The sequence below is a fragment of the Mauremys reevesii genome, linkage group 14 (genome assembly GCF_016161935.1).
Source record: "Mauremys reevesii isolate NIE-2019 linkage group 14, ASM1616193v1, whole genome shotgun sequence".
Taxonomy (NCBI): Eukaryota; Metazoa; Chordata; order Testudines; family Geoemydidae; genus Mauremys; species Mauremys reevesii.
This window is the reverse complement of record NC_052636.1, coordinates 27,505,022-27,576,325: the sequence shown is the minus strand read 5'-3', so window position 1 is coordinate 27,576,325 and position 71,304 is coordinate 27,505,022. Positions and strand designations below refer to the sequence as shown.

The following is a 71,304-nucleotide window of genomic DNA, read 5'->3' as shown; positions in this document are numbered from 1 at the left end:
TCCCTGCCCTTGAGGACTCCCCTGTCACTCTCCTGTCTGGCAGAGTCCTCGTAACCCCAACAAGGCTGGGCCCAGGATTCCTGGGGGACTCGACCCCCCCCAACCCTGCTGTGGTCACCCAGGACAGGGGCTAGGGTGTCCCTTTCTTTGCACTGCGCACCTCCCTGACCCACTGATCACATCATACAATTTAAAGCAAATACAAGTTATTTAATTAACAATAACATTTAAAAAATAAGAAAAAATGGGAAAGGTTAAAGGAAAACACATCACCCCGCTCTGTGGCAGGGACCATCACAAAAAGTGTCTCTGGACATCAGGGCACTTCAGTCTGTTCCTTGTAGGTCCCAGGCCGCCTCCTCAGGCCCTGGCTGTGCTGCAGGGACGCTGCAGGTTGGACACTTGCTCTGGCGGTGGCCACACACTCTCAGGCTCTGGGTGGCAGGACCCTTCTCCCCAGCATCACCCCCGTCCTGTCAGGGTTACGATCCCCCTCCAAGTCTGGCCTGCAGGGCTTCTTGGCTGAGGCGTCTCCCTGTGTTGGGCCCACTGCCCAGGGTCCCCCTTGCTCTCCCCAGCTGCTCACCGCACCCAGCTCTGGACTGCTCCAGCTCCGCTCTGCCTCAGCACGGCTGCTGCTGCTGCTCTGCCTTCAGCTCCCTGGGCTGCTTGTCTGGCCTCTCTGGCTCCAGTTGTTACAGCTCTGCTCCCAGGGCAGGGCTGCTCTCTCTGGGCTGTGCTCTGGCTTTGGGGCTGCAGCTCTGCTACCATCAGCTCAGCTTGGGTCCCCTGCTTTCTCCTTAGCTCAGCCCCACTCCATGTGACTCAGACAATTCCAGCTCACAGGGAGGACGGGACCCCCCTGGCCTCCTGACTCCTTGAATAGCCTGCCCGCCCTGTCAATCAGGCTGCCCTGGAGCACTGGCCTCTCCACATTGTTCCTGGGGACTGTCAGTCTCAGGCTCCTGATTTCCCATCGACCCCTCCCTTTTTAGTGCTGGGAGCTAGCAACCAAACACCCCCACTGAATGTTAGTAAGGGGGCAACAGTCTAAATCCCTGGGCACAGCTCGCCAGGGCACAGCTTGGGAGCTGCACTGGGAATAGATACTGCAGGAAATCCCTTCTCCCCCCCCACCCCCGCTAGCTTGTGTTTTGTTACAGCCCTGGAAATAATCCCGCTGCCTGCACGTGTTCCGCAGAGAACAGAGGAGCAAATTCTCTCCCTGTTCCCCCTTCCACAGCCATTAAAGGAAGGAATAAACCCCCAGCAGCGCCCTGCCCCACAGAGTCCCCCCCGTAAGGAGAGAGATGTGCAGTGACTAGGGCTCCAGCTCAGCGTCACCAGGTTTATATAACTTTTGGTGATGCCCAGAACGGTCCCAGTCCTGCCCGTCCTTCCTCGCCCATCCCTGCAAAGCTGTGGGAGGGAGTTTGGGTACATGAGGTGCAAGCTCTGGGCTGGGCAGGGGGTTGGGGTGCAGGGAAGGTGGGGGGTGGACCCTGGGAGGGAGTTTGGATGTGGGCTCTGGGCTGGGGCAGGGAGTTGGGGGGCAGTGGTGGGCTCTGGGAGGGAGTTTGGGTGTGGGATCTGGGCTGTGGCAGAGGGTTGGGGTGTGGCACCTATCTTGGGCAGCTCCCGAAAGTGACCCACACCCCCATCTGGCAGCAACTCCTACATGGAGGAGTCCTGGGGGCCGTGGGTCTCCTGGCACCACTGTCCGCTGGCACCACCCCTGCAGCTCCGATTGCTGCAGTTCCAATGGCAGAGTTGGCACTTGGGGTGGGGGCAGCGAGCGAGAGAGACACCCCACGGGGGCTGCAGGGATGTGCCAGATGCTTCTGGGAGTGGTGCGCCGTGTGGAGCGAGGATGGGCAGGAATCCACTTTAGTCCCGCTGTGCTGCCGGTAGTGGTGGCAGGAGCCCCCGGGCCCTTTCAAATCGCCCGGGGCCAGCTGCTCAGGCTTTCTGACTTCCTGATGGGGAAGCAAGGGGAAGGCACATGTGCCCCTCATGAGCAGTTCTGGGGAGTCTTTTTGGGGCTCCTGAAGTAGGCAGCAGAGAGGTGCAGCCTCACCACCAAGTCTGTTTCACTGGAGGAGAGTGGGGGCTGCAGGGTGATCTCCCACCTCCGTGCATCCAGCAGCCTGTGCTCCCCTCTGCCATGCTGGAGCCTCCACATTTATTTATTGACAAATAAAATTTGCAGAATTTTAAAATATTGTGCACAGAATTTTTTTGGTGCAGAATCTCCTCAGGAGTGAGACTGACTCAGGGAACCTCCTTGGATTGTCACTGCTTGGTGAACCACTCAGCCACCACACCAATGCACAGAGAGTGCCAAGCCCCACTGCTATGTGGGGCTGGGGGCTGGGGTCGGGTCATACACATTCAGACTGTGCGCTCCCCCCGCTACAAACCGCTGCTGATTTCCCAGTTGGGACATTAGCCGTTACTGACAAGGTTTGTCTGTGTTGTTTTTTTTTTTATCTCATTGTTAGGTGTAAGAAGTACAAATTGTTTAATAGGTTCAATTAGTTGGTTAATAAGATGTTTATGAGGTAAATCACTGGCTTTAAAATAAGATCCAATCTGGAGCATATGAACTATTGACCCCTGGACTCCATCTCTGAGAGGGGACTTGTTTACCATCAGGACACAGGCTCAAACCAGTCCAAACCGGTTTTTCCCGCCAAAACCAGCCCTCAGCGTTCCATCTCCTCAGCACTTTTCCCGCCACAGAAGTGATATAAGGACGTGCTCAGCGCCTGCACGGGGCCGTCCCCCCCAGCGACGGCCCCTCCACGGTCGGGTCTTCCCAGCGCTCCCGAGCCGGAGAGTGACGAGCCCCCTGGGTCCCGCCGTGAGACTGAGGAACAGGAGGCCTGTCACCCCCATTCCTGCCGTCCTGCATCCCTGGTGTCCAGCCTCCCACGGAGCCCCCCGGGGAGTGAGAGACCCCGGGGGGGGGGCACTGGGGCTGGGCAGGAAAGTGACTCTGCCCCGGGGAACCTGGGAGAAGCCTCAGAGCTGCCTCAGCCCCAGTGGGATTTGGGGGGCAGAGACTGGGGCCTGGTGGGGATCCTGTGGTGTGGGGAGATGGGGGTGTCAGGCAGGAGGGAGAAGCTGGAGTTGTAGGGGAAGGTCGGTAGGATGCGGGGTTGAACTGTCTCTGGGCAGCCAGGAAATTCCCGGGAGTGGCGGGCGGGGAAGGGGAGGGGGTTAATTGGATCCTTCCCCTGTTTGTGCCACTTGCCTCTCGCCCCCGATACAAATTCTCTCTAGTTCTGCCCCTTTTTTCTCTCAGTTTCTCACACGGGGCTGTAAAATCTGGGGTGATTTCCCCCCCATCCCCGCCAATGATCCACTCTCCCGTCCCCCCCCGATTTCCCCCGTTCTCCCCATGAGTCTCAAACGTCAATTTAAAATCTCCTCTAGTGAGGGGCATTTTCCCACCTATTTTATCTGCAGCGATTTGTCCTTGTTTAGGTGGGAAATTGTTGCCCTGAGTCATTCCCCAGCACATGGCTGCCCCTGGAGTTGGGGGTGGGATGGCTCAGTGGTTGGAGCACTGGCCTGCTAAACCCAGGGCTGGGAGCTGACTCCTTGCGGGGGCCATTTGGGGATTTAGTTGGGGATTGGCCCTGCTTTGAGCAGGGGGTTGGACTTGACACCTCCTGAGGTCCCTTCCAACCCTGGTATTCTAGGAGATGCCGGTTCTCTGCCAGGGCAGGGAAGGGAGGCGCATGTGTCCCCCATGGGGACTGCCCAGACCCCCATTTCCCAATCCCAGTTGTTGCCCCCTAACTACCAACACAGTTACCCCCAACCATCAGTTGCCAGTCAACCGCCCACCCCCCACTGCTGCCCCTTTCCCTCATCCAGGGACCTTCCAGCTCCCCCTCCCTTTTAATCAGCTCCTCAAAGGGCTCCCTGCTGCCCATGGCAATGGTGGGGGTGGGGGAACCATTACTTTGTGTTTATGTATTGGACAGTCGTATAAAATCCAGTCCAACAGTCCTGCTTTTCCACTAGTTCATTAACAACAATATAAAATCCTCTCAGAACTTGGTGTTTTCCTCTCATGTTATCAAATACGCAGTTTGACACATTTTCTTTGCAAATCTCAAAGCTTCATATAAAATACCCTAAACGTTTGCCCCACTGCTCTCTAGTTGTCTATTTCTATTTGAATATGCCCTGAGATTTCCCCTTGTCTCTCTAATTATAAAATACCAAGAAAATCTCAGATTTACACCTTTTCTCAGATTCTTGAACCTGGATATAAAATGTTTGCAAATGTTGCCCATTTCCTCTTTATTCATTTATCAAATATTGATGTGAAACACTCAGATTTTGTCTCCTATCAACAACTGATATAAAATCCCTCTGATTTTCCACTTTCCTCTCTATAATTTCCAAAATGGATCCAAAATCTCTCAGATTTCCACCCTTTCTCTTTCATTTCTGAACGTTGCTCTCAAAGCTCAGGTTTTGCCTCTTTCTATGTCATTATCAAACGTCAATTAAAAATCCTCTCGGGTTTGGGGCTGTTCCCGTGTTTCTAAATCCCAGCAACTTCTTCCTTCGAGGGAACCTGTTGCCCTGAGTTCTTCTCCATCCTGGAGGTCGCAGGGGGTGAAATTGCCCAGAGATCATCTTTCCCGACTCCTTTGTGAATCATTTGGTCCCTCCTTTACCTCTGTTAAAATGTTTGCCGAAGAAAGAGACCAGCCACATATTTAATACCCATCAAAGCCAGAGGCCTCCCCCTGTTTGGGGATCAGTGGTTCCCAGCTGGTAACGGGAGAGTTGGCTGGACCCTTTTCTTTTCTCCAGCTGGCACGGGATGAGGAGGTCACTCTGAGTGCAGTGTGAGTTGAGAAGTATCCCAAGCCCCATGGCAAATGGCCTCTGTGAGGGGTTGATTCCCACACTGCTAAGATGTAGCCACCTCTGGGGTGGATCCATGGTGGCCATTATTTGCTAGTGACAGGCATGGACATTTCTTACCTATTTTGTCCCTCCATGCCTTCCATACTCCTGTTCAAGAGACATCCCCCAGGGCTCCCTCTGCCTGTGGGACTGGCCAGCAGGGGGCGGTGGTCACTTTCTATCCACTTCTCAGGCACTGTGAGGTAACAGTGTTGCTGGGTGGGGGTGGGGCTGTGGGGGGAGATAGCAGCTGAAGGGGGATTGTGGTGGGGGGAGGCCTCTGGGTGGCTGGGCAGGGGGTACCCTAGTGAGGTTGGTGGGTTCTGGAGATTTGGGGTTTCAGGGGGTGGTTCTGATGTGCCCAGCCCTGAGGCTGTGGGTCCTGGAGGTGGCTATCGCTGGGGGCCTGTTGGCTGCAGAACAGCCGGGGTGGGCGTCTCTTGGGGAGGTGGGACAGGGGGTTAGAGGGAGCCTGGTGCTGTGCCAGGGGCTCTGTCTGGGCTTCTCCCGCAGACTCCTGGGATCGCTGCCCTGCCCAGTGCACAGAGTGTGTGTGGGAGAATCCCCGGTGCTAGGCCAGGGGCTGCCCCTGTAAAGCATCAGGGGATCCCGCAGGGGGGAGGAGGGGTGCCAGGCAAAGGGCAAAGCAGATCCTGCTGGAGGGCGGGGGAGGGGTCCTAGGCAGGCAGTGAGGGACTGAGTTCCCAGTGGGGGTCCCTTTTGGGGGGTCTCTGGCTGTTGGGGTCTCTTGGTGGGGGGAACCCTTTGGGATTCCCAACCTGTCAATGAAGATCTGGTGGGGGTTCTCTGGCCGGTGGGGCTCTGAGGGGTATCTGAGGTCCCTGGCCAGGGACTCTGGGGGCTGGGTCCCAGGGAGTATCTGGGGCTGGCTGGGGCTCTGGGGGCTGCTCCTGACCCCTCTTCTTCTTCGTGATTAGCTTATGCCAGAATCCTGGCTCCAAGCACTGCCCGACATTCCCCGGCCAGGCCCAGTCATTGTGATAACTTTCTAGCCACTAATCAAACACTGTGAGGTGAAATCACAGATTTTTGCTTTTCTCCCCTCTTGAAAACTGCAGGAACTTCCGGTTCTGTTGGGAAAATGCCCCCCCCCATCCCCACCATCCTTGTCCTATATCTGGGGGTGAGGGAGTTGGGAGGGGGGTCAGCACTGCCACACGATCGTCTCTTCCACAGCGTTCTGGACTCATTCTTTCTGAACTCTGGTTTCATTGAGACCAATGTTAATCCGGAGTCACTGTATGGAAAAACAAGGAGTGACTCTGGATGGACAGTGGGGCAAATGAGATCAGCAGTTCTCCCTGTGAGGAGGGGCTCTCATTAGCTGCTCTCCCCAGAGAGCTAAAGGAGGGAAGCTGCTCAAACGCTCTCTCCCTCTCTGCTCAGGATACTGGGGTTCAGCTTCCTGGGTCAGACGCTGCAGCCTCTGTTGTGATCCAGGCTTAGCAGCTGCTGCTCCCCCAGCGGGGTTCTGTGCGGGGATGTGACCTGAATTCAAGCTGCTTCTCTGCCTGGCCCAGGGGATGACTTTCTCCAGCTGGTCCTAGCCCCCTAGGGCAGCCCTGGGCCCTGTTAATACTAAATTCTGAGCCAGAGTCTCCAGGTAACTGAAAGACCTCAGGGAAAGTGCTGGGGTCTGGCAAGAAAGTGACTCTGCACAAACAGCCCCTCCCCATTTCTCCTCCCAGTAGCAATTGCCAGGAGAAAATCCAGCCATGGGAGAGCAAAGCCCCCAGGAATGGGACTTTCCCAGCCAGAGGGGCAGGGAGAGAGGACAGGGGAAGGAGAGACTGAAAGGGGCAGTGGTAGAAATGACACATGTATTGCTGCATCCCTGGGCAGAACCACTTTCCAGTGAACAAAACAAGGATCAGACAGAGGAAAAGCCAGTTCCTGACTCCATATTCCCCCTGCTGGGGTGTAGCTGCCATGGGGTCAGCGTCCGAGGGAATCCCCCACAGTGACTCCTTTGGTTCTGCTCTTTTCTAGCTTTGTGTTCATAGACTTTGTTAGGGGATGAGGGGAGGGACAAGGGAAGTTAAAAATGTGTCTGGGCTTAGCCTGGCATTAGGGGCCAGGTCTACATTGTAATAAACAGATTGAGCATTTCCCAGCATGGCAGAATCTAGGGTGTCTGTCTGCAGGGAAAGGGCCTGGGGGAATTCTGATGTGAAATGAACTAAAACCTGTTCTGAGATGCCCACAACTGCCTGCCTCCCCCAGACAGGCTGCAGAATGGCGTCCATGTTTTGCTCCAGGTCATCCCAGCCTGCCGTGGGACAGGGAAGAGAAATGGCTGCAGTGGAGCCAACTCAGGTAGAGATTATCAGGGGGTTGCTGGTGGGTTCCTGCTGGAGGAGAGGGAGAGCAAATACACCGGAGATGGGAAGGTTTGCACAGTCTGGTTTGGAGGTTGGAGCGGGGCAGGAGATGCACAGGGTGGGGAAAGCAGGAGGCCAGGGTGTAGCAAACCTGCTGGGAGTTATTTAATAAGTGGCCTAGATTCTAGGAACAGATCCAGGAGGTTGGGAGGTGGAAATGCCCTAATTTGTGAAGAAAGAAAATAGCCCACCTACATGGAGCTAGTCAAACTGACCAGACTCCCAGTGTTGGAGCCTGAGCTCACTAGCCAGCGGCTGCTGTGAGATATGAAGGGGGCACCCCTGAGTCAGGCTCATTGGAGCTGCCTCTCCCTTCATATCCCGCTCCTCACAATGAGGAAGTTATTCGGCTTCCTACCAGGGAGCTGTCCCTGAACCTTGCTAGGGGCTCCAACTCCTGTATAAGTCGGTGGCCAGTAGGTGTGTGATGGATCTGCTGGGAGACACAAGGGGCTCTCTCTTCGTCTCCTCACCCTGGTATTTGCTGGATACGCTGAGCGGGGTGGGGGTTGGACTCTGTTGACTGCGATCCACCCAGAGCTTCCATTTGATTGGCTCCTCTCTGCCACAAATAATGGGGCTGTGAATGGGGAAAGAGGTCCTGAGTGTTGGACTCTTGCTCTTTCAGGGGCCGGTGACCTTCGAGGAGGTGGCTGTGCATTTCACCAGGGAAGAGTGGGCTCTGCTGGACCCCGCTCAGAGAGCCCTCTACTGGGATGTCATGCAGCAGAACTATGAGACTGTGACCTCGCTGGGTAAGGATTCCTGTTCCCTCTGTTCTTGGAAGGGGAAATGAAGAGTGAAGGTTCATGCCACCCCCACAATGCCACCTCTACTCTGTCCTGTTTCAGCATCACCCCAATATGCCAGTGACACACACACACTACCAGAGACCCTCCCAAGCTGCAGAACACTTTTTGGGAACAGAGCACAGGAGCAGTATCACACAGTGCCAAATATCTCCTCTGTACTCAAGTAAAACTGGGGGTTAGGTCCAGCATAATGAATAGAAGCTTCCTACCCCCGGCCTTCTCTCAAACCCTGAGCCTTCTCTACCCAAACCAGAATGGGCTTGGTATGTAACAAGCAGGTGGCTGGAGTCAGAGCTGCTGGTCCAGGGTGACTTATCACACAGACACTCGGTGCGGCCTTGAATGCTGGCTGGGGATATCCAGACAGGGGAGCTCCAGCAGCAGAACACTGAATCTCACCCAGGATTACAGATGACACAACTCCTCACTGGTCTGGATTGCAATGGAATGTAAATGTCTTCACACCTTCCCTCTGCAGGAGAATGGCTGTTTGATCAGCTGTTTGCCTTGCTATCTCTGAGGAACTGCTCTGTAGGTGTTCCCCAGAATTGTAACTTTTTCAGTAATATCATACTGTAAAATCTCATAACTTTACATACAGTGTTACTACACATTTTAACAGGAGGATAATATTCAGTAGGTTATGTGTTTTGAAATGATACCTCACAAGCCATACTGTGTACAAAATTGATCATAATTTTCTAGAAGCGTGAACACAGGGGTATAGACTGACACAGTGTCTGTGTGTGTGTTCCCAGCAGATATGTGGGTATTTCAATCCCTCATAAGCACAGTGTTCGGCATCTTCAAGGACCTGGGGAACTGGTCCTGGGAATTCACTGGTTTACCAAGTGTGACACTGTATGGAATTGTGACACACTTTGGTATTAATAATAATATAATCTGATAAAATTGCAATGAATTGTGCTAGATATGCCATGTAAGGTGTCAGTGAAAATGTTATGATTTGCCAAGTATGATAATTTTGTTTCTACGTTTGTATCACCTTTGTATTGTGAGTTATAGATATGTAGGGTAAATCTGTATTTCCAGATTTGTGCAGTGTTTCTGGGTGACACCCCCAGACATATTGGCATCAACACTGCCTAGCCTGTTTGATGGCCCATTGAGGGTCATCAGCTATACAATGAGCCCATGGAAAGGACCAAGGGGATACACCTATTGAGTCAGCAAGACATGCCGGGTATGCCTGTGTAATGAGAACTCCAAGGCTTTTCCATGCCACGTGCTGTGAAGCTTGTGTTTGGGACACAGGAAGTACAGGCCACATGGCAAAAGGAATATAAAGGGCAGCTGCATCATCTCCATTTTGTCTTCAATCCCCCTTCCTACCTCTGGAGCAACTCCTCTACAAACTGAACCCTGGAACAAAGGACTGAATGACCCATCCAAGCTATGGATGTGTTCCAGACAGACTTTCAAGCCAGCAACTCACCAATACTGCTAAGAACCTGAGATATCCATTTTGGAATGTATCTGACTGCGTTCCCATTTAACTTCTTTCTGTCTTTTGTTTAAACCTTTAGTTTAGATGCAAAAGGATTGGCTGGAAGGATGGAATTTTGGGTAATATCCAAACCTATACTGACCTGGTGATGTGGGTGACCCTTTGGGGTCAGAGGAACACTCTAGCCTGGTCTACACTAGGCGTTTAAATCGGTTTTACGAGTGTAAAACCGATTTAACGCCACAACCGTCCACACTAGGAGGCACCTTATATCGATTTTAATGGCTCTTTAAATCGGTTTCTGTACTCCTGCCCGACGAGAGGAGTAGCGCTAATATCGGTATTAACATATCGGAATAGGGTTAGTGTGGCCGCAATCGACGGTATTGGCCTCCGGGAGCTATCCCACAGTGCACCACTGACCGCTCTGGACAGCATTCTCAACTCGGATGCACTGGCCAGGTAGACAGGAAAAGCCCCGCGAACTTTTGAAATTCATTTCCTGCTTCGACAGCGTGGAGAGCTCATCATCACAGGTGACCACGCACAGCTCATCAGCACAGGTGACCACGCACAGCTCATCAGCACAGTTAACAATGCAGTCTCCTGAGAATCGAAAAAGAGCCCCAGCATGGACCGCTCGGGAGGTAATGGATCTGATCGCTATATGGGGAGAGGATTCAGTGCTAACAGAACTGCGTTCCAAAAGACGAAATGAAAAAGTATTTGAAAGAATTTCTAAGGCTATGACTGCTAAAGGCCACAGCAGGGACTCCGTGCAGTGCAGAGTGAAAGTTAAGGAGCTCAGACAAGCCTACCAGAAAACCAAAGAAGCAAATGGAAGGTCCGGGGCAGGTCGAAAAACATGCCGCTTCTATGCTGAGCTGCATGCAATTTTAGGGGGCTGCGCCACAAGTACCCCACCCCTGACTGTGGATTCCGAGGTGGGGGTTGTAATCTCTGCCATGTCTGAGGATTATGCAGACGGGGAAGATGAAGAGGAAGAAGAAGAGGAAGACCTCGCAGAGAGCACACAGCACTCCGTGACCCCCAGCAGCCAGGAGCTTTTTATCACCCTGACGGAATTACCCTGCTCCCAGCCCTCACAAGCAACTATTGCAGAGAATGACGCCCTGGAAGGGAGCTCTGGTGAGTGTACCTTTGCAAATAGCAAACAGTGTTTTTTAAGCAAGCCTTTTTTAATGATTGATTTGCCCTGAGGACTTGGGATGCATTCGCAGACAGTATAGTTACTTAGAAAAGTTTGTTAACATGTCCGGGGATTGAGAGGAAATCCTCCAGGGACATCTCGATGAAGCGCTCCTGTAGGTACTCCAGAAGCCTTTGCAGAAGGTTTCTGGGCAAGGCATCCTTGTTCTGCCCACCGTGGTAGGACACTTTACCATGCCATGCATGTAGCAAGTAATCAGGTATCATTGCGTGGCAAAGCATCGCAGCGTATGGTCCCGGGGACTGCTGGCATTCAAGAAGCATCCGCTCTTTATCTTGTTCTGTTATCCTCAGCAAAGTGATATCGTTCAGGATAACCTGGTTAAAAATCAGGAATTTAAGTAAGGGGTGGCCATTTTTCTACTGGGTTCGTGGAATGAAGCAGATTAAAAAAAAATCTTTCCTGCATGTAGCTAAGCGGGGAGGAGGGGTGAAATGCCGATGATCTTTTCTGTTTGGTCACCGGCGAGGCGATCTTCCCCAAGCTACCGGACAAGCAGTGGGTGGGGAGGGGAAGGTTGTTGATTAGCAGGAGCTAGCGTGGTATTAGCCATGCGTTGGGGGAGGGTAAATCACTGAGACAGTGGCTTACCATGGCCGCATGCAAGCTGAATCCTGATGCCTGGACCTGTGTCTGTGAGATCTGTAACCCCAGAGATGCAAGCAGTCACTATTAAGATGAAAAATGCGACCTTGTAGGAAATCACATGTGCTATGTAAGGTGAATAGTGCTTTTCACTGTGAAAGAGTATAACCATTGTTCTGTAAAATGTATCTTTCTAAATATTTATCTCCCTCATGCAGCTGCAAATTTTTCAAGCGTCCCTCCTCCATCCCAAAGGCTAGCACAGATAAGGCGGAGGAAAAAGAAGACGCGAGATGAGATGTTCTCAGATATTATGGAAGTTACACGCAATGAAAGAGCTCATCTGAATGAGTGGAAGGACGTGGTTTCAAATTACAGGAAAGAGGCCAGTGAACGTGAGGACAGGAGGGACAACCGAGATGAGAGGTGGCGGCAGGAAGACCGGCAGGAAAATCAGCGGTGGCGGCAGGAAGATCAGCGGTGGCGGGATGCAACTCTGGGGCTGCTGCGTGATCAAACTGACATGCTCCGGCGTCTTGTGGAGCTTCAGGAACGGCAGCAGGATCACAGAGTGCCGCTGCAGCCCCTGTATAACCATGTTCCTTAGCCCTCACCATGTTCCTTAGCCTCCTCACCCAGACGTGTAAGAACGCGTGGGGGGAGGCTCCGTGCACCCGCCCACTCCACCCCCGTGGACAGCCCAACCAGAAGGATGCCGTTACTCTGAATTTTTTTTTAATGGCCTTCTCCATCCCTCCTTTCCTCCTCCCAAAGCACACCCTTACTTCTCTCCCTCTTTTTATAATGAAAAAATAAAGAATTAATGCTTTTAAATGAGAGTGACTTTATTTGCATAAGTAAGCTGTACTCGAAGGGGAGGGGAGTTGCTTACAGGGACTGAGTCAATCAAGGGGTTGGGTGTTCATCAACAAACACAGCAGTCACACTGTACCCTGGCCATTGATGAAGCTCGTTTTCAAAGCTTCTCTGATGCGCACCGCTTCCTGGTGTGCTCTTCTAATCTCCCTGGTGTCTGGCTGCGCGTAATCAGCGGCCAGGTGATTTGCCTCAGCCTCCCACCCCGCCATAAAGGTCTCCCTTACTCTCACAGAGATTGTGGAGAATACAGCAAGCAGCAATAACATAGGGGACATTGGTTTGGCTGAGGTCTGAGCGAGTCAGTAATGTGCGCCAGCGAGCCTTTAAACGGCCAAATGCACATTCCACCACCATTCTGCACTTGCTCAGCCTGTAATTGAACAGATCCTGACCACTGTCCAGGCTGCCTGTGTATGGCTTCATGAGCCATGGCATCAAGGGGTAGGCTGGGTCCCCCAGGATAACGACAGGCATTTCAACATCCCCAACTGTTATTTTCTGGTCTGGGAAGTAAGTCCCTTGCTGCAGCCGTTTAAACAGAGTAGTGCTTCTGAATACGCGAGCATCATGAACCCTCCCTGGCCATCCCACGTGGATGTTTGTGAAACGTCCCTTGTGATCCACCAGTGCTTGCAGCACCATTGAAAAGTACCCCTTCCGGTTTACGTACTGGGTGCCCTGGTGCTGCGGTGCCAAGATAGGGATATGGGTTCCATCTATCGCCCCCCCACAGTTAGGGAATCCCATTGCAGCAAAGCCATCCACTATGGCCTGCACGTTTCCCAGAGTCACAACCTGTCGTAGCAGCAGCTTAGTGATTGCTTTGGCTACTTGCATCACAGCAGCCCCCACAGTAGATTTTCCAACTCCAAATTGATTCCCGACTGACCGGTAGCTGTCTGGTGTTGCAAGCTTCCACAGGGCTATCGCCACTCGCTTCTCTACTGTGAGGGCTGCTCTCATCTTGGTATTATGGCGTTTCAGGGCAGGGGCAAGCAAGTCACAAAGTTCCATGAAAGTGCCCTTACGCATGCGAAAGTTTCGCAGCCACTGGGAATCGTCCCACACCTGCAACACAATGCGGTCCCACCAGTCAGTGCTTGTTTCCCGGGCCCAAAATCGGCGTTCAATGGATAGAATCTGCCCCATTACCATCAGGATCTCCAAAGCGCCGGGGCCCGCGGTTTGAGATAATTCTGTGTCCACGTCCTCATCACTGTCATCGCCGCGCTGCCGTATCCGCCTCTTACTCGCCTCGGTTCGAAGGTCCTGGTTCAGCATATACTGCACGAGAGTGCGCGAGGTGTTTAAAACATCCACGATTGCGGTATGGAGCTGAGCAGGGTCCATGCTTGCTGTGCTATGGCGTCTGCACGGTTCACCAAGCAAAAAGGGCGCGAAACGGTTGTCTGCCGCTGTCAGGGAGGGAGGGAGGGGTGAGGCTGTACCCAGAACCACCCGCGAAAATGATTTTTGCCCCATCAGGCACTGGGATCTCAACCCGGAAATGCCAAGGGGCGGGGGAGGCTGCGGGAACTATGGGATAGCTACGGAGTAGCTACCCACAGTGCAATGCTCCAGAAATCGACGCTAGCCTCGGACCGTGGACGCACACCACCGATTTAATGTGTTTAGTGTGGCCACGCACACTCGATTTTATAAAATCTGTTTTACAAAACCGGTTTATGCAAATTCGGAATAGTCCCGTAGTGTAGACGTACCCTTTGTTTATGTGAGCAGAGTTTTTAAATAACCTCTCACTGTACTGGACCTAGTTGCTGATTGGGAGTCAGAGAACTGGGATGCAATAAAGGGGGCCGTGTGATTTCTTTTTTCAGCTTCTCGATAACCCGTGTGGGGGATCAGAAGCACAGTTGGTGACTGGTCAGTGAGTTTAACTTCAGTGTTAACCAGCAGTTTTGGGAGCATCCGCTCTCCCTTTATCAGCCTGTCCTAACTTTGGCATTTTGAGTGAGAACTGCCCCTGGCCCACCAGGTCACACTAAGCACTGAAGTTAAATTAATAGAATGTTTGTTTTTTTATGATCAAGTCCTATGAAATCAACTGAACTCCTTTGTTTTCTTTCATCTGAGCAGGGTTTCTAGTTTTCCAACTTGATGTGATCTCCCAGCTGGAACAAGGGGAAGAGCCATGGGTCAGAGACCTCCAGGGTTCAGAGGAAAGAGAGATCCTGAAATCTCCCTGCACAGGTGAGGAAACATTAAACCACCTCAGAATCTGTAAGTGCCTGAAGGAAACATCTGGGATGCCCTACAAAGCTCTTGGGGAGGTCTCTCAGTTCATTATTGTCCCTTGCAGGGGTCATATCCTCAGGGTAAATATAGTTCATGGCTTCCTATAGATCCTAGCAGACACCAGGCAGTAGCTTCCTCCCTTCCCCCTGCGTATTTGGATGGGATGTGAAGGCTGAATTCATCCCCCTCCTCTCTCCTATTTGGGGGAAGAGTTTGGGGGAGTTCAGCTCCTGATTTTTATTTGACCTGTCTTCAGCACTTGTTTTTGTTTGGTCTTCCCCTTTCCATCCCTGTTTGAGGTTTCTGTCTCTATCACAGCAGGTGATGCAATGGCATGTGAGAAAGAGGAGCGGAATTCTCAGCCTGGAAATGTTGAGCCAGTGGGTAAAAACAGAGCATTATCGCAAAGATCGAAAAGGAATGTGTCCAGGAGTCATGAGCAGGGAAAGTCCTGGGAGATTCAGCACAGACCAAAAACAGATCAAGGAAACCAGCCAGGAAAGAAAGTGGATAAATTTATTTCCTGTTGGGTAACTCAGAAGGTCCTCATGGAAACCACAACACAGCAGGATATCCTCAGGCGAAAGAGAAAAAATACATGCAGGGAGTGTGGAAAAACCTTCTCTCACAGCTCAGCCCTTTCTGTACATCAGAGAATCCACACTTGGGAAAAGGCCCTATAAATGCACTGAGTGCGGGAAAACCTTTAATCGCAGTTCGCACCTTATTAGTCATCAAACAATCCACAGAGGAGAGAGGCCCTATGAATGCCGTGAGTGTGGGAAATGCTTCACTAGCAGCTCAAACCTTTCTCAACATCAGAGAATCCACACAGGGGAGAGGCCCTTTGAATGCCGTGAGTGTGAGAAATGCTTCACTAGCAGCTCAAACCTCTCTAAACATCAGAGAATCCATACAGGGGAAAGGCCCTTTGAATGCAGTGAGTGTGGGAAAAGCTTCACTCAAAGATCAGACCTTTCTAGACATCAGAGAATCCACACAGGGGACAGGCCTTATGAATGCGCTGAGTGCGGGAAAACCTTCAATCGCAGTTCGCACCTTATTAGGCATCAAACAATCCACGGAGGAGAGAGCCCCTAGGAATGCCGTGAGTGTGGAAAATGCTTCACTAGCAGCTCAAACCTTAGATTTAATTTACCCTGGTTCCTCAACTGTTGCTACAGCTCTACTACCCATCAGTCCAAAGACTGAGAGAAATGGAGAGTTCCAACCATTATCCTTTTAGTATCTTATTGTTCCTCTCTGTTTTTTGTGCTGGCCTTTCTATTCTATCACTTTCTGCCTTTGTTTAGTTGGTAACAGTTGGTTTCCATCACTCACGTTTGTTTGTTTAAATCTCTATCCGTTGTGAAATAAATTTTTTGCTTGTTCGATAACTGTACTCAGGTGCTGTGTGAGATACAGTAGCAATGGTCCACAGTAAAACTAGTAACCTGGGATACTTGGGCAAGAGAGGATCTGGGATTTCACCAGGGATCTGGTGATCCGGGCTGGACCCCAGAGGGGGACACATTGAAGGAACTCAAGGGTTAAGGTCGCTGCTGTAGCTCAGAGGAGGGTCCTGAGTTCCAGCAGGCTGGTGAGTTTGGTCACTAACATCCAGCTGCCAAATGCCAAACTCCCTCTTCCTTGTGGCAGGTGGCAACAAGGAGACTCACAGCCCTCAGCACCCTGAGAGGGTCACAATGTGTCTCTATGTTGATCCACCTGTCAAATCCACACAGGGAAAGCTCCCAATAGCACAAAACTCTGCCCTGTGAAATCATGGAACATGTGCTCTTTGCTCTGTGAAAGCATGTAAAGAATCCAAGCGCTGGAGGACAGGGTTTGGGTCCAGAGTGACCTAGACAAATTGGAGGATTGGGCCAAAAGAAATCTGAGGAGGTTCAACAAGGAGAAGTGCAGAGTCCTGCACTTAGGACGGAAGAATCCCAGGCACTGCCACAGACTGGGGACTGACGGAGTGAGGGGGGTTTGATAGCAGCCTTCAACTACCTGAAAGAGCAGCAGTGTGGGCTTTCTCCTGGCCACTTTTGCTGGGCTGGGCAGGCGTCGTGGAGGCCTTTCTAGAAGAGAACTGGGAACGGAGTTAGAAAAACCAATGTGAAAACCAGAACCTCAGGTTTAGACTCATTTATTTATAATATTAAATCTTCAATTCTAGTGTCACAGTCAATACAATTGCTTCAGCCTGATAGTTGCCCAAAGGGAAACTTAACTTCTCTCCAAGGGGAGTGGAGAGAAAACACTTTTCAGAGTCCAAGAGAGACAAGGTGGGTGAGGGTAAGAGCCTGCAGAGGACCAACCTCTGTTGGTGAAAGAGACAAGCTGTGGAGCTAACCCAGCACCCTTCTTCAGTTCTGTGTAGCCTGGAAGGTCGTCTCTTCCATAACCAGCAGTTAGAACATAAGAACAGCCACACTGAGTCAGACCAGTTCATCTAGCCCACTCTCCCGAAAGTGGCTAATGCCCGGCGCCCCAGAGGACCCCTGGGACCAACATGGATACAACACCACCACAAACAAGGTGAAAAGTCAATGCACATGGGAGTAGCATCTTGTGTTTCCATGGGCGGTAGGTTTGTAGAAATTTTGGTGGTGCCCAGAACCTGCCCAAACTCCGCCCCCCACCTGCCCAAGGTTCTGGGAGGGAGTTTGGGGTGTGGCTGGGGATGAGAGGTTTGGGGTGTGGGAGGGGGCTCTGGGCTAGCAGAGGGTTGGGGTATGGGGTGATGGCTGTGTGGTGGGGCTGGGGATGAGGGGTTCATGATGCAGGAGGGGGCTCAGGGTTGGGGCAGACAGTTAGAGTGCAGGGGGTTGAGGGCTCTGGCTGGGAATGATGGGTTTGGGGTGTGGGAGAGGCTCAGTGCTAGAGCAGAGGGTAGGGGTGTGGGGGGTGAGGGCTCTTCTGAGGCTGGGGGGTTTGGGGTGTTGGAGAGGCTCAGGGCTGGGGCAGAGGGTTAGGGTGCAGGGGGATGAGGGCTGTGTCTGGGATGGGGATAAGGTGTTTGGGGTGTGGGAGGGCTCAGGACTAGGGCAGAGGGTTGGGGTGTAGGGGTGTGTGAGGGCTCTATCTGGGGCTGGAGATGAGGGGTTTGTGGTGTTGGAGGGGGCTCAGGGCTGGGGCAGAAGGTTGGGGTGTGCGGGGGGATGAGGACTCTGGCTGGGACTGGGGATGGGAGGTTTGGGGTGTGGGAGGAGCTCAGGGTTGGGGCAGAGGGTTGGGGTGTGGGGGAATGAAGGCTCTGGCTGGGACTGGGGATGGGAGGTTTGGGGTGTGGGAGGGGCTCAGGGCTCGGGCAGAGGGTTGAGGATGTGGTAGGGGGGTGAAAGCTCTGACGGGGGGTGTGGGCTCTGGGGTGAGGCAGGGCTGTGGATGAGTTTGGGGTGAAGGCAGGCTGATCCGGGACAAGGGCCAGAAAGGAGGACTCCGCCCAGCCCTTTCCCTGCTGGCAGCAGCAAGCTCTGGGGGAGGAACCCCTCATTCACCAGCCCCCCCCCCCCAGCAGCACCCTCATCCCGCACCACTGTCACTGCAGGTGCTCCTAGGGCCCTTCTCAGGTCCAGGAATCTCCCTCACCTCCCCCATTATGGGTGCCGGGGGGTGCTGCATGCACCTCCTCCCCTGCTGTTGCCCCTGACTATAGCCTCACTGGGGGTGGGGGATGGGGCTGTCTCCTTGCCCAGCATGGGGCAGGAGTGGTGACTGCAGGGGGGGGGCGCTGTGATGGTGGAGGGTCCTGCTGGAAAAGGGGAGGGTCTGAGGTGGAAGGGCAGGCTCAGAGTCAGTCTGCCCTGGCAGCGAGTTGGGAAGGGGGGGCACTAGGACCCTGTGGCAGCAGTTGCTGCAGGGAGGCAGCATGGAGCTGCATGGAAGAGGCAGGGATGCTCTGCTCCCTCCGGGGCCCAGGGACATGCATGGGGCCAGCAAGGGGGTCCGGGGGACACTCGGGGGAAGCACGGGGAGTGGCAAGTGGGGCCAGAGGGGAGACCCGGCCCCAAACATTGGTGGAGCTGGGCCCCAGGGCTCTGAATATTGCTGGTGCCCGGGCACCACGTGGGTATATAACTTGCCGCCCATGTGTGTTTCATTCCTTATGTCCTAGTCCCATCATGTGGCCATTTCCTTTTCTTCCTTTCTGTTAAAAGGTGTTTTGCACAGAAACATTATTTCCCCAGGAGCGACTCAGGAGTGGGGGCTACATTCCTGTGCCAAACAGTCACTGGCAGACAAAGGCCTTTAGGATGAGGCGTCCGTCACTGTCAAAAGATCATCTCCCTCCTGCAGGTCACTGGCAGCCTGAATTTGTTCCTTATCCTCCCAGAGTCTGGGGGCTGGAATCAGCACTACCCAGCCCCTCCGTATGTAGCAGGAACAAACACAAACCTGGTCTTTAAAACAAGCTGTCCCCTTCCTTCTCAGGGAAGAGTTTTCTGTGATTGAAGTTGAGCTTCAGTTCCCCTCTCCTAGGGGCAGAGCAGGTGTGGGGCCAGCTCCCAATGAGATCTGTTTTCACCTTTGCCCCCTTTCAGTCACTCTGGGATCCTAACTCTGCTCCCAGCTGTCAGGCAGCTTCCAGCCCAACCACCCTACTCACTATCTCCATGGTCATATGTCACCCCATTGCCAGCACTCACAGCTTGCAGGAAAGCTACTCCTGCCAGATGCATTGGTGGTATAGTGGTGTGCGTAGGTGTCTTCCAAGTAATTCGTCTGGGTTTGATTCCCAGCCAATGCAATAATGGCTTTTCTCTTCTGTTGTTTCCTCATCTGGAAGTGGTTTAATTTCACTCACATTGTGTTACAATCACATTATCTATAGAATGAGACAATAAATGTGTCGAAGTCCAGCAGGTCATACAGGATGGAGGCACACAAGGGGCTGGAATGTGTCATCTGAGAAAGACAGAACCCTTGGAAACCTGCATCTCCCATCCCCTGGCCTTGCGTGTTATAATTCCAGCTCCGTGAGCTGTTTGTATGATGTTCCTGCATGGTGGGGAAATGAAGTTTTGAGTCAGTTTTTGCTCCTGCAGATTCCTTTGCTGTTATAATGACATGAACAACAGGGAGGCAAAATAAACATAAACCCCAAATTGCAATACAGGTGGGGAAAGAGACGATCACGGTTAAGCCAAACACATCAAAATAAAAATTAATACTAAAAAAGGGGAGAGGGAAGAGATCAGGTATGTGGAGATCCCCTTGATATTTCAATGCACATTGTTAGAATCAAAGTTCAGACTTGACACTGGAAAACCCGCAACTACCTGTCTCTCTGAACACCTATGATGAGCAAGATGGAGTTGGGACACCTGTTCTGCTTCAATCATTTATTGTCTCTCTGTTCTCTCCTTCTTCTTCCCCCAATTACTCATCTCCAATGTCTCTGCCTTTCTCCTCTTGCTCCCTCTCCCCTGCCCTTTCCAGGAACTCACACTCTACAGCATTTAGGACAAGCCAGAGCTCCCATGTTCTGCACATGAGCCTGTGTCAGAGGACGTGTGACCCCGGTCAGAACCAGTCACCAGATCAATATGACCCTTTATGAGCGACTTCTCTGCCTGCTCTGCAATTTACATCTCCCCTCTTCCCCCCCCCACCGCAAACAGGGTCGGGTACAGCTCTGACTGAGAGGCCTAACAGGAGAAATTTCAGCCCAAAGACAAATTTGTGTGAAATGCTGAGAAGTGAAGAGCCCCCTTCCCCTCCCCCCAAATCCCCAGAACTCTAGTGTCACCCCCATGGCACCAGCACCGGGAACCCAGTGAGATGGGGTTACAGAATACAAGGGGGGAGGCAGCAGGGAGAGAGGTGACAGGGAATCTCTCTTTTTCTTTCTCTCTTCACTTTCTGTTCTTCTCTTTCCTTCCAGGAACTGCAGTCACAGCAGGGAGGGGTTTGTCTCCGTGTCTGTCACGGAGGTGGTTGAAGTGATGGATTCTGTGACTTCCTGCAACCTCCGTGACTTCTGCAGTGGCCACAGTGGCTGACTCCAGGGCCACTCAATCAACTGGCTCCAGGGACCGCCCAAGCAGCGGCCAATGCGGCTGGCCCGGGGACCACTTGTCCAGTGGTCCCGAGGGCAGCAGGAGCAGCCACAGCCTGGTGACCTCTGGCAGCACTTCTGTGGTGGCCAGAGCAGCAGCTGGCCCCCTGGGGCTCCCCCCTGCCCTAGCAGCAGCTGGAGTGGCAGCGACTCTTAGGGCTTCTCCCCTGGTAGCTGGTGCTCATTATCCATCAAATAAATCAAAACACTTTCCCCTGCAAGTGGATTTAGCCCGGGACCCTCAGAATCAGCAGCTGTTACGCCCCCACTGAGCTCTCTGGTCAGGTGTCCTAGTGCCGGGAGCCTCCGATGTAGATCTTAAAATAGCGTTTTTGCACCAGGGGGGCTGAAAATTTGGACCAGACATTGTAGCTCCACTGTTATTTTACTGAATTGCTTCAAAACAGCAAGTGTAGAAAGTCTCCTAAGTGCCAGGCTCTCTGCCATGGAAACAGCTGCCCCTGCTCTGCAGGAGTCTGTGCGTTCCACCCAGCAACGTACACACCTGCTCCGCACTGAAGGGGGGTCAGACAGTGATGGTAACGCAAATCTTCAGACTATTAACCAAGGTCTCTTTCTTTAACCCAGGACATGCCAGTCACCTGTTAGCCATGGTGTTATCTTCATCTTCAAATACCTCTCAGGACATTGAACAGAGGGAGTGAAACCCCCTCCCCCGAATGGCTCCCTGTTGAGGCGTTGTACCGGACCTGCCCCTGGAGACTGTCTGGTTTTATACTCTTAGAGCTTTTTCTCTTCAAACCCCTTATCCCAGTCTCTGGGCCAACCTCGGCATTTCAGAGTTTAGAATTTACTCTCATCACCCTCCTATGGCACTTTCCATGTGACTGAGACAAAGCAAGTGGGGGAAGCTCCGTGGCTAATGAAAACCAATGCTCTGGGTGAGGCCTGAACTCACTCCCACAGCTGTATTTCCCCCTGCATGAGCCACTATAGGTGCTTCTTAGACAAACTTGGGCTGTCGGTGGTTATGTGTGTCTGTGCTTCACCACTTTGGCTGCTCTGTGAAAAGCTGATGGTTCAAACAGAAGCTGGTGGGTTTTTGTTTTGTTTTAAGCAATTAGAGTCTAGTACATTTTAACAGGCAGAAAATGTCCTATTCAGGTCTAGCCCCATTTGACTCCTTCTGTCCATCTTCTTCCTTCACCCTGAGTGTCTTTCCTTCCCCATTGGGGACATGCAGAGATGAACCCCAGTCAGTCTGTGTCACAGAGAGTCTGTATCTCCTAAGGAATGTGGGTGAAGGATTCCAGCTGAATTAACGCCACTCACCTGGGTTAGAAACATTTGTTTCTTTCGAGCACATAGTGGGAAATGGGACATTAATTCAGACCCAGGAGGCAAGGCAGAGGCTTCATGCTCTTGATCTCCATGAAGGGAGAGAGGATCCCCAGGAAGGAACAGAGCTTCCTTTAGACTCAAGCTGGGTCTCCTGGAAGTTGGAAAAGACCCTTGGTCACTGAGGATCTCATGGGATCGTGCTGCTCCAGAGGCTCGAGAGTCCTGGGTGCAGGGAGGGTGTCACTGCACAGTCTGAAATGGAAGGGAGGACCCTGGAAGGGAAGGGGAAGAACAGAAAATGGAGAGGAATGAAACAGAATAAACGCCTCTTCTCTCTCCCCTCCCTGACCCAGCAAGAACTGTTATCAGTGGGGAAACTCCCCACCATGAACGGCAGAGACCATAGAGACATTCGCCTCATGCTGAGAAGTAAGGTGACCAATCACCAAGTGTGAAAAATCAAAAACTTTCACCAGATGCATTGGTGGTATAGTGGTGAGCATAGCTACCTTCCAAGCAGTTGACCTGGGTTTGATTCCCAGCCAATGCAATGATATGATGATTCCCCCACTGGGAATTGGTTTAATTTCAGTCATGTTGTAACAGTTTATCAATGGAATGAGAGAATCAGTGTCCCAAATCCCACCAGGTCATTAAACACCCAGTGGAGGAAGAAAGGGGTGGGACTATATAATAAGCAGTTGGAGTCATCCTGGTATTACAATGCTTCATTTCTTTTCTTTTTTTTTAATTCCTTTACTTCCCTCTCCCTTTTAGCCTCAGAGCCTTTCAGGTCAGAAGGGACCAGTGTGATCATCTAGTCTGACCTGCTGCACCTTGCAGGCCAAAAGACCCCACCCACCCACTCCTGTAATAGACCCCGGAGGGGAGGCAGCTCCGTGCTCTGCCCCTACCCCAGGCAGCACATGGAGGCCCTCTGCTCCCCTCCCCCAACGGGTGTGAAGAGATGTGCCAGCAGCACTAAGGTGGCTCCCTGCCCACTCTACCTCCGTCCCTCCGTGCCGCTCCCAGAAGTGGCTGGCATGTCCCAGCATCCCCTGGGGTGGGGGGAGTGTCTCCACGTGCTGCCCCTGCCCGGGCACCGACTCTGCAGCTCCCATTGGCCAGGAACTGTAGCCAATGGGAGCTCTGGAGGCAGCGCCTGCAGACAGCAGCACATGGAGATCCCCTGGCCCCACTCATCTAGGAGCTGCTGCCAGAGGGTTGTGTGTACCGGTCACTTTGGGAGCTGCACCACCCATCCTGCACCCCACCCCCACCGCCAGCGCAGAGCCCACACCCAAATTTCCTCCCAGAGCTTTGCTTGTCTTTCTTTCACCAGAACCATCCTTCTTCTCCTGGGCTGCAAGTAGCCATCCCTGGGAAGCCAAGAGGCAGGCACAGGATTCTGCCAGGTAAGTGTCCCACAGCGCCGTGATGGACAGTGCGATGAAGGTAAGTCTTCCTGAGGCATAATGAACTGCAATGCAGCGAACCACTGGCCAGGCGGTCCGGGCCAAGGGCATTCACTGGAGGTACAAGCTTGTGAGTGACTCCTGAGCACAGGGCCCCTTCCCCTTTTAAGGACCTGCTCCTCATGGTCTGCGACTAGAGATGATTTGGCTGCATCTGGTGGGTCACACTCCACCTCAGCCAGTGTCCATGCTCTGGGTGTGTGATCGCTGCCTAATGAGAGTCCCAGACACCTTGTCTATCTAGGAGCTCTTCTGATCTTCCAGCTGTTCAACGAGCCCCTTCATCCCACAAGCATTGCAGGAGGGAGCGGGAGGGAGAGGGGGAAAGCCACTTCACAGGCATTCAGAGAGGGAGAGGAGACAAAAATGGGAATCGGGGAAGTATAACAGACCTATTGAGCATAGAAATCACTGCTGCTCCTACAACAGCAGGGACAGGCCACTAGGAGCTGGGAAAAATTAAGCCATCATGTTTCTGCCTGGTTTTGAACCAGGGACCTTTTGCGTGTTAGGCAAACGTGATAACCACTACACTACAGAAACTCTGTTGCAGGGCTCTGCCCCTCCCTTCATAAGAACAGAAGAATGGCCAGACTGGGTCAGACCAAAGGTCCATCCAACCCTATATCCTGTCTGCCAACAGTGGCCAATGCCAGGTGCCCCAGAGGGAGTGAACCTAACTGGAAATGATCAAGTGATCTCTCTCCTGCCATCCATCTCCACCCTCTGACAAACAGAGGCTAGAGATACCATTCCTTACCCAGGCTGCCTAATAGCCATTAATGGACTTCACCTCCATGAATTTATCTGCAAAAATAATGAGGAGTACTTGTGGCACCTTAGAGACTAACAAACTTATTTGAGCATAAGCTTTCGTGGGCTAAAATCCACTTAATCAGATGCATACAGTGGAAAATACAGCAGGAAGATATATATATACACAGAGAACATGAAAAAATGGGTGTTGCCATCCACACTATAATGAGAGTGAGCAGTTAAGGTGAGCTATTATCAGCAGGAGAAAAAAACCTGTAGTGACAATCAGGATGGCCCATTTCCAACAGTTGACAAGAAGGTGTGAGTAACAGTAGGGGGACAAATAAACATGGGGAAATAGTTTTACTTTGTGTAATGACCCACCCACTCCCAGTCTTTATTCAAGCCTAATTTAACGGTGTCCAGTTTGCAAATTAATTCCAATTCAGCATCTCTCGTGAGAGTCTGTTGTTGAAGGTTTTTTGTTGTAATATTGCGACTTTTAGGTCTGTAATCGAGTGACCAGGGAGATTGAAGTGTTCTCTGGCTGTGTTTGAATGTTATAATTCTTGATGTCTGATTTGCGTCCATTTATTCTTTTATGTAGAGACTCTCTGGTTTGGCCAATGTACATGGCAGAGAGGCATTGCTGGCACATGATGGCACTTATCACATTGGTAGATGTGCAGGTGAATGAGCCCCTGATGGTATGGCTGATGTGATTAGGTCCTATGATGGTGTCCCCTGAACAGATATGGGGAGAGAGTGGCAATGGGCTTAGTTGCAAGGACAGGTTCCTGGGTTAGTGTTTTTGTTGTGTGGTTGCTGGTAAATATTTGCTTCAGGTTGGGGGGCTGTCAGTAAGCAAGGACTGACCTGTCTCCCAAGATCTGTGAGAGTGAGGGATTGTCCTTCAGGATAGGTTGTAGATCCTTGATGATGCACTGGAGAGGTTTTAGTTGGGGGCTGAAGGTGATGGCTAGTGGGGTTCTGTTACTTTCTTTGTTGGGCCTGTCCTGTAGTAGGTGACTTCTGGGTACTCTTCTGGTTCTGTCAATCTGCTTCTTCACTTCAGCAGGTGGGTACTGTAGTTGTAAGAACGCTTGATAGAGATCTTGTAGGTGTTTGTCTCTGTCTGAGGGGTTGGAGCAAATGCGGTTGTATCTTAGAGCTTGGCTGTAGACAATGGATTGTGTGATCTGGTCTGGGTGAAAGCTGGAGACATGTAGGTAAGTATAGCGTTCAGTATGTTTCCGGTATAGGGTGGTGTTTATGTGACCATCACTTATTAGCACAGTAGTGTCCAGGAAGTGGATCTCTTGTGTGGACTGGTCCAGGCAGAGGTTGTAGGTGGGATGGAAATTGTTGAAATCATGGTGGAATTCCTCAAGGGTTTTCTTTTCCATGGGACCAGATGATGAAGATGTCATCAGTGTAGCACAAGTAGAGTAGGGGCATTAGGGGACGAGAGCTGAGGAAGCGTTGTTCTAAGTCAGCCATAAAAATGTTGGCATACTGTGGGGCCATGCGAGTACCCATAGCAGTGCCGCTGACTTGAAGGTAAACATTGTCCCCAAATGTGAAATAGTTATGGGTGAGGACAAAGTCACAAAGTTCAGCTGTGACATTATCGAGGATACTGTTCCTGATGGCTTGTAGTCCATCTTTGTGTGGAATGATGATGGAGCGTCTACATAGCCAGACAATCCTGCTGTCAGGGTGCCAATGCCTGAGATGATGGGGCATCCAGGATTTCCAGGTTTATGGATCTTGGGTAGCAGATACAATAACCCTGGTTGGGGTTCTAGGCTGTCTTATTGCCAAGGGATGGAGAAACTCAGCCAGCAGCAGGGAGTGCATAACACCGCCCTAGTGTGGGGGTGACAGCGCCTCCAAGATCCTGACACCCCTATTGGTTCCACTGCTGGTTGTTTTCCTTTTCCTGGGGGACTTTGGGCAAGTTGCTCCCCCCTCTAGGGCTCCGTCCCCAGCAGGCAAATGGGGATTTAATACCTTCCCGCTATTGGAAAGTGCTGGGAGAATCCCCCAGCCAAAGCTGCTCTGACAGCGCTAAGCAGCACCTGACCATTCAAGGTCAGAGCGCACTGCCCAGGAGGAGTGTTTGGCTCTGGGGTTTCACTTCAGCCCAGTCTAGAGAGAGGGGCCCAGCCATGGGGTTTGGATCAAGAAGACCAAGTCTCCAATTCATTAAGGGCGTTTTGAATTCCAGTCCTGAGCTCCAAAGTGCTTGGTGTCATTTGCACATTTTAGAAGCATGATCTCCACTCCATTTTCCAAATCATTCATGAAACTATTGAATAGTACCGGACCCCGGACTGATCCCTGCCGGACCCACGAGGTGCCCCCTCTCTGTTGGGCAGCCAAACCTGGAGAAGGGCCCTTGGAGTCTGGGCTTTCAACCAGCTCTGCACCCACATAACACTGATTGCATCTAGACCGCATTTCCCTTGTTTGCTTGTGAGAATGTCCTGCGGGACTGTGTCAAAAGCCTTAGTAACCCCAAGATAGATCCCATCTACTGTTTACCCACCTCCACTATGCCCGGAAACCTGCCAAAGAAGGAAAGAGGCTGGGTTTGGGATGATTTGTTCTTGACAAATCCATGCTCACTCGTCCTAAGAACCAAATTCTCCTGTAGGTGCTGCTGACAAACTGTTTAAGAATGTATTGCAGTATCTCTCCAGCTATGGAAGTGAGGCTAGCTAGTCTGTAAGTCCCAGGGGTCTCTTTGTTTCCCTTTCAAAGATAGGTCCTGTCTTGTTCATGGATGGGAAGATGTTCTTTTTCAGGGATCTCAGATGAGAACTGGGGCACAACGCCTGGTTTGTTAAGGCCACAAAAATGGAGGCAGGAACCTCTTTTCTCCTGCTGGCAAAGAACCCCAGGTACCTAAAAGACAGGGACTCACACCCCTGAACGGGATTTAGAAAAGGCAGTGGTCAAAAAGTTTGGCTCCGACCATTTCTTGTTTCCGCAGACTAGACATTTTAGCAAACTTTAGAATTCCTTGGTGCTAAACACCGTGAAACTCCCCTTTCTCCTTCACAGAGGGCTTTATCGCCCCTTATCTCACTCAGGCTCACGACTGCCCAGAGTTTGAGAACTGTCCCTGTTCCCATTGGGCAGATGGGGAGGAGCCTGAGGTATAGAGAAGGGAAGTGACCTGTCACCAGATGGATCAGACTGAACAGGTTTCACATCTCGAGGAGGCTCTTACCTTCTAAACAGGGATGGCTGTTTTCTAGTAAAATCACTAAAAGGGAAGGAGAAAACTCGAAAGAGGTTCCTCCTGGCGCTCACATCCGTGAACCCGAATACTCTCCCAGTCCTCAGAGAGAGACCTGGAGAAGGAGACTTGCTGAAGCAAAGCCACAGGGGTCTCTGAGGTTTCCCTGGCCCCTCGCCCCTGTCCTGCCTGGCTGATGTCAGCATCTCTCTGTGAGGTCACCACCTCCCCACCACCTTGGATCAATAGGCTGAGGTCCTGCCAAAGGCCTTTGTGATGTCACTGCCACACCCCTCCCTTGCTGGCCTAATGTCCTGCCCCTGGCCAGGCACTTTGGAGGTTTCAGCTACTCCCTGTGGATCACCCCACTCAAGGAGCGTTCGTTCTAGGCAGCAAGCCGGCTAGACAGGGAAACATCAGACGCTGCTCCCAATGCTACACTCAGTTTTTCAGAAATTAGTCGACTTTATGGCCAGAAGAGACCATTAGAGCATCTAATCTGACCCCCTGCATATCACAGGCCTCCTGTATGACACAAGAGCTACTTTTGGGGAAAAACACATTCCAGAAAGGCATCTAGTCTTCATTAAATGACATCAAGAGATGGAGAATCCACCACTTTCCTTGGTAGCTTGTTCCTGTGGTGAATCATCCTCGCTGTTGAATATTTGTGCCTTAGTTGTAATATGAATTTGTCTCTTTTCACCTTCCAGCCATTGGGTGTTGTTAGGCCTTTCTCTGCTCGATTCAAGAGCCCTTTAATACCCAATCTTTTCTCTCCATTAAGGCACTTCAACACTTTAATGAAGTCACCTTTCAATCTTCTTTTGATAAGCTAAACAGGTTGAGCTCTTTCAATAGCTCACTAGAAGGCATTTTTCCCCAGCCCTCAGAACATTTGGTGGCTCTTTGCTGCCCCAGCTCCAATTTCACAACATCTTTTTCAAAGGAGGACACCAAAACTAGAGGCTATTCCAGTATCAGTCTCACTGATTTCGTGTCACCTCCTGTGACGTTATTGACATAATCTGTAACCGTATAGATCACCGTTGCGACCGCTGTTCTATTTGTAGCCAATATTGTAGAAAGATTGTAGCGTAAGGGGTCTATGGAGAGGTTCTGATTGGCTCATTATAATTATGCTATTTCTAGATGTGTATCATTTTTATAGTTGACGTTATGAATTCCTGCTCATTTCCCCACTGGCTGGAGCATGGGTAGAGTGTGTCTGTGGTTAATGATGTTGCTATAGATTGTTCGTTTCCTGCCTTGGCAATTCAGACAGTCCCTTTTCCCAACATATCTCCAGCACATCATTAGTTCCAATAACAGGGGCAGCTTTTCTCTGGGGCACTGAGATTTTTTGGGGAGTTGGTGGCTCCTTTCTTTCCTCACCCTGGAGTAAACTCATAAGAACATAGGAACATAAGAAAGGCTGTACCGGGTCAGACCAAAGGTCCATCTAGCCCAGTATCTGTCTACCGACAGTGGCCAATGCCAGGTGCCCCAGAGGGAGTGAATCTAACAGGCAATGATCAAGTGATCTCTCTCCTGCCATCCATCACCATCCTCTGACGAACAGAGGCTAGGGACACTATTCTTACCTCAAAGAGAGACCTGGAGAAGGAGACTTGCTGCAGCAAAGCCACAGGGGTCTCTGAGGTTTCCCTGGCCCCTCGCCCCTGTCCTGCCTGGCTGATGTCAGCATCTCTCTGTGAGGTCACCACCTCCCCACCAATAGTTTGAGGTCCTGCAAAAAACCTTTGTGATGTCACTGCCACACCCCTCCCTTGCTGGCCTAATGTCCTGCCCCTAGCCAGGCACTTTGGAGGTTTGAGCTACTCCCTGTGGATCACCCCACTCAAGGAGCATTCGTTCTAGGCAGCAAGCCGGCTAGACAGGGAAACATCAGACACTGCTCCCAATGCTACACTCAGTTTTTCAGAAATTAGTCGACTTTACGGCCAGAAGAGACCATTAGAGCATCTAATCTGACCCCCTGCGTATCACAGGCCTCCTGTATGACACCATAGCAGGTGAGGGAGGGGGGCTGAGGAGGCGAGTGGGTGGGCAGTGGTGAGGGGGCGGGTGAGCCGGCAGAGAGCCAATATTCATAACTTCAACTACAAAAATGAAACACATCTAGAGATAGCATCATTATAATCAGCCAATCAGAACCTCTCCATAGACCCCTTACACGACAACCTTTCGACAATACTGGCTATAAATATAGAACAATTGTCGCAACGGTGATCTGTACAGTTACAGATTATGTCAATAACGTCACAGGAGGTGACACGGCATCAATGAGACTGATACTGGAATACTGCCTCCAATTTTGGTGTCCTCATTTGAAAAAGATGTTGTGAAATTGGAGCTGGGGCAGCAAAGAGCCACCAAAGGTTCTGAGGGCTGGAGAAAAATGCCTTCTAGTGAGCTATTGAAAGAGCTCAACCTGTTTAGCTTATCAAAAGAATATTGAAAGGTGACTTCATTGAAGTGTTGAAGTGCCTTCAGGGAGAGAAAAGATTTGGGAATTAAAGGGCTCTTGAATCAAGCAGAGAAAGGTATAACAAGACCCAATGGCTGGAAGATGAAAAGAGACAAATTCATATTACAACAAAGGCACAAATATTCAACAGCGAGGATGATTCACCACAGGAACAAGCTACCAAGGAAAATGGTGGATTCTCCATCTCCTGATGTCATTTCATGAAGACTAAATGCCTTTCTGGAATGTGTTTGTCCCAAAAGTAGCTCTTGTGTCATACAGGAGGCCTGTGATATGCAGGGAGTCAGATTAGATGCTCTAATGGTCTCTTCTGGCCATAAAGTCGACTAATTTCTGAAAAACTGAGTGTAGCATTGTGAGCAGCGTCTGATGTTTCCCTGTCCAGCCGGCTTGCTGCCTAGAACGAACGATCCTTGAGTGGGGTGAGCCACAGGGAGTAGCTCAAACCTCCAAAGTGCCTGGCCAGTGGCAGGACATTGGCACAGCAAGGGAGGGGTGTGGCAGTGACATCACAAAGGCCTTTTGCAGGACCTCAGACTATTGGTCAAAGGTGGTGGGGAGGTGGTGACCTCACAGAGAGATGCTGACATCAGCCAGGCAGGACCGGGGCGAGGGGCCAGGGAAACCTCAGAGACCCCTGTGGCTTTGCTCCTGCGAGTCTCCTTCTCCAGGTCTCTCTTTGAGGACTGAAAGAGTATTCGGGTTCACGGACGTGAGCGCCAGGAGGAACCTCTTTCGAGTTTTCTCCTTCCCTTTTAGTGATTTTACTAGAAAACAGCCGTCCCTGTTTAGAAGGTAAGAGCCTCCTGGAGGTTTGAAACCTGTTCAGTCTGATCCATCTGTTGCAGGGGAGTGCTCTGCAGCTCCCACTGTGGGAGGTCCACCCAAAAATGTGGGGCTGAAATAGTGCTCGGGCAATGATCCCCACCAGTGACCTGGGCCATCCTTTGGGCTCTCTGGTGAGAACCCTCAGCCTCCCGTCCTCAGTCTCTACCCTGATTGGCTGAGCAGGGGGTTATTGACAGGGAGGAGACTCAGGTCCTTGTTCTCTTTTAAGACCAAGGAAATAAGTCAGAACCAGTTCTGTGTTTGATGAATTTTGCTGCTTCTCTGCATTAATGGTCTCTGAGCAGTTCATGATTCTCTCTAACATTGCAGTTCTCCTGAGATACTTGCTGAATAATTACTGTCACTGTTGTTGGTCTGGAGCTCATCACAGAGCACTTTATTCAGGTCATTCAATGTCTGAAATTCAAGATCTGATGGTTAGTTTGTAAAAGCAGCAGAGAGTCCTGTGGCACCTTATAGACTAGCAGATGTTTTGGAGCATGAGCTTTCATGGGTGAATACCCACTTCGTCGGATGCATGTAGTGGAAATTTCCAGGGGCAGGTATATTGAAAATCAGGACTCTTGGGTCCTATTCCCAACTCTGCCACTGACTGGCTGTGTGACGTAAGACAAGTCAATTCTCCTTTCTCAGCCTTAGCTTCTCCCTCTTTCGAGTAGGGATAATAATGATCCGCTCTTGACTACCTCACGGTGGGTGGAGGCAGGGCCGGCTCTAGGTTTTTTGCTGCCCGAAGGAAAAAAAATTTTGGCTGCCCCCACCCCAGCCCTGGGCTCCCCCCCATAACCCTTGCTGCCTGAGCTCTGTCCCCCCCACCCGCACCCCCCTGCTGCCCCAGCTCTGGGCTCCCCCTTCCCCACCAGTGCTCCCTCACCCACACACCCTCTGCTGCCCCAGCCCTGGGCTCCCCTCCCCACACCTGCACCCTCCTTCTGCCCCTGCCCTGGGTCACTGGTAACTTGCTCCCAGGGTGGGTCATTCAGCAGGAATTATGGATGTGCACAGAACACAGACAGGACTGGTTCCCGCATGGTTACAGAACTGCAGTAAAGTGGAACAATTTTCAGCTTGTGTGATTGGAGGATATTTGGATCCATATTATAAGACTGTCCTCCATAAATGAGGAAAAGTTGAGGTGCCTTTATTATTCTCTGTTTCTATGGGGAATTTGCCAGTGCAATATCACCGTCTTCCTTTTAAACAAACAAAACTAGAAAAAAATGGCAATGGCTGTTGAAAAAAGCAATTCCAGTCCTAAAAACCACGGGGAAGCATTTCTTGCTCAATTTTATCTAGTAGGATGCCCCTGGAACAATGGGAGAGAGAAACCTGCATCACTGAAAGTGCAGCCATGGAGACACCACACAGCAGCCTTCCCTAGCAGGGGCAGGGGGGCGAGAAGGGACATCATCCGAGCTTCCTGCATCCAGGTCACTTTCCTCAGCCGGGCTGCGTCAGGGGAGGGCAGAGAGCAGCAGCTTCTGATGCTCCCCTCACAGCCCGGCCCAGGTGGGGAAAGTGACCAGGACGCAGGGAGCACATACTGTTGCTCCTCGCTCCCTCCCAGCCTCTGTGGGGCCACGGAGGAGCATTGGGGCAGGGGAGAGCAGTGAGCACCTTTGCATGGCCACACGGTGCCCTTTGACCCCTGGAGCCCTGGGCGGCTGCCGGGGGCCCCACCCCTAAGGCCGTCCGGGCTCCCCAGCACGAACAGCAGAGACACAGGGAGACTGGCCACCCACTGAGCAGAGGTAGCGTGGGCGGCTCGTAATGGAGGCTGGGAGGGGCTCAGCCTCCCCAAACTTTGCGTCGCCAAGGGGGCAGTGGGGCCCATGACTAGGGGCCCTGGCCAAATTGGGCCCCCGTGGGAAAGTCTCCCCCATGTCGGCCCCAGGGCTGGAGGAGCTCCCACTCCCTGCTACGGCCTGGGGGCTGCAGCAGGGGCACAGAGCTTCTCTGGTCTCGGGGCCGGGTAAAGGAGTGACAGGGTGGGGCCAGTGGGGGAAGGGGTGGAACAGAGGTGACAGTGGGTGGGGCCGTGGGTGGAAGGGGTGGAAGGGGGCGGAGCCACACACAGAAGTGGGGGGGGCATGGTTCCGGTGCTGGGGCCCCCGCACTTGTTCTCCCTTTCCCTGGGCTTTGGCATCACTAGCCCCTGCTTAGCGAGTAGGGGTCAGTGGTCCCCAAAATGTGGGGCATGACTCCTAGGGGGACACAGAGGAAGATTGATGGGGGCACCTCAGGGCCTGAGCCAGCCCCCATAGAGGGTAGGGAGGGAGCAACACTCAGCCCCACTCTGTCCCAGATCTTCCCCAACCCCACCCTCAGCCTGGGCCCCTGGCTCCCAGCCCAGCCTCAACCCCCTTAACCCAGCACCCCTCTCCCCAGCAAGCAACGGCCCCTCTCCCAGCCCCGGTTCTCGACCGCGGCTTCCGAGGGGCCACAGCCATGGATACGAGGGCGCAGTGTGAAATGTTTGGGGACCACTGGGTTAGGGTGACGTCCTCAATCACTTCTCTGCAGTCCAATGAAAGCGATTCCTCACCCACCCACCCCTCTGTCAGGACGGCCTAGGTACATTCCGCTGCCCTTCACTCGTACAGGAAGGAGAATAACATTTCATTGCACTCAATGCTAAAGTGATTTGTTACCCACCACCATCTGAAACTGGTCATTTTGGGGAAGCGGCCCCCTCATGCTGCATAGCTAGGCAGAGTAGGGGTGTCTGTGCAAACACGGCCTGTTCCTGAAGTCTTCCCCCAGCTCCTCACTAGATGTGAGGGGGGAGCTCATTCAGCCCCTGCTTACACTTAGTATTTAAAAACTCCTTAGTAGCCCTATCTCTGCTGGCCTTAGATTTCTCCTCCTGTCCACTTCTTGACAACTCAGATGAGGTGGCCGAGTGGTTAAGGTGATGGACTGCTAATCCATTGTGCTCTGCACGCATGGGTTCGAATCCCATCCTCATCGGATGCATTTAGTCTTCACTCTCCTTTATAGACAACCATCTCCCCATTTGGTACAATGACAGATCCAGCAATGTTGCTTCTGTTACCCAAAATTGGGCCAGATAGTAAGCTTAGGGAGGACTAATGACCCCACCCCCAGAGTTTGGCAGAAAGCAGCATGTTTATTATACTAACAGCTAAGCTCAAAAGAAGACATGGGGGGGGTCACACACTCACGCTCCCAGGACAGGCTCAGCACTGGAGATGTCAGGATTCTGTGCAAAGTAAGTGTCCCACAATGCCGCGATGGATGGTGCAATGAAGGTAAGTCTTCCTGAGGCACAATGAAATGCAACATGGTGAACCACTGGCCAGGTGGTCCGGGCGAAGGGCATTCACTGGAGGTACAAGCTTGTGAGTGACTCCTGAGCACAGGGCCCCTTCCCCTTTTAAGGACCTGCTCCTCATGGCCTGTGACTGGAGATGACTTGGCTGCATCTGGTGGGTCACACTCCACCTCAGCCAGTGTCCATGCTCTGGGTGTGTGAGTGCTGCCTAATGAGAGTCCCAGACACCTTGTCTATCTAGGAGCTCTTCTGCTCTGCCAGCTGTTCAACCAGCCCCTTCATCCCACAAGCATTGCGGGGGGGGGAGGGGAAGCCACTTCACAGGCATTCAGAGAGGGAGAGGAGCCGGGGCGGGGGAGGGGGAGTGTAACAGACCTTCTGGGCATACAGGTGATACGGAGCACACAGATCACTGCTGCTCCTACAACAGGGTAAGTTCTCAAGCAGCATGTTTCTTACTTTGCCCATCTGCCAATTTTGATGATTATCAATGGAAATATTTTGCCATTGGGTTGTGTATTTACACAGAAATTGACATTTACCCACAAATACATAATTCTTCCAGTCCTGCCTAGTCTGCAGTTGGTGGGTTTAGAGGGACACATTCACTCGCCCCACGCCCCAGGCCAGGCCTGTGCTCTCAACTTCCCACACTGCTGGGATCCTTCCCTGGTCTCCCCCCCGACCTCTGCCCCACCCCCACTGCTGGGATCCTCCCCACACTGTCCAACCCCTGCTGGCAGGATCCCTCCTGTTCCTTTCATGTCCTGTCTCCACTCTGGGCAAAAGCTCCGCACGGTTCCCACAGCGGAAGTTGAACCCAGGTCCCCTGGGTGAAAACCAGGAATCCTGCCCACTAGCCCATATGGGACTATTGGTGCATCTGACGAAGTGGGGATTCACCCACGAAAGCTCCTGCTCCAATACGTCTGTTAGTCTATAAGGTGCCACAGGACTCTTTGCTGCTGTTATTACTACAACTCTCTAAGCCAACCCCTCATGAGCGCAGCAAGGACTAGCGTGACCGGATGTCCTGATTTTGGGGCCTTTTTCTTATATAGGCTCCTATTACCCCCACTCCCTGTCCCGATTGTTCACATTTGCTGTCTGGTCACCCTAGCAGGGGCTGCACACAGGGCTGCATTAACCCTTCAGGTGCTGAGGTTTCCCTCTCTCCATCCCCACTGCCTGTGATCAGGAAACAGACATCAGGGCTCCCAGGGGCTGCACAGACCATGACTGAGATCGGGACCCCATATTGCACTAGGTGCTGTACAATCCCTGGCCAACACTGGACACCCAGGGGGTTCCCCTCAATTTCCCTGAGCCTCTGCTGCCCAACTGCTTCTGACTCCATCTGGATCACCCAGGAGCAGCGACAGGGTTTCTGGTGCCCTAGGCAAAATTTAGGGGACGGCATTTTGTGCGCTACCCACGGAGCGCACAGGAGCTTCCGGTTCCACTCCCATTGCGCTGCCGAAGAAGGACTCTCCGCCGAAATGCTGCAGGTGACAGCGGCAGTCATTGAGCTGCTCAATTGCCTGCTGCTGTTTCCGCGGCATGTTGGTGGAGGGTCCATCTTTGGTGGTGCAATGGGAGCGGAACCGGAAGCTCCCAGGTATCCCGTGGGGAGCGCACAAAATGCCACCCCCCGAATCCTGCCACCCTAGGCAACCGCTTAGGGTCGCCTAATGGAAGCGTCGACCCTGGGATCACCCCCCCCCCCGCAAAAAACCCACCTTTCCAAACAGTCCTTTTCCCACCCCCTAATTCTGCTTTCACACCCTGGGCCCATCTCCTCACTTCGTCCCTCCCCCCTTCCCCCCAGGTGAGCAGAGATGGAGGGAACTTCAGTGGCTGGAGCCAGCCCCAGCGAGCGCTGCAGCCCGCCCGGGTGGGGGGTGTTTGCAGACACAGGAAGGGAGCAGCTGGGAGCAGAGAGTGCTGGGAAGGAGGCAGGAGAACAAATCGCAGAGATGCAACACAGGCAGCTCCTGGGGGCGGGGCTCTGGCACAGGCCGGGGGCGGGGCAGCTCCTGGGGGCGGGGCTCTGGCACAGGCCGGGGGCGGGGCAGCTCCTGGGGGCGGGGCTCTGGCACAGGCCAGGGGCGGGGCAGCTCCTGGGGGCGGGGCTCTGGCACAGGCCGGGGGCAGGGCAGCTCCTGGGGGTGGGGCTCTGGCATATTGTGATGTGGAGCCCGGGTGGAGCAGCTGCTCCCTGGTGGCCACGTGCTGCCAGCAGCGCTGGAGCTGCCCGAGGAGCTGCTGTTCTCAGCTGCAGCCAGGCTCTGTCACAGGTGTGATGACACATTGTGCAACCCTCCCGTTTTGCAACCAGGTGCAGTTTATGCTGCGCAACGTGACCATCTGGGCCCCTGCTCAGGACTTGCTGCTGCCTGGTCCATGGGGCTGTGAATCAGGAGGGACAGGGTTTGTGGTCGAAAATACTCACATTCTGCTTCCTCCTGCCTAATGTGCCACATTGACCTATTGCAGGGATCTGGGGGGTTCTGCGTTTTAATTTAATTTTAAATGAAGCTTCTTAAGCATTTTAAAAACCTTATTTACTTTATATACAACAATAGTTTAGTTATATATTATAGACTTATAGAAAGAGACCTAAAAATATTAAAATGTATTACTGGCACGCGAAACCTTAAATCAGAGAGTCTAAATGAAAACTCGGCACAGCACTTCTGAAAGGTTGCCGAACCCTGATCTTTTGGAAGATTGAGGCATGCTCTTTCACTTTTCTGTGTATGAATACATGAAAAGGGAGGTAAGGTTTGGGGGTACAGAGCACACCCCTGACCTCAAGGTGATAACCAGAGTGGCCCCTTTCATTGGTCCGGGGATGGTTGTGCACTTGACACTGGTCCAGGGATGGTTGCAAATTGGGAGGGATGGGATTTGTGGTCGAAAACACTCACGATCTGCTTCCTCCTGGCTAATGTGCTGGCTTTCTACCTGTACCGAACCAGGCAGTTCAGGAAGTCCTTGCAACTATTCCTTGCATCAGCCAAGCGGATTAGGGGGCAACCAGTTTCCATCCAGCGCATTTCCTGCTGGATCACCTTGTGCATACGCACGTGTTACGACTTGGCAGGGGTTACCCCACCGCCTATAGTGAAGGCGCATTCTACGAGAGCGCAAGCCTCGTCGGCCGCCTATGTCACCCACGTCCCTATCCAGGACATATGTAGGGCTGCCACGTGGTCATCTGTCCACACTTTTTCCTCACACTATGCGATCGTCTCCCAAGCACAGGATGACGCCGGGTTTGGTAGGGTGGTACTCCGTCCTGATAACCCTTAAACTCCTACCCACCTCCATCAGATATAGCTTGGAGTCACCTACTGTGGAATACACAGGAGCAGTCACTCGAAGAAGAAAGGTCAGCTACCTGTTCCGTAACTGGCGTTCTTCGAGATGTGTTGCTCTTGTCTCATCCACATCCCAGCCTTCTTCCCCTCTGTCGGAGTTGTCTGCCAAGAAGGAACTGAGGGTGGGGGGAGTGCGCAGCTCCCCTTATAGTGCTATAGAGGCGCCACTCCAGGGGTTGCAGCAGTGCTCTAAAAACTTCCGGCACCGGTGCACGTGGCGAGCACGCACACCTACTGTGGACTAGACCGGGAGCAACACATCTCAAAGAACACCAGTTACGGAACAGGTAACTGTCCTTTTTAAAGGATGTCTAGATTTCATTCCTGTAGTAACAGAACTGGTGATAGGAAAGCAGGAAGAGGGGGGGGGGGTTGTGTGTGTACAGCTTAAATTGGTTAAATAGTCTCACTTTCAGTACTCAGTGTTTCAAAAATGTTAGCCTGCCAACCTGTGTCATAGAGATGTCTTCTGTTTTTTTTAAAAAAAACATGAATAAAGCTACTTTAAGGGAAATTACTGCTTTGTCCAATCCTGAAGAGCTATGAGATCTTTGCTCACCAATTCTCATAAAACTTGTATTTGTTATGCCTTTTTGGTGACTTTAGTATTATGATCTATTATAAATAAAGTGCATTTCACTGATTGATTTTAAAATGAAATTAGTAACTGGAAAAATGGCCAGTATTTTTTTAAAACCTGTGACAATTATAAGCTACTGTATTCTGTCATTTAGTTTCTAGAATCAAAAGTATATCTAAGTATAATCTAAAGTTCTCCTGCAAAATGCCAGCTGTGCAAATCCTCCTGTGGCTGGATCATTCTTGGGTTTTTATTTTAAGTACAAAATAAATACGTATAACAAATTTAAACGTATCCAATTAGTAATTCGATATGTTGGGTGGTGCCTCTTTTTATGTGTTTGCTCCCCTGATGTTAGAGCCTGGCTATGCCACTGCTGTAGAGGGCTCATCACCCAGCAGCTGGGGGCCACCATGCGGGCTCAGCAGGGCTGCTGGCCACAGGGCCAATGGGTGTGGGTGGGCTGGGTGGGATCTCGGGCATCACGTCTCAGGGATCTGCCCCGCTCCCCAGCACTGCTCCAGCTCTGAGCTGTCTCCACTGCCTGGGACCTGTGTAGCCCCACCTGCCTCCCCAGGGGAAGAGCCACCTGGGACTGGTGCAGAGGCTGGGCCAGTCTCAGCCACTCACAGGGGAGGCAGAGGGAGGCTCAGCTGGGTCCTGAGGGAGCCTGCCCCGGGTAGGCTCTGCTCCTGCTCCAGCCTGGCTGCTTCCACCACTCCCAAGGGGCCGGAGTTCTCCTGCCCCAGGACCAGCTCTGGCTGCGCTGCCATCTCAGCCTGGCAGACACAGTCACCTCCCATCAGGGCTGGCTACTGTGGCTGGGGGTTAGGGTGTGGGAGAGTAGGTCTCTAGTGGGTCTGCGGGGTGCTGGGCAGTGGGGGGTAGGGAGATCTGTGTGTGTTGGGGGGCTGTCAGTGGGGGAGATCTGTGTGTGTGTGGGTGCTGGGAAGTGTGGGGGGTCTGTGTGGGGCACTGTGCAGTTGTGGTGGGGGGCACTGGACAGTGAGGGGATCTGTAGGGGGGCTCTGGATGGGAAGGGGCAGGGCCCTGCAGTTGTGGGAGGGCTATGGGGGTCTTCAGCTGAGAGGCACTGGTCAGTGAGGATCTGTGGGGGGCTTCTGAGTGGGTGGGGGAGTGATCTGGGAGGGCACCGGACAGGGGGGTTTGTGGGGGTCTCTGGGTGGTGCGGCGCTGGGTGTAAGGAGTCGGAGGGGTGCCGGGCAGGGGGTTTGCGGGGGTCTCTGGGCGGTGCGGCGCTGGGCGTAGGGAGTTGGAGGGGTGCCGGGCAGGGGGTTTGTGGGGGTCTCTGGGTGGTGCGGCGCTGGGCGTAGGGAGCCGGAGGGGTGCTGGGCAGGGGGTTTGCGGGGGTCTCTGGGCGGTGCGGCGCTGGGTGTAGGGAGTTGGAGGGGTGCCGGGCAGGGGGCTGGTGGGGGTCTCTGGGTGGTGCGGCGCTGGGCGTCGGGCGGGGGGGGGGTGCTGGGCAGGGGTTTGGGGGTCTCTGGGGGGTGCGGCTCTGGGCGTAGGGAGCCGGAGGGGTGCTGGGCAGGGGGTGCGTGGGGGTCTCTGGGTGGTGCGGCGCTGGGCGTAGGGAGCCGGAGGGGTGCTGGGCAGGATGTAGCATGGTGCAGCATGGGCCTGCCCCCAAGGGGAAGAAGCACGATGGCAGTGCAGGGCTGGGCTGGACAGTGTGGGTCTGGCAGCTCCCGGTTTGTAAACAGTGCCCTTGTACTGGGCTGGGGGGAGTGGGGCTGTCCCTGCCGTGCCATGATCCAGCTCCCGTTGCCCCAGGCCAGCCCCTCGCTCTGAGGACTCTGCCCCCTGCCCCATGTCCCCATTTCCCCCATGGGGGCCCACAGATATGTTTAGCACCGGGCCCACAAAAGGTTAATCCGGCCCTGTTTGGGGTGCAGGCTCTGGGAGGGAGTTGGGGGGCGGGAGGGTTGCAGGCTATGGGGAGGTTGAGTGAGGGGTGCAGGCTCTGACCTGGGGCAGGGGATTGGGGTGCAGGGGGGGTGCAGACAGGTGGGCTCTGGGAGGGAGTTGGGGGCGGAGGGTTGCAGGCTATGGGGAGGTTGAGTGAGGGTGCAGGCTCTGAGCTGGGGCAGGGATGGGGTGCAGGGGTGCGGACACGCGGGCTCTGGGAGGGAGTTGGGGGTGGGAGGGTTGCAGGCTATGGGGAGGTTGAGTGAGGGTGCAGTCTCCGAGCTGGGGCAGGGGATTGGGGGGCAGGAGGGCTGCAGGCTATGGGGAGGTTGAGTGAGGGGTGCAGGCTCTGACCTGGGGCAGGGATTGGGGTACAGGGGTGCAGGCACGCGGGCTCTGGGAGGGCGTTGGGGGCAGGAGAGTTGCAGGCTACGGGAGGTTGAGTGAGGGGGCAGGCTCTGACCTGGGGCAGGGATGGGGTGCAGGGGGTGCAGACACACGGGCTTGGGGGAGTTGGGGGCGGGAGGGGTGCAGGCTATGGGGAAAAGCTGAGTGCGGGAAAAGCTTCAGTCGGCGCTCACACCTTATCAGACATCAGAGAATCCACACAGGAGAGCAGCCCTACACATGCTCTGAGTGCGGGAAAAGTTTCATTGAGCACTCAGACTTTGTCAGACATCCTAGAATCCACAGTGGAGAGAGACCCTACACATGCTCTACATTTGGGAAAAGCTTCAATCAGATGTCATTCCCTATTAGAGATCAGAAAATCCAAATGGGAGAGAACTGTAAGAAATGCCTTTATTAGGGCTTCCCAAAGATTTGTTTTAAAAAAAAATCACATTTGCTAATTCCAATATAGTGATCTTTGCACCATCTTCACTGTGGTCTCTCAGCTCTGCCAGATGAGTTGCCTGCTTCTGCCTTTTGCAGTTCACCCCTCTTTGGGGTCAGTCCTGTGATCTTTTCTATCAGCTCCTTCCCTTTTGACTTGTAGGAGAGTGTGTCCCTCCAGCCAGGAATTTCATCAGCTCCAGGTGGGGGAGAGAGGGTTGATGCCAACAAGCTACTCTGAGGCAAAAGTTACCTGTGCCTTACATCCACTAGGACTGTACATGGAATTGGGTGCTCAAGTTAGTGATTTTGGTGTAAAAAGACAATTATAGTTGTAGAGCAGAAGCAGCCCAGGGAGTGAACCTAACAGACAATGATCAAGTGATCTCTCTCCTGCCATCCATCTCCACTCTCTGACAAACAGAGGCTAGGGACACCATTCCTTACCCATCCTGGCTAATAGCCATTAATGGACTTAACCTCCATGAATTTATCCAGTTTTCTTTTAAACCTTGTTATAGTCCTAGCCTTCACACCCTCCTCAGGTGAGTTCCACAGGTTAACGGTGCGCTGTGTGAAGAAGAACTTCCTTTTATTTGTTTTAAACCAGCTGCCTATTAATTTCATTTGGTGGCCCCTAGTTCTTGTATTATGGGAGTAAGTAAATAACCTTTCCTTATCTACTTTCTCCACATCATTCATGATTTTATATACCTCTATCATATTCCCTCTTAGTCTCCTCTTTTCCAAGTTGAAAAGCCCTAGCCTCTTTAATCTCTCCTCATATGGGACCCGTTCCAAACCCCTAATCATTTTAATTGCCCTTCTCTGAACCTTTTCTAATGCCAGTATATCTTTTTTGAGATGAGACGACCACATCTGTACATAGTATTCAAGATGTGGGCGTACCATGGAGTTATATAAGGGTAATAATATAGTCAGTCTTATTCTCTATCCCCTTTTTAATGATTCCTAACATCCTGTTTGCTTTTTTGACCGCCTCTGCACACTGCGTGGACATCTTCAGAGAACTATCCACGATGACTCCAAGATCTTTTTCCTGATTTGTTGTAGCTAAATCAGTCCCCATTATATTTTATGTATAATTGGAGTTATTTTTTCCAGTGTGCATTACTTTACATTTATCCACATTAAATTTCATTTGCCATTTTGTTGCCCAATCACTTAGTTTTGTGAGCTCTTTTTTAAGTTCTTCACACTCTGCTTTGGTCTTAACTATCTTGAGCAGTTTAGAATCATCTGCAAACTTTGCCACCTCACTGTTTACCCCTTTCTCCAGATCGTTTATGAATAAGGTGAATAGGATTGGTCCTAGGACTGACCCTTGGGGAACACCACTAGTTACCCCTCTCCATTCTGAGAATTTACCATTAATTCCTACCCTTTGTTCCCTGTCTTTTAACCAGTTCTTAATCCTTGAAAGGACCTTCCCTTTTATCCCATGACAATTTAATTTATGTAAGAGCCTTTGGCGAGGGACCTTGTCAAAGGCTTTCTGGAAATCTAAGTACACTATGTCCACTGGATCCCCCTTGTCCACATGTTTGTTGACCCCCTCAAAGAACTCTAATAGATTAGTAAGACATGATTTCCCTTTACAGAAACCGTGTTGACTTTTGCCCAACAATTTATGTTCTTCTATGTGTCTGACAATTTTATTCTTTACTATTGTTTCAACTAATTTGCCCGGTACCGATGTTAGACTAATTGCCGGGATCACCTCTAGAGCCCTTTTTAAATATTGGCGTTACATTAGCTAACTTCCAGTCATTGGGTACCGAAGCCGATTCAAAGGACAGGTTACAAACCATAGTTAATAGTTCCGCAACTTCACATTTGAGTTCTTTCAGAACTCTTGGGTGAATGCCATCTGGTCCTGGTGCCTTGTTAATGTTGAGTTTATCAATTAATTCCAAAACTACCTCTAGTGACACTTCAGTCTGTGACAGTTCCTCAGATTTGTCACCTACAATTTGGCAATGTTTATGCTCCTTTCTAGGATTTGACTTCCACTTTTTAAAGGAAGTCTTTTTGTCTCTTACTGCTTCTTTTACATGGTTGTTAAGCCCCGGTGGCTCTTTTTTAGTTCTTTTACTGTCTTTCTTAAATTGGGGTATACATTTAAGTTGGGCCTCTATTATGGTGTCGTTAAAAAGTGTCCATGCAGCTTGCAGGAATTTCACTTTGGTCACTGTACCTTTTAATTTCTGTTTAACTAACCCCCTCATTTTGTATAGTTCCCCTTTTTTAAATTAAATGCCACAGCGTTGGGCTGTTGAGATGTTCTTCCCACCACAGGGATGTTAAATATTATTATATTATGCCGTTTATTTCGAGCAACTGCAGTTATTCGGGAGAGTACAGACAGGCAGAGTTTCCCCTCCCGAGGTAGGTCTCGGTTAGATAAACAAATAAGGCAAGCATTTATACCTTTTGCGACATACACTGAGGCGCAACAACTGCATTTTGTTTGTACATATTCCTTTCTGATAGCTTACTTCTCTCAGCAATTTCTGCTACAATCTGCATTCTATTCTTATCTAACACAAGGTTGAAAACCAGCATCTCTTACTGTTCTTTTCCGCTCGCCCACGCCCTGCTTGGAAGTCTCCCGTTATTAGCTGATAGTTAGCCTGGTAAATATCAAGTCCCTGAGAAAACACAGTTATACGAAGCAAAACAAAATCACAAACAGAAATGTCATTGGAAATTCAAAAATTAAAAAGGAAAATGCAATTCCCATCACTTCATTGTATCTGGGCCATTCCTGTGTCGAGAGTACCCGCTAAGGGCCCTGTGTGCTTATGGGAAACCTGGAGGAACTCATAGCAGAGCCTGCACATGAAACTCAACTGCTCCCAGGTGCCGCAGTAAAACCCTTTCCCTGCTTTGATGTTGATGATTTTATGAAAATATGCTAATGAGTGTGAATATAATGTAACTGGAACATGCTTCATGCAAAAGGTCTCTTGTGCAGTATCATTACAAAGCTTATTATCTACTGTGTGTGTTCAGCCTATTTGTATGAACCGATCATTCCTGTATCTGAAGCTAGAAATATGAGCTATAACTCTGAGGTCCTGTTGTAATGATGCAAAGTGTGGGCCATTAACAGTGGTTTGGACTCCTGATGGCTCCCATTAACCAGGACAATTGACTGGAGATGGCTCTGTCCTGCACCATCTGTGAGTCAGGCCAGGAACAATGAAGGCTTGGGGTCTCACAGGTCATGTCACCTGGTACAGGAATCCATCTTAAACCTGGGGCTTTTCCCCAGGATGTAGTAATGAATCAAGCCAAGTCCGTCAGTCTATCCCAGTGGAGCGCCTCAAGCGGGGGTTACATAAATCATTCTATTATGCGCATGTGCTAACATAATCCAACTACTTCGCCCCCTGATTGGTGCTTCATCCCTTGCGTATCCCAATGGTATGCACCTGGTCAGCGCTTTATCTATGAGTCTCCTGATTGAGTGTGGGGGCGTGGGAACCACTTCAGCTTAAGAAGTGTAACATTCCTACATCCCCTCCTTTTCTGTTTTGTCGACCCGTGCCTGGTCCGCATGTTTCATGATTCTATGGGCATACATGACGGCTTGGAATGTAGGCAGGGGTTTGCGCCGACAGGGTGTAAAACACATCCTAATATTATTAGGAATACACTGGGCAAAGCAACAAAAACCAATCAAGCAGGCGATAACAATCAAAGCATATTACAAAACAATTCAAACCCATCCCATGGATGGCAGCCAAAAAGATGTACTCAGCCCAACTAAAAAGGCTGACATTGGCATTACATCCTAATCTCATGGGGGTTAAGCTTTGCTGGCATTGGGTACGGGTCTCATTAATTTGGGAGCCAATCAACATTGGCCTCATGGGGAGTATTAATATAAATCTACTTAAGCAACATTAAGCTTCTAAAATATTGGCCAAAATATAATTAAAGGTCCTCTGACCACATGTAAAAAACCAACCCTCCGGTAACGCGATGTGCCCGTAATTGCTGGACACATTTTGAAAGCGCGTACAATTCCATCCTGGGGTACCCACCCGCAAGCATCCTTTTGGGGGCTTGTGACGTGTGCAATTAACCATCCGTGCACAGGTCAATTTGGCGTAATTGGCTACCCATGGGGTAAAAAAAACAAGGCACTTGCAAATTTCACATAAGTGGCTTGGCCCCATTGGCTCATTAAATAATATTGAACCTCGGTGGCATTTATAAAAATTAAACATCCCTGTTACATGTGCAGCATCGCCTGGTGCCTTATATACTGGGACCAGGCAGGTGCCCAACAGGCCATGCATCTCAGGGGCCTGCTGTAAACAAAAGAAAAATCAATTGGCAAGGATCACAAATCAAGCCCATATATTATAACACATACGGCTATGCAATTTGGGTTTGGCCCTAGCCTGTAACACACAAAAACACAACAATATGGTAAAAAATTTAGCAATCAAACAAGCAAAGATAACAGCAGTAAAATTCTCGGGGATAGGCTTGGCCTTGTTATTCTCCAGCATGAGCTGAGCCTGCTGCGCCAGTCGTTTCACCTGCCCCCAGGTAACCTTTGGTGCCGTCTTTATGGCTTGGCACACTGGAAAGGTCTCGGTTAGGGTCAGATTGAAGTTGGGTATCGGGTTCTTGAGGCTTTAATGCCACGTCATTGTGCCACGGTCTCACATTCTTGGCAGGGACCCACAACGGACCTGTGGGAGTAAGCACAGCGGCATGCCCCTGTCCCCAAATTCTCAATGGAACGGGGCCATACCAATTAGGGTCTGGGCTCTGCCTATTTTTGACAGATGGGCATGGGAGCGGGGTTTCCATCTTAAATGTCATTCAGTGGCTGTAAGATTCTGAAAGATATTTAAAATATTTAGGGTAAACAATACTATCGCTAATTAATTTTGCTTGGCTCCCATGATTGGCCCATCATCCCCCACTGTTTTATTTTGCTTTTTGTAGGTACTCTTTAAGTGTATAATAGATCCATTCCACAATGGCTTGACCTGTGGAGTTATACAAAATACCAAAAATGTGGTTAATTTGCCACTGCGTGCAAAAATCTGAAAATCTGTAAAAAATGTAGATATTTCCAGAAAAAAAAAAGGGGGATAAAGCGTGACATCCATTTGCCAAATTTAATTAAATAAAAGGCCACGGGGATCAACACCCAATTCGGGGCAATGAAAAAAAACTTGGACAATAATTACAAATTAAAACAATACATTGGGCTTAAATTAAAGGGATCATTAAAATACTTCACTAAAAATTTAGCATTTTAATAAAAAAATGCATGACTATCGATGGCATTCAAAAACCAAATTGGGTTAACTGAAACGCCAAAACAAAAAAAACCCACACCCCTGACTAAGTCACGGACACCGCTTACAAAAACTGAAACTTGGCGGACAGCCAAGAGAAAGGGGGGGGGGTTTAGCGAACAGCCAAAAAAAGCTGCAATGAAAACGGCAGGACTCGGCCAGGCAATAGCAAAATATATTAGCCAAAAGAAAAGGGAAAAATCACCATCTGGGCCCATGAGTCCCCTTAATACAGCTATTTTGGCATATAAGCCCAAATCTAAACATAATTTTTTTCCCACATAATCACTATCTATTACCCTGGGGACTATCTAAATACCATATTTTCCGGCATGGGAATGAGGGAGGATTAACCCCATCATGCCCGGGGGCAGGGGTCCAAAAAATCAAATAAAAACCACCACCACCTCCCTGGGAAAAATAAGCTCCCTATCTTTAAAACAAGGAAAAATCATTAAAAAAATCTTTAAAACCTATTATCATAAGCTAATAATCATATGGAATAAAACTGGGATTTGGGGTTCCACACTGCAGGGGTCTCATGGGTTAAATACAAACATTAATCACTCTAAAATCATGGAGCATTCGCCATTTACCAGATCTTTACTTGATAACCAAAACAGGCGAATTCCAGGGGCTAGTGGATTTTTCCACATTGCCCACCTGGTATTGTTCCTCACATAAGTGATACAATGCAAAAGCTTCTCTTGGGGCAGTGGCCACTATTCCACCCACACAGGGGTACTGGTTAACCATACAAGGGAAAGGGCAGTAAACTCAATCATGAATGGTAAAATGTGAACACAATGAGTTAACTAAAAAAGCTAAATCAATCAAAACACCATTAGCTGCTAAAACTTGGCGGACATCTAAAAAAAAAAAAGGGGGGCTTAACTACACCCAAACACAAGCGACAAAACTTGGCCAGGCACTAACAGCCTGGCCTCAATCATAAACAGTAAAATGTAATAACAAGTCTCTTCCCATAGGGATACAGCAATATCCATGATATAGGGTTTAAGGAAAATCTCCTTTCCCCTTCTCTCAAAGTCATAGCAATCCATCGGGTGCTTTGTTGAGCAGCCTGCAATCTGCCCACTCCCAAATGGCTGGCACTTTAAACCTGTCCCAGGTGAATGGCCACTGCCAAGCGGAGATGACTGTAACGTCAGCTCCAGTATCCGCCAGTCCCTCAAGGGGGATACCGATAAGCGAGTTTCCTTATTAATTCCCACAGGGCATCAGGATTATCTGCCTGCTCTCGTATAGCGGCGAACTGTCCTGCTCCATACAATTGCTCGGGAGTATGGGCCCCCCCCCAATGCCTTCTTATGGCGTTCGATTTCTTTCTGCAGCCGCTGTATTTCTTTCTTGTGATGATTAATTTCTTCTAACATGCCTCGGGTAAAGGTGGATTCCAATTCAGACTCAGTAACTACTTGTCTTGCCTCTCGGAGAACAGGATAGGGGAGGGCTGTGATTTCCACTTCCACCTCCCCCTCTGCGTTGCCTGGGCGATGTGTTACTGGGAAGGCAGCCAGTAGCTCCGTTATCTCTGTGGAGCTCTGTTCTGTCTCCTTGCTACTCAATTCTCCCTCGCTGCTCAATTCTCCCTTCTCTGTGGAGCTCTGTTCTTTCTCCTTGCTGCTCAATTCTCCCTCGCTGCTCAATTCTCCCATCTCCTCCCTGTGTATCATTGCCTGAAAAGGGGACGGCCAAAGATTTGGCCATGAAGAGCCATCTGTACCCAGACATGCATCATGGCATTCGGGTACCGCCTCAAGCGGCATGGGAGGCAAGATCCGAGGGTAAGGAGGGAGGGCCGAAGGCGCGGGGGTGAGAAGGATAGCCCTGGATAATGCTCCAACTCTGATTGAATCCAGAGCCTCTGTACATCGCTGCCAAAGCAGGAGCCATTGCACCGCAGCTCTAGGCTCTGCGTGCAGTGTTGCCCCTATCTTTATCCAATCTTCTACTGACAGTGACCCGTGATCCGGGTACCAAGGACATTGGCGATTGATTTCAATTAATAGCTTTTCTAACTGACCCAGAAACTGGCCTGCCAGTCTGTCGTGTAATATTTTGCAGCTTTTTTGCATGAAACTTCTGCTGAGCTGACAATTGCCCCCCCATACTCACGAAATGGGGCTATTCAGCGAGGGTTGATGCATCGGGGGCTATTCCAGCCGGTGAGCAGGGGGGTATCACGTCGGGGTCACCAGATGTAGTAATGAATCAAGCCAAGTCCGTCAGTCAATCCCAGTGGAGCGCCTCAAGCGGGTTTTCCACGTCTTTATTATAATGGTTACATAAATCATTCTATTATGCGCATGTGCTAACATAATCCAACTACTTCGCCCCCTCCCCTAATTGGTGCTTCATCCCTTGTGTATCCCAATGGTATGCACCTGGTCAGCGCTTTATCTATGAGTCTCCTGATTGAGTGTGGGGGCGTGGGAACCACTTCAGCTTAAGAAGTGTAACATTCCTACACCAGGAGAGAGACAAAAGATTCCTGCCTTGTACCAAAGCTGTATAAGGGGGTGGAACAGAAGAAAGGTGGCTGCAGTCATGAGAAATCCCCTAGCTACCACCTGAGCTGGAACAAGGACTATACCAGGTGCAAAGATTGGGCCCAGACAAGAAATAAATCTAGTCTGCAAAAAAAGCTTGTTGGAAGATCTCTGAGGGTGAGATTTTATCTGTATTGAGTTTCATACTGTATTAGTCTTAGACTTGCATGTTTTTGTTTTATTTTGCTCTATGGAGAATACAAACTCCACAGAGAAGGAAAAGTTAATGCCTTAGAAAAATCTGTGTGTGTTAGAGTGTCTAGGAACCACTCTTCTATAGCTTCTTTTCTCTGATTTCCTTTAGAAAATCTGAAGCAGGAGCAGAAAACCATTGTCTTTTCTGAGGTGTGAGCTCAGGACCTACTGAGTATGAGACTGACATGCTGCCAACTATGCTAAGAAGGCCCAGGAAAATGTTTAGGCTCAGTGCATATAGGATCCTCCTACAGCAGTGACTGGGGCAGGGAAGGAGCTGGAAGAAGCAGAGAGATCTGGTGCCCACAGACCTGTCCTGGCATCTTTCTCAGCAGCAAAGAAATCAATTTGCCCTTCCAGTGAACAATCTGCTGGAACTAATGGCAGCACAGGGCGATGTTTCTAAAGTATGCACCCACCTCTACATTTTAGAACTTACTCTCCTTTTTCTAGTATAGCACTTTGTATATGAATTAGTCAAAACAAACCACACAGGTAAGAGAAACAAGGGCTTGAGAGAAAGCTTGAACTCATAACCCCAACAGATAGCCCTCTGCACTAACCAGTTGCACCCTGAAGATGTTTTTTAAACACATTTGGGAAGCAGGCAGTTATTAGTCTCTGTGGTTCACACCTTTGCCTGGTAATTGAAAGGCTGCTGGTTCAAACTTAACTCAAGATGCGGCTTTTCAGCGATGAGACTCCAGTACATTTTAACAGGAAGAAAATCTCTATTCTGGCTTTGCCCCATTAGACTCCTTCTGCCCATCTTCTCCCCCTCCCCCAGTCTCTTTTCTTCCTCACTGGGGCCATGCAGAGAGGAGCCCCAGTCAGTCTCTGTCACAGAGAGTCTGTATCCCATAAAGGGAGGGAGGGGTCTCTCTAAAACATTGATAATGGGGAGGGGAGTGGTGCATGTTGTTAGGGGGAGACAGGATGGAGAACTAACAGTGGGGCACAGAGAGATTCCTCCAGATTTGGTAGAACCCCTGCTGCCCCCCATCAGCCAGCTGTGAGAAGAACAACTGTGGTGGGGGGGGGGGGTCTCCACATGCTGCCCCCGCCCCAACTGCCAACTGTGGCAATGGGAGCTGCAGGGTTGGAGTCTGCGGGCAGCGATGCGCACAGATGCCCCCGGCCCTCCAGCTTAGGGGCTTTCGGGAGATGCCTGAGGTAAATGCTGCACCCTCACCCTCTCCTGCAACCTCCTGCCCCAGCCCAGACCCCACACCTGCACCCAAACTCCCTCCAAGAGCCTGCCCCCCACACTGCCTCCTTCACCACAACCCCCTGACCCTGCACCCAAACTCTCCCAGAGCCCAACCCCTCTCCCTCCCACAACCAAACTCCTTCCCAGAGCCTTACACGGGTGTGTGTGGCAGGTGGGCAGGACTTGGTCCCATTCTGGGCACCACCAAAAATTATACAAACCTGCCACCCCTGTCCAGCCCAACCTTCTGCTGATGCACCTCAGCCCACACCCGTGCAGGGTTTGAAGCTTTCATTGCTTAAATTCCAGGACGTGGAGGGATTTCAGCTCCCCTTTGCCCAGAGGGAACCTTTACCCCACTCCTAACTGGGTTCTTGTCCATGGGATCACTGTAGGGGGGCTGGGTCCCTCGGTGTCTTTTCTCTCTCTAGGATAGGCCAGGGTGCAATAACTGGGGCATCTGAGCACCGAGGACCTTCTGTGGGGCTGCCATTCCCCTTCCCCTTCTGTGGTCCCATCTGCCATTGACTCCAGCCTTTTTTCTATCCATCGTCAGCACCATCCCAAGCCAGCAGCACTCGAATCAAAAAGACAGAGTCCTGTGGCACCTTACAGACTAACAGACGTATTGGCGCATAAGCTTCCGTGGGTGAATCCCACTTCGTCAGGTGAATGTAGTGGAAATTTGCAGGGGCAGGTATAAGTATGCAGGCAAGAACCAGTCTAGAGATAAGGAGGTTAGTTCAATCAGGGAGGATGAGACCCTCTTCTAGCAGTTGAGATGTGATCACCAAGGGAGGAGAAACTGCTTTTGTAGTTGGCTAGCCAGGCACAGAATTCCCACTCCATTCATCTGACGAAGTGGGGATTCACCCATGAAAGCTCATGCGCCAATACGTCTGTTAGTCTAGAAGGCGCCACAGGATTCTGTCGCCTTTTACAGCTCCAGACTAACACGGCCACCCCTCTGATACTCAAAAAGACAGTGTCCCCTGCTGGGAGTAAATCACTGACCTCTCTCCTCCCTGAGCACTGACTGCCCCTCTGTTTCCTTGCCTCTCAGGCTGTGCAGATGGGACCTTTCCCTCCAGTGCTGGAGGATTCACCCTTCTCATCTACCATTGTCCCAAGCAGCACAGTGGGTGGGAATCTTAAACGTACCGAGGTGACTTAGGAGCAGAACCCCCCCCCGACCTTCCATGCAATTGTCACTTGCCCCTCACTGAGCAGGACTGAAACTGGTGCAGGGAGACTGGTGGGCCACATCCCCTCTGGGCATGAGCAAAGCAGCAGGGTGAAAAAAAGGATAATGGAAATGCTGGGGATTGAACCCAGGGCCTCATACACACAAAGCATGTGCTCAACCACTGAGCTACATCCCCTAGCAGGTTGTGTTTGCTATGGGTTACACTCAGAGCCCTCCTGTTTCCAGAGCATCCAGTGACCTATAAGCTTCATGAGAAGCCCATTCCCCTCTCTGAGGACCAATCCTGCTCTCCTGGAGGTGACTTATTCATAGGGGTCACTTTTCAGCAGGGCCAGATTCTATGTGTGGGGCAGAGAGAGTGGGTGCCCTGGTCTCAGGGTGCAGAGATACACTCAGCCATCTCCCCTGCATTGGGTTGGGGGTGCTGCAATCCCCTGCTGCAAGGTCATAGTGGGGGATGCTGTGAGGCCCTGGTGGCAGCAGTGGTGTGGGAAGCGCCAGGTATTTCTAGGATCTGCTATTTCCACCTGCCTGTGAAGTCCAGCTTTCCCCAGCACATTCACTGCGGTGCAATTGGGTCACTATTTCCATGGCTGAACAGCAAAGAATGGCTCCCAGTTTCCCTTCTATCGGAAGCAGGATTAGCCTGTGTCAGTGCTTAATGAGGTGGATCTTGTAGATTGTTATTCATTCCCCAACTTGACAATTCACACAGTCCCTTTCCCAGGCAGATTCCCAGCACCTCAGTGATCCTGGTAGCAGGGTTGGGTCCTGAGATTTTCAGGGTTCTTTCCCCCTCCACCTGGAGTGAACTCAGCTTTTTCCCCATCCCAGACAATCCATGAAATAGCAGCAGCAGCATAAAGAAAGAGGGGAGGGAACATCTCACGGCCAGGGCTGGATGTGCCCAGAGCCCCCTGCTTGTCCATTGTTTCCATGGAATTTGGCCTCCTGCTTTGCACAAGGGACAGAGAAAGATCTTGCTGTTCCTGTGTCTGTGCAAAGTAAATTGTGCTTCTGTATGAAAGAGGCGGGAAATGGCCCCAATGATGGGGCAATAGCCTCAGGGTTAAGAGCAAAGGACAATGATGGGAAGGCTCACAATTGACTCAGTAGTTGCATACAAAGGTGCACGTTTGGCAGTTACGCTGGGAAATTGTGGCTCCTTCTCAGGCTCAGGTTGGCCACCCCGGTCTAGATGTAGAAGTTACAACATTTAAACTTGAAAGATGTGCCAATTTCCCCATCATTTCACACCTTTACACCCAAACACGATGACTTTCTGAATGAACCCTCCTCGTTCAGCCAGAAGATCTTGGGGTGGATGTAGGAGTCACTGGGTAAAATTCTCTGGACTCTGTTCTGAATCAGGTCAGAGCAGAGGTACCTACTGATCTAGTCTGGCTGTAAAATCTATATATCAACACCCAATATGGTGTGAAATTAATCCTCAGAAATGGCTGTTCCCCACCCAGACCCCAGCAAAGGGCTCCCCAGGGAAGGGGGCTGTTGAGGAAGGAAAGAAGAGAGACGTCCTTCTCCCCCTGGAGGAACTGGGCTCTGCGCTTTGGACAGAAAGGAGGGGAAGGAAATGGCCACACGATGGCAGCAGAACCTAAGAAATGAAACACAATAGGCTTATGTCCACACTGCAATGAAACACCCAGGGCTGCCCCATACCAGCTCAGGCTCCCGGGGCTTGGGCTGTGGGGTGGTAAATTTGCAGTGTAGATATCTCGGCTCAGGCTCAGTACCAGGCTCTGATACCCCATAAGGCTGGAAGGGAGTGTAGCAAGTAAAAAAGGTAGAACAGCAGTGAAGTATTACCCTGGTCTCAATGGCATTTCTCCATCAGTCTGTCTGCTCTGGGGCAGGGACAATAACACGTCCTGCTGCATTCGTTATTTCAAAGGGCGGTTTAGGATTTTCATTCTCACACGGTGCACGAAGCAGGACTCAACCCTCGGCGTAAACTAAACGAGCTGTCCACAGATTCTGGCAGCCACAATGAGCATTTGGTGTGAGAGCTGAGACCCCAGAAGGTCGGGGTCATCTGTGAGGGGACTGGACCACTGACCTATCAGCTCCTCACTCCCAAACTTTCAGTAACTCTATCCTCAGTGCCTGTGAGTGTAATTTAAACCATCAAAAGAGTCATAGTGGGCTAGACCATAGTCTGGACTTCGGGTCTGGAAAAGAGCTGCCACAATCCATAGACCAGGTTGTTATATAAAATGCACATGGATTTTAACCCTTCACATACAGTAATGGGAAAGTTCTTGGTTCAGGCTCGTAGCAGTGATGGAATAAACTGCAGGTTCAAATCAAGTCTCTGGAGTACATCCCCCACTGGGATGGGTCATTCAGTCCTTTGTCTAGAGCTTCAGTTTGTAGCAAAGTCCCTCCAGAGGTATGAAGCAGGACTGAAGACAAGATGGAGACGAGGCATCAGCCTTTTCTAGTCTCTTGCCATGTGGTCTTTGCTTTCTTTGTCCCAAGGACACTCTATCCAGCACGTGGCATAGAAAAACCTTAGAGTTCGTCCATAGGCAGGTCCCTGCAGATCTTGCTGAGTCACAAGGCGTATCTGCCTTCTCTCAGTGGGTCGATTGTGTAGCTGATGGTCTTTAATGGGCCATCAAGCAGGCTAGGCAGAACTGACACCAACTTATCTGGGGTGTTCCCCAGAAGCAGAGCACAAGTTTGAAATATGGACAGAACAGAGCCAATACTTATAACATCAACTACAAAAATGATACACATCTAGAGATAGCATCATTATAATCAGCCAATCAGAACCTCTCCATAGACCCCTTACACGACAACCTTTCTACAATATTGTCTGCAAATATAGAACAGCGGTTGCAATGGTGATCTGTACAGTTACAGATTATGTCAGTAACGTCACAGGAGGTGACATGGCATCAGTGAGACTGATACTGGAATACTGCCTCCAGTTTTGGTGTCCTCATTTGAAAAAGATGTTGTGAAACTGGAGCTGGGGCAGCAAAGAGCCACCAAATGTCCTGAGGGCTGCAGAAAAATACCTTCTAGTGAGCTATTGAAAGAGCTCAACCTGTCCAGCTTATCAAAAGAAGATTGAAAGGTGACTTCACTGAAGTGTTGAAGTGCATTAATGGAGATAAAAGATTGGGTATTAAAGGGCTCTTGAATCTAGCAGAGAAAGGCCTAACAAGACCCAATGGCTGGAAGGTGAAAAGAGACAAATTCATATTACAACAAAGGCACAAATATTCAACAGCGAGGATAATTGACCACAGGAACAAGCTACCAAGGAAAGTGGTGGATTCGCCATCTCCTGATGTCATTTCATGAAGACTAGATGCCTTTCTGGAATGTGTTTGCCCCCAAAGTAGCTCTTGTGTCATACAGGAGGCCTGTGATATGCAGGGGGTCAGATTAGATGCTCTAATGGTCTCTTCTGGCCATAAAGTCGACTAATTTCTGAAAAACTGAGTGTAGCATTGGGAGCAGCGTCTGATGTTTTCCTGTCTAGTCAGCTTGCTGCCTAGAACGAATGCTCCTTGAGTGGGGTGATCCACAGGGAGTAGCTCAAACCTCCAAAGTGCCTGGCCAGGGCAGGACATTAGCACAGCAAGGGAGGGGTGCGGCAGTGACATCACAAAGGCCTTTTGCAGGACCTCAGACTATTGGTGAAAAGTGGTGGGGAGGTGGTGACCTCACAGAGAGATGCTGACATCAGCCAGGGCAGGAGAGGGGCGAGGGGCCAGGGAAACCTCAGAGACCCCTGTGGCTTTGCTTCAGCAAGTCTCCTTCTCCAGGTCTCTCTTTGAGGACTGAGAGAGTATTCAGGTTCACGGACGTGAGCGTCAGGAGGAACCTCTTTTGAGTTTTCTCCTTCCCTTGTAGTGATTTTACTAGAAAACAGACATCCCTGTTTAGAAGGTAAGAGCCTTCTAAACAGGGGGGAGGGATAGCTCAGTGGTTTGAGCATTAGCCTGCTAAACCCACGGTTGTGAGTTCAATCCTTGAGGAGGCCACTTTGGGATCTGGGGCAAAAATTGGTCCTGCTAGTGAAGGCAGGGGGCTGGACTAGATGACTTTTCAAGGTCCCTTCCAGTTCTAGGAGATTGGTATATCTCCAATTATTACCTTTATTACCTTTAACAAATGACTACGCAGATGGTGTTGGAGAGAAGGGTTTGGATTCTTTGACAATGGGATGGTCTTCCAAGAAGAAGGATTGCTAGGCAGAGACGGGCTCCACCTCACGAAGAGAGGGAAGAGCATCTTTGCAAGCAGGCTGGCTAACCTAGTGGGGAGGGCTTTAAACTAGGTTCACTGGGGGAAGGAGCCCAACGCCCCGAGGTAAGTGGGAAGTGGGATACCGGGAGGAAGCACAAGCAGGAGACTGCAAGAGGAGGACTCCTGTCTCAGACCGAGAAAGCGGGACAATCAGCGAGTTATCTTAAGTGCCTATACACAAATGCAAGAAGCCTGGGGAACAAGCAGGAGAACTAGAAGTCCAGGCACAGTCAGGGAATTATGATGTAATTGGAATAACAGAGACTTGGTGGGATAACTCACATGATTGGAGTACTGTCATGGATGGATATAAACTGTTCAGGAAGGACAGGCAGGGCAGAAAAGGTGGGGGAGTTGCGTTGTATGTAAGAGAGCAGTATGACTGCTCAGAGCTCCGGTATGAAACTGCAGAAAAACCTGAGAGCCTCTGGATTAAATTTAGAAGTATGTAAATTTTCACTTCTCTGCCAGCAGCCTTGCAGAGCACACACCTCTCTCTCTCCCTGCTTTCCTATCACCAGTTATGTTACTACAGGAATGAAATGGAGCCATCCCGTAAAACAGCGAGTTCCACATTGTTCTTCAAACCTCAGATCATTGAAATGCAGCTTTGCATTTGAGATACTATATGACTGTAGTACACTTTGCACTGCCTGCATCTACAGTGACATCAGGAGAGGAGAAGAGGACAAGACTGTCCCTAGCATATGTGATTTTAAAGAAAGGTGAGACACACCCACCCACTATCAATACAACAAGAAGAGAGAACAGTAGCTGGTGCCAAGAGAGAAGATGCAATGAAACCCTTCTGTACCCACAACTGATGTCTGAAAAGCATCAGTCATTCTGCAGATCAAAGAAAGAAATAGCAGCCAGTTTCAGACAGATAGGATCCCTTATGACCTATATAGGAGAAGTGCACTTCCCTATAGCAGTTTCCCAACATAGTTTTCTTATGGATTTATTTATTAAGCAAAAATTAAGATTAGGAGTCTGATTTAAATTATGTACATTTTCAGTGTTAGTTAAGTATGAAACTATTGCAGCTACTTTTATTTTACTCCTGCCTTCATAAAAAGCTACCGAGTTATAACAGATAATTACAAAGACTAAAGTACATGCTTTAATATAATTAGGACCGGGCAACCCAAGATGAAAACTACACCGTGGAAGAGTCCTACAACCAGGTATTTGAGGCCAATCCCTTTATCAATGGAATCCTCAGCAAAATATGAGGAAGGAGAAGAGTCACCCTCAAACTTTTGACAATAGTTCAAGGTCAGACACCAAGAAGACCAGCACCATTCGTATTCTGGTTTTGGATAAAATACTTGATCTTGCCTACATCATAGAAACCTTCATCTCTCCAAGTCTACACCCCACTACACCCTTTAGCAAGAAAGTAACCATTAAACAAGTTCTGAATCAGTCGTCTTTCTTCCCAATTTAGTTTTAACAATAAAGCTGCAACGTAAGTAGCTATGGGAGATGACAGTGCAACTACTAGGTATTGGTGGGGGAAAAGTGTGCTAGTAATGTCCTGGATATACTGGCAGAGCCGGCTTTAGGGCAATTCAACCAATTCCCCTGAATCGGGCCCTGCCCCTAAGAGGGTCCCGTGCCCAAGCCCCGGTTCGGTGTATTGGCAAGAGTCGGTGCACTGTACCAGGGTGGCCCGGCTTCTCCAGGGGACAATTTAAAGGGCCTGGGGGCCCTTTAAATTGCCACCACAGCCACACTGCTGGAGCCCTGGGGTAGGGCTGTGGGGATCTGTGGGCTACTTTAAAAGTCCGTGGCTCCCATTGCTTCTATCATCCCAGCCCTTTAAATAGCCACTGGAGCCCTGACACCTCCCCAGGGCTCCGGCAGCTGTGTACATGGCCAGGGCTGTGAAAACAGGGGAGCCCCTGGTGGGAGAGGGAGGAGGAGGAGGGAGCACTTACCATACCGGGTGGTCTGTACCCCCTGTACCCGCACCCCCTGCCCTGTCTCCAGCCAACCCCTGCCGCACCCCCCTATGGCCCTGCTTGAAGCCAGCCAGCCCACCCCACCCACCCCTGTCTCCAGCCATTGCTGCACCCCTTGTCCTGCCTGCAGCCAGCCCCATGTCCCCTGGTGCCCTGCAATTCCCTGGGCACTAACCCTGCACACCTGCTTCAATGATGGGAGAAGAGAGCAGCTGGTACCCACACATGTGCACACCCTAGGGTGACCAGACAGCAAGTGTGAAAAATCCGGATGGGGTGTAACCCTTCTGCCCCTCTGAGTTGGCAGCATCAAGGGCCGGGTTCAGTATCCAGGGGTTCCGTTTCAATAACACAATGCAAAACCGGCTCGAGCCCCGACCCAGTGACCTGGGACAATTACATACCACCCCCCCTGGGCGCCTCTAGGAGGCAATACTTCCCCACTCACAAGCACAGAGTCCAAATGTAGCAAAATCCTTTTAATAAAGGAGGGAGTGGAGGTTACTAGGATCCTATATAAGAAAATCACCCCAAAATTGGGACTGTCTCTATAAAATCGGGACATGTGGTCACCCTAGCACACTCCCAGGGAGTGGCGGGGACCCACACATGTGAAATGGAGCTCATTTCTAGTTCAGTCCCATCTTTTTAAAAAATAACTGTAGGTAGGTTTAACATACAGCCGCATTTTCCCAGACATGTCAGACTTTTTGGTTCTTAAACTGCTGTCCGGGAGGAATTTTTAAATATGGACATATGGTAACCCTATTGGTACCAAAAATACATACTCTGGCACATCCCTTAAATCAGAACTTTTTATAGGGAACCGGTTGCTAAGAAAGGAAAGGCTTTTTCTTTAACCTTTTTTTTTCTTTTTTTAAGTCATCCCTGCTGGGGCCATGAAAATGTTTGAATTGGGTGGGCCCCAAACTTCCTAAAGCTGGCCCTAACTAGTCTGTTCAGTGTTATATGCTAATGCAAACACTGTAATAGAGCATTAATGTCCCAATGTACTGTAGCTTGTTTTAACTTACCATAATACTAGACGTGGTGCATGTGAACATTGCCGTAACGAGGGCAAGGTGAGTGAGGCACTTGCCTCGGGCACGGAAAGTGAGGGGCTCAGAAAGTCTCTCCTTCAGCGGCAATTCAGCAGCAAGTCCTTCCCTCTGAGAGGGACTGGGGGACCCGTTGCCGAATTGCCACTGGTTGTGATCAATGGAGAGGAGCGGCACATACGGCTCTTTTGCAGAAATTTGTTGGTGGATCCTTCCCTCCAATAGGGAAGAGCCAGACATGCTGCCTCTGTTCCTTGCCTTGTGTGCAAAAATCCCTAGTGACGGCTCTGCATGTGAAGCTCTCTTAAAAGCTGACACTACAGTAGTGATATTCCCAAGCCAGCATGCATAGGGCTGGGAGTGGGGAAGGGGAGTGCATTTAGGTATAGGTAACATCTCTCACACCAAACAGGAACTTTCCCACAGTTCATTATTATACCTTGTCTTACAAACACCAAAAACTATTACATATACACAAAGGTCAATAATCCCCCCCTCCCTATATATACAGAGTTGTGCTTCTGCATATAGGATCTATCTCAGATTAATATTGAGCTACCAGCTGTTCATGAATCAGTAAAGAGTCAGCTGCCAAGCCACATGCTGAATCCTACTGCAAACACTATGGGTGACCCATCAGGCATTCTGAAGCAAGAGATTACTGTAAAACTTTAAATAAGACACAGAAAGAATAAACTTTTCCTAGGTTTTGTTTCTGTCAGATTTATTTTATTATGTATAGTAGGTGTTTAATATAAATGTAGCCCTTCTGCCCCTCTGAGTTGGCAGCATCAAGGGCTGGGTTCAGTATCCAGGGGTTCCGTTTCAATAACACAATGCAAAACCGGCTCGAGCCCCCACCCAGTGACCTGGGACAATTACATACCACCCCCCCGGGTGCCTCTAGGAGGCAAAACTTCCCCTCTCGCAAGCACGGAATCTGAGTGTAGCAAAATCCTTTTAATAAAGGAGGGAAACAATGCGGCATCACATTGGAGAAACACCACAAATAGGATTATAACACAAACCATAAGCAACAAAAACCCATCTCCAAGTATGTTTGGCACTGTCCTTTCCCCCTTAGGGTCTTAAGTCCAATCACCCCAAAGTCCAACAACCCGAAAGTCTCTGGTCAGTGCCACCCCCGAGTTCAAAAGTTTATCTGCAGAGTTTTAGCCCCCAGCACGGGTGGAGATGGAGTGGGGAGACACACAGAGGGTGTTAAGGGGCACCTTACGTGGGCCAGGGCCAACTGCTCCACCTCTCCGTGGAGTTCTGCTGCTCCACTCCACCAGCTGTGCCGCTCCTCCAGCCGACCCGTGAGCCGCTCCAGCCATCCCCGCAAACTGCTCCACTCCGCTCACTGTTCCATGGGCTGCTCCAACACGCTGCCAACTGCTCAACTCTGCCAGCCGCTTAGCAAGAGATCTTCAGGCTCCCCCACTAGTTAACACAGCACTCAGTGATCTCAGCTCAGTAAGTTCAGCTCTTTTAGTGATTTTAGCTCTTAGTAGGGGAGCCCCAGTGCTGGCTACTGGGCCAACATGAATTCAGCTTAGCAGCCTCTAGATGGACTCCTAAGGGAATCAAAATTAGCTCTGCTCTTCAACAGTGGAGAGAGGAAGATGTGCAATGGGTGTTCCAGGCCCTCAGAAAGGGGCCATACCACAGCACCTGCATGACCTGCTGGACTTTGACGCATTTATTGTCTCATTCTATAGATAATGTGATTGTAACACAATGTGACTGAAATGAAACCACTTCCAGATGAGGAAACAACAAAAGAGAAAAGCCATTATTGCATTGGCTGGGAATCAAACCCAGATCAACTGCTTGGAAAGCACCTACACACACCACTATACCACCAATGCATCTGGCAAGAGTAGCTTTCCTGCAGACTCTGTGTGCTGGCAGAGGGAGTGACACATGACCACAGAGGTAGTGAGTAGGGTGGATGGGCTGGAAGCTGCCTGACAGCTGGGAGCAGAGTTACCATCCCAGAGTGACTGAAAGGGGGCAAAGGTGAAAATAGAGCTCATTGGGAGCTGGCCCCACACCAGCCCCAGCCCTAGGAGAGCGGAACTGAAGCTCAACTTCAATCATAGAAAAATCTTTCCTGAGAAGGAAGGGGACAGCTTGTTTTAAAGACCAGGTTTGTGTTTGTTCCTGCTACATACGGAGGGGCTGGGTAGTGCTGATTCCAGCCCCCAGACTCTGGGAGGATAAGGAACAAATTCAGGCTGCCAGTGACCTGCAGGAGGGAGATGATCTTTTGACAGTGACGGACGCCTCATCCTAAAGGCCTCTGTCTGCCCCCTTCCAGTGACTGTTTGGTACAGGAATGCAGCCCCCACTCCTGGGTCTCTCCTGGGGAAATAATGTTTCTGTGCAAAACACCAAAGCTTTTAACAGAAAGGAAGAAAAGGAAATGGCCACATGATGGGACTAGGACATAAGGACTGAAACACAAGATCCTTCTTCCCGTGCATTGACTTTTAACCTTGTTTGTGGTGGTGGTGTATCCATGTTGGTCCCAGGGGTCCTCTGGGGTGCCGGGCATTGGCCACTTTCGGGAGAATGGGTGAGATGAACTGGTCTGACTCAGTGTGGCTGTTCTTATGTTCTAACTGCTGGTTATGGAGGAGACGACCTTCCAGGCTACACAGAACTGAAGAAGGGTGTTGGGTTATCTCCACAGCTCTTTCACCAACAGAGGTTGGTCCTCTGCAAGCTCTTACCCTCACCCGCCTTGTCTCTCTTGGACTCTGAAAAGTGTTTTCTCTCCACTCCCCTTGGAGAGACGTTAAGTTTCCCTTTGGGCAACTATCAGGCTGAAGCAATTGTATTGACTGTGACACTAGAATTGAAGATTTAATATTATAAATAAATGAGTCTAAACCTGAGGTTCTGGTTTTCACATTGGTTTTTCTAACTCAGTTCCCAATTCTCTTCTAGAAAGGCCTCCAGGACGCCTGCCCAGCCCAGCAAAAGTGGCCAGGAGAAAGCCCACACTGCTGCTCTTTCAGGTAGTTGAAGGCTGCTATGAAACCCCCCTCACTCAGTCAGTCCCCAGTCTGTGGCAGTGCCTGGGATTCTTCCCTCCTAAGTGCAGGACTCTGCACTTCTCCTTGTTGAACCTCCTCAGATTTCTTTTGGCCCAATCCTCCAATTTGTCTAGGTCGCTCTGGACCCAAACCCTGTCCTCCAGCGCTTGGATTCTTTACATGCTTTCACAGAGCGAAGAGCACATGTTCCATGATTTCATAGGGCAGTTTTGTGCTATCGGGCGCTTTCCCTGTGTGAATTTGACAGGTGGATCAACATAGAGACACATTGTGACCCTCTCAGGGTGCTGAGGGCTGTGAGTCTCCTTGTTGCCACCTGCCACAAGGAAGAGGGAGTTTTGCATTTGGCAGCTGGATGTTAGTGACCAAACTCACCAGCCTGCTGGAACTCAAGCACCCTCCTCTGAGCTACAGCAGCCACCCTAACCCCTGAGTTACTTCAATGTGTCCCCCTCTGGGGTCCAGCCCGGATCACCAGATACTCGGTGAAATCCCAGATCCTCTCTTCCCCAAGTATCCCAGGTTACTAGTTTTACTGTGGACCATTGCTACTGTATCTCACACAGCACCTGAGTACAGTTATCGAACAAGCAAAAAATTTATTTAACAACGGATAGAGATTTAAACAAATAAACGTGAGTGATGGAAACCAACTGTTACCACTAAACAAAGGCAGAAAATGATAGAATAGAAAGGCCAGCACAAAAAACAGAGAGAGGAACAATAAGATACTAAAAGGACAATGGTTGGAACTCTCCATTTCTCTCAGTCTTTGGATTGATGGGTACTAGAGCTGTAGCAACAGTTGAGGAACCAGGGTAAATTAAATCTAAGGTTTGAGCTGCTAGTGAAGCATTTTCCACACTCACGGCATTCATAGGGCCTCTCTCCTCCGTGGATTGTTTGATGCCTAATAAGGTGCGAACTGCGATTGAAGGTTTTCCCGCACTCAGTGCATTCATAGGGCCTGTCCCCTGTGTGGATTCTCTGATGTTTAGAAAGGGCTGATCTTTGAGTGAAGCTTTTCCCACACTCACTGCATTCAAAGGGCCTCTCCCCTGTGTGGATTCTCTGATGTTTAGAAAGGTCTGAGCTGCTAGTGAAGCTTTTCCCACACTCATGGCATTCAAAGGGCCTTTCCCCTGTGTGGATTCTCTGATGTTTAGAAAGGTCTGAGCTGCTAGTGAAGCATTTCCCACACTCACGGCATTCAAAGGGCCTCTCCTGTGTGGATTCTCTGATGTTGAGAAAGGTTTGAGCTGCTAGTGAAGCATTTCCCACACTCACAGCATTCAAAGGGCCTTTCCCCTGCGTGGATTCTCTGATGAACAGAAAGGGCTGATCTTTGAGTGAAGCTTTTCCCACACTCACTGCATGTATTTTTTCTCTTTCGGCTGAGGATATCCTGCTGTGTTGTGGTTTCCATGAGGACCTTCTGAGTTCCCCAAGAGGAAATAAATTTATCCACTTTCTTCCCTGGCTGGTTTCCTTCATCTGTTTTTGGTCTGTGCTGAATCTCCCAGGATTTTCCCTGCTCATGACTCCTGGACACATTCCTTTTTGATCTTTGCGATAATGTTCTGTTTTTACCCACTGGCTCAACATTTTCAGGCTGAGAATTCTGCTCCTCTTTCTCACATGCCATTGCATCACCTGCTGTGACAGAGACAGAAACCTCAAACAGGGATGGAAAGGGGAAGACCAAACAAAAACAAGTGCTGAAGACAGGTCAAATAAAAATCAGGAGCTGAACTCCCCCAAACTCTTCCCCCAAATAGGAGAGAGGAGGGGGATGAATTCAGCCTTCACATCCCATCCAAATACGCAGGGGGAAGGGAGGAAGCTACTGCCTGGTGTCTGCTAGGATCTATAGGAAGCCATGAACTATATTTACCCTGATGATACGACCCCTGCTAGGGACAATAATGAACTGAGAGACCTCCCAAGGGCTTTGTTAGGCATTCCAGATGTTTCCTTCAGGCACTTACAGATTCTGAGGTGGTTTAATGTTTCCTCACCTGTGCAGGGAGTTCTCAGGATCTCTCTTTCCTCTGCACCCTGGAGGTCTGGGACCCATGGCTCTTCCCCTTGTTCCAGCTGGGAGATCACATCACGCTGGAAAACTAGAAACCCTGCTCAGATGAAAGAAAACAAAGGAGTTCAGTTGATTTCATAAGACTTGGTCATAAAAAAACAAACATTCTATTAATTTAACTTCAGTGCTTAGTGTGGCCTGGTGGGCCAGGGGCAGTTCTCACTGAAAATGCCAAAGTTAGGGCAGGCTGAAAAAGGGAGAGCAGATGCTCCCAGAACTGCTGGTTAACACTGAAGTTAAACTCACTGACCAGTCACCAACTGGGTTATCGAGAAGCTGAAAAAAGAAATCACACGGCCCCCTTTATTCCATCCCAGTTCTCTGGCTCCTAATCAGCAGCGAGGTCCAGTACAGTGAGAGGTTATTTAAAAACTCTGCTCACATAAACAAAGTGTTCCTCTGACCCCAAAGGGTCACAGCCACATCACCAGGTCAGTATAGGTTTGGATATTACCCAAAATTCCATCCTTCCAGACAATCCTTTAGCATCTAAACTAAAGGTTTAAACGAAAGAAAGACAGAAAGAAGTTAAATGGGAAAGCAGTCAGATACATTCCAAAATGGATATATCAGGTTCTTAGCAGTATTGGTGAGTTGCTGGCTTGAAAGTCTGTCTGGAACACATCCACAGCTTGGATGGGTTATTCAGTCCTTTGTTCCAGGGTTCAGTTTGTAGAGGAGTTGCTCCAGAGGTAGGAAGGGGGAATGAAGACAAAATGGAGATGATGCAGCTGCCCTTTACATTCCTTTTGCCGTGTGGCTTGTACTTCCTGTGTCCCAAATACAAGATTCACAGCACGTGGCATGGAAAAGCCTTGAAGTTCTCATTACACAGGCATACCCCGGCATGTCTTGCTGACTCAATAGGTGTATCCCCTTGGTCCTTTCCATGGGCTCATTATACAGCTGATGACTCTCAATGGGCCATCAAACAGGGGGCAGTGCTGATGCCAATATATCTGGGGGTGTCACCCAGAAACACTGCACAAGTCTGGAAATACAGATATACCCTACATATCTATAACTCACAATACAAAGGTGATACAAACATAGAAACAAAATTATCATACTTGGCAAATCATAACATTTTCACTGACACCTTACATGGCATAACTAGCACGATTCATTGCAATTTTATCAGATTATATTATTATTTTATTATTAATACCAAAATGTCTCACAATTCCATACAGTGTCACACTTGGTAAACCAGTGAATTCCCAGGACCAGTTCCCCAGGTCCTTGAAGATGCCAAACACTATGTTTGTGAGGGATTGAAATACCCACATATCTGCTGGGAACACACACACACACACACACAGACACTGTATCTGTCTACACCCCTGTGTTCACTCTTCTAGAAAATTATGATCAATTTTGTACACAGTATGGCTTGTGAGGTATCATTTGAAAGAACAGAGGGAACAGGAACCCTTACCCAGCGAGGTCACATTCTCATAGTTCTCCTGCATGACATCCCAGTAGAGGGCTCTCTGAGCGGGGTCCATCAGAGCCCACTCTTCCCTGGTGAAATGCACAGCCACCTCTTCGAAGGTCACCGGCCCCTGAAAGAGCAAGAGTCCAACACTCAGGACCTCTTTCCCCACTCACAGCCCCACCATTTGTGGCAGAGAGGAGCAAATCAAATGGAAGCTCTGGGTGGATCGCAGTCAACAGAGTCCCACCCCCACCCCGCTCAGCGTATCCAGCAAATACCAGGGTGACGGGACGAAGAGAGAGCCCCTTGTCTCTCCCAGCAGATCCATCACACACCTACTAGCCACCGACTGATACAGGAGATGGAGCCCCTAGCAGGGTTCAGGGAAAACTCCCTGGTAGGAAGCCCAATAACCTCCTCATTGTGAGGAGCGAGATATGAAGGGAGAGGCAGCTCCAATAAGCCTGACTCATGGGTGCCCCTTTCATATCTCACAGCAGCCGCTGGTTAGTGAGCTCAGGCTCCAGCACTGGGAGTCTGGTCAGTTTGACTAGCTCCATGGAGGTGGGCTATTTTCTTTCTTCACAAATTAGGGCATTTCCGCCTCCGAACCTCCTGGGTCTGTTCCTAGAATCTAGGCCACTTATTAAATAACTCCCAGCAGGTTTGCCACACCCTGGCCTCCTCCTTTCCCCACGCTGTGAATTTCCTGCCCCGCTCCAACCTCCAAACCAGACTGTGCAAACCTTCCCATCTCCGGTGTATTTGCTCTCCCTCTCCTCCAGCAGGAACCCACCAGCAACCCCCCGATAATCTCTACCTGAGTTGGCTCCACTGCAGCCATTTCTCTTCTCTGTCCCACGCCAGGCTGGGATGAGCTGGAGCAAAACATGGACGCCATTCTGCAACCTGTCTGGGGGAGAAGGGCAGTTGTGAGCATTTCAGAACCGGTTTTAGTTAATTTCACATCAGAATTCCCCCAGGCCCCTTCCCTGCAGACAGACACCCTAGATCCTGCCATGCTGGGAAATGCTCAATCTGTTTATTACAATGTAGATCTGGCCCCTCCTGCCAGGCTAAGCCCAGACACATTTTTAACCTCCCTTCTCCCTCCCCTCACCCCGTAACAAAGTCTCTGAACACAAGGCTAGAAAAGAGCAGAACCAAAGGAGTCACTGTGGGGGATTCCCTCGGACACTGACCCCACGGCAGCCACACCCCAGCAGGGGGAATATGGAGTCAGGAACTGGCTTTTCCTCTGTCTGATCCTTGTTTTGTCCACTGGAAGGTGGTTCTGCCCAGGGATGCAGCAATACATGTATCTGGGTGGACTAGAGAACTGGAAATCTCTCCCCCCTCATTTCTACTACTGCCCCTTTCAGTCTCTCCTTCCCCGTCCTCTCTCCCTGCCCCTCTGGCTGGGACAGTCCCATTCCTGGGGGCTTTGCTCTCCCATGGCTGGATTTTCTCCTGGCAATTGCTACTGGGAGGAGAAATGAGGAGGGGCTGTTTGTGCAGAGTCACTTTCTTGCCAGTCCCCAGCACTTTCCCTGAGGTCTGTCAGTTACCTGGAGACTCTGGCTCAGAATTTAGTATTAATAGGGCCCAGGGCTGCCCTAGGGGGCTAGGACCAGCTGGAGAAAGTCATCCCCTGGGCCAGGCAGAGAAGCAGCTTTAATTCAGGTCACTTCCCAGCACAGAACCCCACTGGGGGAGCAGCCGCTACTAAGCCTGGTCTCCCAGATCACAATGGAGGCTGCAGCGTCTGACCCAGGAAGCTGAACCCCAGTATCCTGAGCAGAGAGGGACAGAGCGTTTGAGCAGCTTCCCTCCTTTAGCTCTCTGGGGAGAGCAGCTAACGAGAGCCCCTCCTCACAGGGAGAATTGCTGATCTCATTTGCCCCACTGTCCATCCGGAGTCACTCCTTGTCTTTCCATACAGTGACTCTGGATTAACAATGGTCTCAATGAAACCAGAGTTCAGAAAGAATGAGTCCAGAACGCTGTGGAAGAGACCATTGTGTGGCAGTGCTGACCCCTTCCCACCTCCCTCACCCCACAGATCCAGGACAAGGACTGGACAATGGACTGGACAATCTAGGACAATGGAACTGGAAGTTCCTGCAGTTTTCAAGAGGGGAGAAGAGCAAAATCTGTGATTTCACCTCACAGTGTCTGATAAGTGGCTAGAAAGTTATCACAGTGACTGGGCCTGGCCGGGGAATGTCGGGCAGTGCTTGGAGCCAGGATTCTGGCATAAGCTAATCAGGGAGAAGAAGCGAGGTCAGGAGCAGCCCCCAGAGCCCCAGCCAGCCCCCACCCCAGATATTCCTGGGACCCAGCCCCCAGAGTCCCTGGCCAGGGACCTCAGATACCCCTCAGAGCCTCACCTGCCAGAGAACCCCCACCAGACCTTCATTGCCAGGTTGGGAATCCCAAAGGGTTCCCCACCAAGAGACCCCAACACCCAGAGACCCCCCAAAAGGGACCCCCACTGGGAACTCAGTCCCTCACTGACTGCCTAGGACTCCCCCCCCCCCAGCAGGATCTGCCCTGCCCTTTGCCTGGGACCCCCTCCGCCCCCCTGCGGGATCCCCTGATGCCTTACAGGGGCACCCCCTGGCCTAGCGCCGGGGATTCTCCGACACACACTCTGTGCACTGGGCATGGCAGCGATCCCAGGAGTCTGCGGCGGAAGCCCAGACAGAGCCCCTGGCACAGCACCAGGCTCCCTCTAACCCCCGGTCCCGCCTCCCCAAGAGACGCCCACCCCCGCTGTTCTGCAGCCACCAGGCCCCCAGCGATACCCACCTCCAGGACCCACAGCCTCAGGGCTGGGCACATCACAGCCACCCCCTGAAACCCCAAATCTCCAGAACCCACCAACCTCACTAGGGTACCCCCTGCCCAGCCACCACAATCCCCCTTCAGCTGCTATCTCCCCACACAGCCCCACCCCCACCCAGCAACACTGTTACCTCACAGTGCCTGAGAAGTGGATAGAAAGTGACCACCGCCCCCTGCTGGCCAGTCACACAGGCAGAGGGAGCCCTGGGGGATGTCTCTGGAACTGGAGTATGGAAGGCCTGGAGGGACAAAAATGGTAAGAAATGTCCATGCCTGTCACTAGCAAATAATGGCCACCCTGGATCCACCCCAGAGGTGGCTGCATCTTAGCACTGTGGGAATCAACCCCTCACAGAGGCCATTTGCCATGGGGTTTGGGATACTTCTGGACCCAGACTGCACTCAGAGTGACCTCCTCATCCCGTGGCAGCTGGAGAAAAGAAAAGGGTCCAGCCAACTCTCCCGTTACCTGCTGGGAACCACTGATCCCCTCTGGCTTTGATGGGTATTAAATATCTGGCTGGTCTCTTTCTTCGGCAAACATTTTAACAGAGGTAAAGGAGGGAACAAATGATTCTCAAAGAAGACGGGAAAGATGATCTCTGGGCAATTTAACCCCCTGCGACCTCCAGGATGGAGAAGAACTCAGGGCAACAGGTTCCCTCGAAGGAAGAAGTTGCTGGGATTTAGAAACACGGGGAACAGCCCCAAACCCGAGAGGATTTTTAACTGACATTTGATAATGACATAGAAAGAGGCAAAACCTGAACTTTGAGAGCAATGTTCAGAAATGAAAGAGAAAGGGTGGAAATCTGAGAGATTTTGGATCCATTTTGCAAATTATAGAGAGACAAGTGGAAAATCAGAGGGATTTTATATCAGTTGTTGATAGGAGGTAAAATCTGAGTGTTTCACATCAATATCTGATAAATGAATAAAGAGGAAATGGGCAACATTTGCAAACATTTTATATCCAGGTTCAAGAATCTGAGAAATTTTCTTAGTATTTTATAATTAGAGAGACAGGGGAAAAATCTCAGGGCATATTCAATTAGAAATAGACAACTAGAGAGCAGTGGGGCAAATGTTTAGGTTACTTTATATGAATCTTTGAGATTTGCAAAGCAAATGTGTCACAAACTGCGTATTTGATAACATGAGAGAAAAACACCAAGATCTGAGGGGATTTTATGTTGCTGTTAACGAACTAGTGGAAAAGGGGGACTGTTGGACTGGATTTTATACAACTGTCCAATACATAAATACAAAGTGATGGTTGCCCCACCCCCACCATTCCCATGGGCAGCAGGGAGCCCTTTGAGGAGCTGATTAAAAGGGCAAGGGAGGAGGGGAGCTGAAAGGTCCCTGGATAAAGGAAGGGGGCAGCAGTGGGGGACAGGCAGGTGACTGGCAACTGATGGTTGGGGGCAACTGTGTTGGTACTTAGGGGGCAACAACTGGGAGTGGGAAACGGGGGTCTGGGCAGTCCCCATGGGAGACACGTGCGCCTCCCTTCCCTGCCCTGGCAGAGACCCGGCATCTCATAGAATATCAGGGCTGGAAGGGACCTCAGGAGGTGTCTAGTCCAACCCCCTGCTCAAAGCAGGGCCAATCCCCAACTAAATCCCCAAATGGCCCCCGCAAGGAGTCAGCTCCCAGCCCTGGGTTTAGCAGGCCAGTGCTCCAACCACTGAGCCATCCCACCCCCACTCCAGGGGCAGCCATGTGCTGGGGAATGACTCAGGGCAACAATTTCCCACCTACACAAGGACAAATCGCTGCAGATAAAACGGGTGGGAAAATGCCCCTCACTAGAGAAGATTTTAAACTGACGTTTGAGACTCATGGGGAGAACGGGGGAAATCGGGGGGGACGGGAGAGCTGATCATTGGAGGGGAAAGGGGGGAAATCGCCCCAGATTTTATAGCCCCGTGTGAGACACTGAGCGAGAAAAGGGGCAGAACTGGAGAGAATTTGTATCGGGGGCGAGAGGCAAGTGGCACAAACAGGGGAAGGATCCAATTAACCCCCTCCCCTTCGCCCGCCCGCCACTCCCGGGAATTTCCTGGCTGCACAGAGACAGTTCAACCCCGCCCCCACGTCCCACTGACCTTCCCCACAACTCCAGCTTCTCCCTCCTGCCTGACACCCCCCATCTCCCCCCCACCACAGGGGATCCCCCCCCCCAGGCCCCAGTCTCTGCCCCCCAAATCCCACTGGGGCTGAGGCAGCTCTGAGGCTTCTCCCAGGTTCCCCGGGGCAGAGTCACTTTCCTGCCCAGCCCCAGTGCCCCCCCCGGGGTCTCTCACTCCCCGGGGGCTCCGTGGGAGGCTGGACACCAGGGATGCAGGACGGCAGGAATGGGGGTGACAGGCCTCCTGTGCCTCAGTCTCACGGCGGGACCCAGGGGGCTCGTCGCTCTCCGGCTCGGGAGCGCTGGGAAGACCCGACCGTGGAGGGGCCGTCGCTGGGGGGGGCGGCCCCGCGCAGGCGCTGAGCACGTCCTTATATCACTTCTGTGGCGGGAAAAGTGCTGAGGAGATGGAACGCTGAGGGCTGGTTTTGGCGGGAAAAACCGGTTTGGACTGGTTTGAGCCTGTCCCCTGATGGTAAACAAGTCCCCTCTCAGAGATGGAGTCCAGGGGTCAATAGTTCATATGCTCCAGATTGGATCTTATTGTAAAGCCAGCGATTTACTTCATAAACATCTTATTAACCAACTAATGGAACCTATTGAACAGTTTATACTTCTCACACCTAACAAAGCGATAAAAAAAAGATCACAGACAAACCTTGTCAGTAACGGCTAATGTCCCAGCTGGGAAGCACGTGAGCTTGTTGCAGAGCTGCTGCTCAGGGACGGGAACCTCCTGGCACCCAGCCTCCAAAATCACTCAGGCTGCACTTTCTGCACGACTAGGTGCTGGCTGAGGGGGGCGTGGGAATTGGTGGCCTCTGCTGCAGGTGATGGGAATCGCAGGTATTTAAAGCCATGGCCTAGAGGAGGGAAGTGCCTAACTCCAGAGTCTGCAGCTGCCTAGGGCCAGGGCTGAGGATTTAGAGTCCCTAGTGCAGCCGTTGCAAGGTTCAAGCAGGGTCAGCCCTGGCATTGCCACCCCTCCTGCGGCTAGTAGCTGCAGCTGGCTAAGGCTGGCCTCTGGGAACTGGCCCCATGGCTGTAGCCAGAGAAGCTGCAGGTGGCTCTGTGACTACT

The 71,304-nt window shown here is 50.9% G+C and overlaps 4 non-coding genes across 4 annotated transcripts; 2 read left to right on the top strand and 2 right to left on the bottom strand.

The window, feature by feature from the left end:
- The first annotated feature begins 22,418 nt into the window (after window positions 1–22,418).
- On the top strand, window positions 22,419–22,490 carry TRNAG-UCC. The gene has a single exon. It is a non-coding gene; the product is annotated as a tRNA-Gly (tRNA).
- Window positions 22,491–23,885: 1,395 nt separating this feature from the next.
- TRNAV-AAC lies at window positions 23,886–23,958 on the bottom strand. Its single transcript has one exon. It is a non-coding gene; the product is annotated as a tRNA-Val (tRNA).
- A 9,709-nt stretch (window positions 23,959–33,667) lies between these two features.
- On the top strand, window positions 33,668–33,749 carry TRNAS-GCU. Its single transcript has one exon. It is a non-coding gene; the product is annotated as a tRNA-Ser (tRNA).
- A 17,687-nt stretch (window positions 33,750–51,436) lies between these two features.
- TRNAT-UGU lies at window positions 51,437–51,508 on the bottom strand. Its single transcript has one exon. It is a non-coding gene; the product is annotated as a tRNA-Thr (tRNA).
- Window positions 51,509–71,304: the final 19,796 nt, after the last annotated feature.